The sequence below is a fragment of the Chanos chanos genome, chromosome 5 (assembly GCF_902362185.1).
Source record: "Chanos chanos chromosome 5, fChaCha1.1, whole genome shotgun sequence".
In the NCBI taxonomy this organism is placed as follows: domain Eukaryota; kingdom Metazoa; phylum Chordata; class Actinopteri; order Gonorynchiformes; family Chanidae; genus Chanos; species Chanos chanos.
The window spans coordinates 46,516,161-46,583,314 of record NC_044499.1 but is presented as its reverse complement, the minus strand read 5'-3'; the positions used below and the strand labels follow the sequence as shown (position 1 = coordinate 46,583,314).

General features: G+C 41.5%; 4 protein-coding genes across 4 annotated transcripts in view; 1 reads left to right on the top strand and 3 right to left on the bottom strand.

Annotated features, from left to right (window-relative positions):
* The window catches only part of ubald1a (UBA-like domain containing 1a), an 8,376-nt gene extending 7,959 nt beyond the window's left edge, over positions 1–417 (top strand). The window contains exon 3 of the mRNA XM_030774192.1: positions 53–417. Coding sequence (XP_030630052.1) covers positions 53–358 — 306 coding nt within the window. The 3' untranslated portion in view covers positions 359–417. The remainder of the gene's footprint in view (positions 1–52) is intronic.
* A 16,189-nt stretch (positions 418–16,606) lies between these two features.
* mrtfba (myocardin related transcription factor Ba) lies at positions 16,607–30,891 on the bottom strand. Its single transcript, XM_030774203.1, has 15 exons — positions 30,722–30,891; positions 26,389–26,454; positions 25,534–25,589; positions 25,129–25,204; positions 24,534–24,695; positions 22,827–22,999; positions 22,463–22,603; positions 21,988–22,238; positions 20,997–21,165; positions 19,765–20,571; positions 19,447–19,575; positions 18,477–18,644; positions 18,188–18,322; positions 17,998–18,058; positions 16,607–17,122 (listed from the first exon to the last, which is right to left on the bottom strand). The coding sequence occupies exons 1-15, from the start codon at positions 30,855–30,857 to the stop codon at positions 16,626–16,628; spliced, it is 3,027 nt and encodes a 1,008-aa protein (XP_030630063.1). The 5' UTR covers positions 30,858–30,891; the 3' UTR covers positions 16,607–16,625.
* An 8,111-nt stretch (positions 30,892–39,002) lies between these two features.
* On the bottom strand, positions 39,003–44,084 carry ercc4 (excision repair cross-complementation group 4). Its single transcript, XM_030774204.1, has 11 exons — positions 43,908–44,084; positions 43,510–43,690; positions 43,135–43,330; positions 42,787–42,994; positions 42,415–42,595; positions 41,946–42,071; positions 41,673–41,780; positions 40,600–41,188; positions 40,308–40,400; positions 39,965–40,077; positions 39,003–39,733 (listed from the first exon to the last, which is right to left on the bottom strand). The coding sequence occupies exons 1-11, from the start codon at positions 44,082–44,084 to the stop codon at positions 39,003–39,005; spliced, it is 2,703 nt and encodes a 900-aa protein (XP_030630064.1).
* A 4,585-nt stretch (positions 44,085–48,669) lies between these two features.
* cpped1 (calcineurin-like phosphoesterase domain containing 1) lies at positions 48,670–64,236 on the bottom strand. Its single transcript, XM_030774205.1, has 4 exons — positions 64,040–64,236; positions 61,929–62,147; positions 56,555–56,977; positions 48,670–49,963 (listed from the first exon to the last, which is right to left on the bottom strand). The coding sequence occupies exons 1-4, from the start codon at positions 64,101–64,103 to the stop codon at positions 49,743–49,745; spliced, it is 927 nt and encodes a 308-aa protein (XP_030630065.1). The 5' UTR covers positions 64,104–64,236; the 3' UTR covers positions 48,670–49,742.
* Positions 64,237–67,154: the final 2,918 nt, after the last annotated feature.

Genomic DNA, 67,154 nt, shown 5'->3' with positions numbered 1-67,154 from the left:
GATCTTGTCACGTATAACTGAGTGCGTTCTCTCTTTATCATCCTCATCGCAGATGTGTACTCCAGCCAACACGCCTGCGACTCCTCCAAACTTCCCAGACGCTCTCACGATGTTTTCTCGGCTCAAGGCCTCGGAAAGCTTCAGCAGCAGCAGCCCCGGCATGGCCTCCATGGCCACCTCTCCACCACCGCCCCCCGTCGGCTGGGGCATGACTCCACCCGTGCCCAGCCAACAGGGCTTATGGACTCAGGGGCAGCCGCCCACACAGCCCCACCCTCCCCCGGGCTGGCCCTCCACCGTTAACCAGCAAGCAGCCGCCGAACAGAAGGCCAGCGTCACCATGGAAGCGGAGAGATGAGGGCCTGGACTGTGTGGCCCTCTTCCCGCACTCACAGGGTGGACAGGGCAGGAGACGGGGGGGGGGGGGTGGGGTAAGGGTGTTGGGGGGGGGGGGGTGTTATGGGGTGCTCAGTTTTCTCTCTCTTCCCAAAATTTGAGGAAAGAGAGAGAGAGGTATACACAACCAATAAAAAACCAAGCAACACGGACAATTAAAGAAGGGGAGAGAGAAAAAAAAAAAACAGTACAAAGGTAATAAGAAAAATATAGAAAAAGAAACGCACATTATATTACTGAAAAAGAGAGCAACTGAAAATTTTCCTAGTTTGTTTTTTTTCTTTTGTTTTCCTTCATTAAAAGCATAGATAAATATGTATGGAACTAAAAAAAAAAAATCATCATGCCCACGGATTATTTCTGATATTTTCTGAAACATGGACTTATAAGACAACAGCTGTTTCTGCATTTTCTTTAAAAAACAAAAAAAAAAACAACTTTTTATCTGGTGTCCTTTCTGTGCTTACGGCCTGTCATTACGAGATTTGGCGTTGCATGAGGAGTGGAAAATCTGTTATTGCAATTTTTTAAATGAATGGTATTCATCACAAGCATAAAGTGTAGAGTGTGCAGTGAAGAACACACACGCACACCTACGCAAACGGCAATGTTCTTTTCCCTTCTCCCTACTGGATGATGGGACTCTGGACTCTGCTTACCTCACTGGTCACCTGACTCTTCAGCCAATCAGGGAATCTCACTAGTTGATAACAACAGGACATTTTTTTAAAACTCAAACCGGATTTTACATAATGCATCAGCTCTACTACTCCTCATTATGTAGTAACACATCATTGGTTTTTCTGTTGGAATGAGGCTAAATGAATTTGGACTGAAAATTTATACTGTTCCTGGCAATGATTGACCGCTCTGGATATTTTAAAATCATGTTTAGTATTTTATTTAAAGTGGTAAGGTGGCTGGTATGGGGAGGAATGATAAGACTGTTATTTCACGTTTTTGGGGGAGGGCAAATCAAAAAACTACAGAAAAACTACACAAAAATCCAGACTACTAGATATTTTTAAGCAGATTCGCCACTTTGCATGATGTATTCATATGTATACTATATTTTGTAGTTTCTTGCTTTTTTGGGGGGGAATTCTACATGATCTGTTTGTTTTGCAATTTGGTTTTTTGAGTATTTTTTTTTCTCTCAGTCCCCCTTTGGGTCCTTCAGAGAGGGTAACACAGAGAGAGAGAGAGAGAGAAAATGAGATATTTCACTATTCAAATTCAGGGTAGGTCTCATCCACTTTTCTATTGTCTGTTTATTTAAAAATGATAAAATCTAAAATATATATATATATATATATATTTTTAATGTCAATTGACCTTTTTCTCTGAGGATGAACACACACACACACAAAAATAATAATTTACATGAACCATTACTATTAGTAACTCATCAGAAATTTAACTTACAATATTCAGTGTTTTGGTTTATTTTCCATTGCAGCAATTTTCTAATCAAAATGTTTTTGGGATCACCGATTCTTAGATGGTTTTTCATGTATGTTTTCCCCCTGTATAACTGTATTGATACCATTCCCACAATATTTGTGGACTACCTGATAATTAACTTATCATTGTTTGTGTTCCTAAATAAATATTGTATGTCCAATGATCTGGCTCCATAGTAGTCCCTAAACAAAGGGTGCAAATTGTACTTTAATGCTTATGTTTTAAATGATGTTATTTCTCAGGGTGGGAAGTGTATATTGCAACAAATGCTAATGTGTTCAGAGATGGTAGAATTCATATGAACACTGACAGACATGATAAGTGTAAGTCTGTGATCTGTTTAGGTCTAAACCTAACCTTTCTCCCCTCACATTTTCAAGACAAGTATTTTTTTGGAATTAATCCATTCCCAGTGTAAAATCCCACATATTTGGGGAGGGGTTTTTTTTTTTTTTTGGGATCAAAGTCAAACCAATGCTAGTGTGACATTCCCTGTGCGAAAACTTCAGTTGGAAACGTTATCTTTGGACTGACTGTAGCTCAGTGTTTACTGGCATGGTTTTATCAGTGATAATCGTCATGGAGCTCTGTTTTAGATATACTGCCGTGTGAGATTCAGGCCGCGGGAAGTCAAAATCTGCTGATAAGTAACCTGACAGATAAAGCTGTCTTCGCCTTGATGCGTTCGACACGAAAACCGAACGAAAGTAAACAAACAAACAGCAGCTGATTCTACCACACAGCCCCCCCCCCCTCCCTTCTTATTACCAGCACTGAAAATGGTGCCAGGGTCAAAGAGTTCCTTTTCTCACGGTGTCCTCACTTCACCTCTAAACCAGGCAAATAAGAGGCGTGAAAGATGACAGAGGGAGCAAGAGAAAGACAGAGAGGGCGAGGGAGAGAGAGAGAGGGCAAGAGAAAGAGAGAGAGAGAGAGAGAGAGAGAGAGAGAAAGAGCAAGAATGAGCTTTTGATTCGGCAAGCTGCTGCCCGCTCAGCCGCTCCATCTCGCTCTCTCTCTCTCTCTCTCTCTCTCTCTCTCCCTGCCCTTCACGTCGTTACTGTTTACATGTTTCTAAGGGCGTGCACATGGAAACCAAGGCGCTGCCAGCTTGGCAAGAACACCCCCAGCTAGGCTTGCATGCTCAGGCAGGGTGTTTTGCCATTGCCAGGTGAACTCTAGTGTAGGCGCACACCCCTCTGGTTCTTTGAATCCTGCGCTGCTCCGCTGTGAATAGTACCACACGGTCTTCTCTGCATTCTGACTGTGTGCTGAACCTGAAAAAGAAAAAAAAAAAAAAACACACACGGTGCCACCAGCCCCCGACTCTGCTCCACAGTCCCGTTCATCCAGACTACACACTGCTCTCAGCTTTGGTACAATTATGTAAGGAGATAGATATTTTCTAGTTCTCTGGTCTGTGTTTACTTTATTGGGGACACACAGCTGGACTCTGGCGCAAAGTGTAGTACACAGTGCATGATATTTAAGAACACACACACACACACACAGACACACACACACACACGCGCACACACACACAGTCCCTGCTGGAGTGGATTTTGTGAGACATGGGGACAGTGGAGAGTGTCACAGAGAGAGAGAGAGTAAATGATGGGGGATTCAACTAAAGGAATGCATCAGCTGTGATTAAGTCAGTGAGAGCAGAGATTTGAGGTACTGCTATCAAGATATTACACTAGCACAGTGTGACTGCATTACGACTCCTTTTACAAGATTGGCTCAGCATTCGTAGCTCGGCCTTTGAATCAGTGCATGGGTATGAGTCAACAGGAAGTGTGTTAGAGGTAAGAAGTTTGAGGAGTGCCAAGATCACTGAAACCAAAAGACCATCACACACACGGACTGGGGCTGGGCTTTAGATGACTGCCGCACATGGCGAGGTTAGTTTGAAATGAAGAGTTTTGTAGTCTGTTGTCATCCAGACTCTTTCTAAACAAAAATGCCTAAGTTTGACCAGTCGTATTCAATTATTCGGAAAACCTCCGTCAATAGGCTTTGTTAGCTCTGACAACAGACTAAACACTTCGGAAATGGAACAACAAACTCCCCCACAATGGTTCTCCCCACCATGTCTCTGACAACACCCCCACCCCGAGCCTTGTTCCATTCATTTTTATTTTTTTTTTTGTTCACTGTTCTCAACTTTGTTAAGATGTGGTGAACGTTCACCACAACAAAACACATGTCCCCGTTACAGAATGACTAAGCTTGACTTTGTATGATGTAAAGTGACGGCTTTGCGATGATATTCCGTAATTAACGTGATGACACTGTGACAATACGGTTCAACTCTTCCATTATGCAGATACAGCTCATGCTACCATCAGTAACTGTGGGTGTCTCGTCTGCATGAGGCGGCAGGTCAGACCAGGGTAATGACTGCAGACTTAGAGAGCGAGAGAGAGAGAGAGAGAGAGAGACAGCGGGAACAATCCTATACATCTCTCCTAAACCCCGCCTCCTTGCGACTGACAACATTGAAGCTGATTTGCGCACATTCCCCTCCCCCACACGGACAGACTAACGCAGCCCCTCCCTCCACGGGCTGAAGACAGTATGCCCTGACTCGTAGCTGATTCCCACTACGTCACAGGCATACCAGCACAGAGTCTCCTGATTACCTGCAATGGTTCTGCAATCGCATCCCACACAAAAACCAGAAAAGCACGCTGTTTGATTTCTACCAATGAGTCTTCAGTTGTTATTATGAAAGTGTGAGATGAGTAGATATGATTTCAATTTCACTTATTTATCAATAGTCGTGATTTGATAGTTGTGTGTTTCAGAAGGGTCAGATGACGGAGGAGAGAGAGAGATAGAGAGAGCGAGAGAGAGAGAGAGAGAGAGAGAGAGAGAGAGAGAGAGAAGGAAAGAGAGAGGCACTAGAGTATCTGCATTGAAAAAGTCAGCATCAAAATGATCAAGCCCACATTGTCAGCAACTAGCTCACCAGTGTGAGGTTATAAAACAAGAACAAAATATATACATTGTTTTGGCCAGTATTGCAAACTTCTCCAGCCATTCTCGTTAGAATTAAGAACAAGTTTGTTAGCAAAGTGGTATTTTATTTTTGTTTTAAATGTTATTTTCTATAAGGACTTTTTCATTTCTGCACAATACTTTGTGCTAGGGCTGATGCTAAATAAAAAAAAAAAATGCGCACAGCTTTTCTGAAATGTACAACGATATTACGTCACGAGCGAGAAACATCTTTATAAAAAAAAAATGTTGACATGATTCTGTTGGCCTGGTCTGTTTTTATGCTCTAGTATGCTCTATGCCCCCCCCCCTCTCTCTACAGTTCACTGGCTGAACGTGCCCCTCCCACTGTGACATCATCAGCCCAGTGTCACGTTAAGCACATGTGCCTTCCTGCTGCTGAGCTCAAGTAATTCAGAACCTATGTGGAGGACATCAGTTATAGCTCAGATCATATATTCAGCTAGAGAGGAGAGAGAGAGAGCGAGGGAGAGAGAGAGAGAGGGAGAGAGAGAGGAAGAGAGAGAGAGAGAGAGAGAGAGAGAGAGAGAGAGAGAGAGAGAGAGAAAGACCAGGGCCCATGCTCTGAGGAAAAAGTTGGTCTTTCAACAGTGTTAGTAAGGGGACCAGACGGTGCCAGGGCTTGGTTTAGCTCTTTGAGAAAATACTGACAGAGGAGTGGGAGAGGAAGGAAAAAAAAGCACTAGATGGACGGGGAGAGGAAGAGAGAGGGAAGAAGTGCAGTGGAGCACATTGTGGCTGTCTGCTCTCCCATGTGTCAGGCCTTTCATTCCCCCCTCATTACTCACAGCAAACATCCAGCTGCTCCCACTGAAACGGGAAGTGCCTCTCAATGTTTTCATTCACACACTCACAGACATTCTCTGAGGCAGCGCACACGCGTACGTATACTAACACACACACACACACACACACACACACACACACACACAGGCACAAATGCACACGTGCACAAATACATGAACCCACTGACTCACCCAAATAAATGTGCACACAAGCACACTTGCAAAAACACACTCATATCTTCCAGCACACACACACACACACACACACACACACACATACACACACACACACACACATTTTATCAGGGCATTATAAAGAGGAGACCTCTTTTCGAGAGAGCATGTTTTAGCAGCAGCTCCCAGCAGCCATTAGTTTTGCTGGTTAATATTTCAGTGAGAGAGCAGCACACTTTGTTCAGCGGGATGGTTTAGAGCTGCTAACCACATGTCACAGACAGGCTGCCCACTCTGCTGCTCAGCCGTGTGCAAAGCTGACATCTAGGGGCAGTCTGACAGAAAAGCAACACAGAGAGAAAACATCATTTGTACAATCTCAGTGAAGCCCCCCCCCCCCCCCCCCCCTCCACTGGTGTACTTGACCAATGGAAATACACATAGTCTCTACTTGTGGCAAATTGCTTGTGGCGAATGACTTTTAAAGAGCTTCAAGTGATTCCACTGGAAAAGGCCTGTATTGTGATATGATTTCCTCTGGTATAATCCTCTGAAAACATTTTTTTTTTCTTCAACAAATATTCTTTATTTCTACAAAAGAGCCATAATTAGAAGCCAATTTATTCTCAGCATGTGAGGCTTGAACTGGTACACTGATCAAAATTTTTGAAACTCAATAATCCTTTGCACAGTTATGTAGCTGGCACACACATATCCATTACGGAAAAAAAAAACATGCTGTGTCATATTGATGAAAAGTCACACACATGCGCGCACACATACACACACACATACACATATACAGAGTTTGTTTGCCTCATACTATAACCCTGTAAGAACCGTATTACTACTGCCAAGTAAAAAAAAGTGATAGCAAACACATTTTCATCTGTTTTGCACATTGAAGTTGCTAACAAACTAAAACTCTATTCTGCCTTGTGAACTTTTACTGATCACACAGCATTCTACAGATTGTGATATGCCCCACTGAAAATTTAACTATGAAAATGCATTCAAAACTTTATCACGCATACTACAGTTGTCTTTTTAGTGTCATATGAAACATGTAAATTAACTGCGAGCGCAGGTTCTAACAACAGGGCATTTTGAAGGTTACTCAAATGGCCAAACATATTTTTGCTTCATTTATGGACTTAAATATATTGTTTCCTTGGTTTTATTGGATAAATGACTACTTATCACATTAGCTAACAAGGAGTAATATCACAGAAATATTCTACATACAAATTTTTCTTATATTATTTTTTTACTTCCATATTCAGTTTCATGCGTTACTGGAAAAGTCTATCCAAGCAATCGAAAATATGTAAACAAGTCTTCTGAAAAGCAAGCTTGTTTTGGAACAGATTATATTAAAAAAAGTGCAGACCACAGTGCAAACAAAGTGACCATCATTTTCTTAAAAAACCAAGTGTTTCCTGGACTGATAGTGGGATGTGACACACCTGTCCAAACTCGGAGTCACAACAAAGCATTTGGCACCCTGCAACGTAAAGAGGTAACGTACTAACATTTGAATGGATTGTTTTGCATGCCGTGCTACAATATATTTACTAATCGTTTTGAAAAATATCTGCACAAAAATGTGAACTTCAACTTTTTATGTTCATTGCGTCATTTTTGTTTTTCCCAAGAGGCAATATTTTAATCCATGCTCATGCGAGACACTTTTATTACACTTTAACGTATACGTCTACTACAGGTATGACTACAGAACAACTTTTCACACAAATGGATTTCATGGTTGGAGTTATTTTTACACTCATGCTTGAATACTTTCCCCAGTTAAGCAAAGCTTGGTGTTCTTCTGTAAATGAAAGTAGTCTAGTGAGTAAATACACATTTGAATGGAAAATGTATAGGAGATAGAAAAGGCAGATACTCTTGAGCCAACCCAGGATATTTCTTTGTGCCAGGATGTCGGTTCTACCTGGTGATCCAGAGCTGGACGAGCCCACCCGAGAACTTTGGCGCATAGTGTTCAGGAGACAGCAGCTCCAGAACCGACGGAACATTCTTCTAGAACTGCAGGAGTTCAGAAGGCAACACAACTTGATAGAGGGTACTCGGTCATTTGCATAGGAGCCAATTCTCAGTGTTTGATTCAAAGCAGATAAAAGAACATTTTTCTTATTTTCTTCCCTTTTTGCATTGTATATATCTGAAAGGAATAATGTTCTGTAAAAAAAAAAAAAATTGCAGTTCAGCTGTGGCAAGTCAATGATTTTGTACGATTAATCGGTTTGCATTCAGCTGCGAGACTGGTCACAAAGCCCTTTGACAATATATCTTCAGTTTTCGTTGTCCAAAATATTACATGTAACCTGCATAACAAGACTTTTTTCCTCTGTAGTGTTGCTGTTGTAATGCATTTGGCTCAAAGATTTATGGGTAAATCTCTCTGATTCTTTCATCCTCTTGACTGGTTACTAAGAGGGAGAGGGACCGGACGAATTGGCAAAGATAAATGAGGAGCTTCCAGTCTTGACGGACAAAGAGAGGGAACTTGTTCATAGGAGGTATTTCCAGGAAATCACACCTATCAGTAAGGAACATATTCAGAACAACATTTTATGCTGAAATTAAACTTTACTAAGCTTGAAGCTGTTCACTTGGGTGAAAAATGTGAGCGAGAACTCAGTTGACGCAGGCAAATTGAGTAGCAGGAAAGGAATATTCCAAAAGCACAGGGCATTTGACCAATGCAAGTTTAGTTGGTACACAGTAAACCTTTTTTATTAACTGTTGTTTTGTAACACAGACATTCACGTGGGCTGTGTATGCACACATTCATGTATTTAGTAAGGACAAGCATTCCAACACTCTAAAAAAAGACTCAGTTGGGTTTTTTTGTCCTTTTTTTCTTCCTTTTCAGCTAATGTTCCCGTCTCTGATATAGATTCATCAGGTAAGGAATCAAGTTCACCCTTGTCTAACTAATAGCTTACAGGCATGATTGTCTCATAAAGCAATGCTATGCCTTGTGACTGAAATAGAGTGTGTTTCTAAATTTGTGATAAACTGCGCTGTCTAGTGTTTTAACCACTAATACATAACGCGAGTGTGACATTTTTCTTTTGTCTGTCACGGTTAAGTAATGTGGTAATTTGACGATAATAACATCTCTAGATCTGCACCCTGGGACATCTGTAAAGCCACAAGAAACAAATGTTCAAGGAATATACGTTCTTCCTCTAGTCATCCCAAGGCAGACTAAGGATGCCTCAGGTGAATTTTGTTTGAAGAGGTTCCACAAACAACCACGTATTGATTTAGAGGTGAAATATTTTGTAATCAGTTAGAACATCTGTGATGATTTGATTTGTTTGATTCTGGGATCCACTTCAGAAAACCCGCAATCCGAGGATCAGCCAACAACAGCAGAATCCGGTCCAGGTAGTCTGGTCTGTGCGCTGTGTTGTTCGTTAATTTGACTTAATATACGATACAGAGCCAGAGAAAGTTATGATGTCAGCTGCGTTTATCTTTTTTTCAGAGATGTTAGCGATAGATTTGGAAATGCTGTCTCTGGACTCCGCTACCGTTCGCTGTCCAGCATGCCAGCAGTTCGTCACCACGGAAACACATCGCAAAGTGGGATCTACCTCCTTCATTCTGTGTTTCTTATCAGCAACAGTGGGGTGGGTCTTTTTCCTCTACCAATCTTCCTTAATGTAATACCACTTGGTTTATGCAGAATTTCTACACCTCATTAACAAATATTTTAAAACATGTCTAATTACATCGGTCAGTGAATTCAAACAATTCAATTCTAGATCACATGCGTACTGTTTGAATTCACTGACTGATGGTTCTCAACCCAGGTCCTAAGGGCCCCCTGTCCTCCATGTCTTTGCTTTAACCCTTCATCATCACAGTTAATTGAGCTAATCGAGGGCTTGATGATTAATTGATCAGTGGAATCAGATGTGTCAGTCCTGAGCTTAAAGCCCTCGATTAGCTCAATTAACTGCGATAATGAAGAGTTAAAAGAGAGACATGCTGGACAGAGGGCCCTCAAGACTGGAGTTGAGAACCTCTGCTGTAGGACATGAGCTAGCCTGTTGTGTTATGGTTAGTAATTCCAGAGGTAGGATGTTATTTAAAATGCTTGGCACAGAGTATAGTATTTTATAGTATAGTATAGTATAGTGTTATTGGATGCTGATCTTTTTTTTTTTTACTGGCGTATTCCTGATTAGTCTTCCCCTGTGGTAGGTGTGTGGCAGGGTGTTGCTTGATCCCTTGCTTTGTGGACTACTTCAAAGATGTTCACCACACATGTCCGTCTTGTAAGGCTGAAATCAAGCGGGTTAGCAGGCTGTGAAGGATCAGTAAGTTTCAGTCTTCTCCTGAAACATGTTCGGATACTGTGCTGTGTTCATCAGGCTATCTGCAGTTTTTTTGTTTGTTTGTTTTGTTTTATATTATACGAAGTCTGACATCATTCGAGAGCACAACTGTACATGAGAGATAGTTTGGTACTGCTGTGACTGGTAGTAATGTGCAAATGAAGGGATTACTACAATAAGGCAGTAAATGCTTGCCCTCTCACTGACAGTAGCACTGGGTTGCTTATTGATGAGAGGGAGCAATGTGTTGGTTTTTAAGGGGGTTTATGTAAATACATTTTTTTTTTTATGACAACACAGGGCACAGCTGTACTCATGAGCGTTGAACAGTGCGAGTTTCGCACAAATGCAGGAACAATGTATAAAAAGAATCATGTAAATTTGTACACTTTTCCTTTGTGTGACCTCACTGTATTTCAGAATATCCATCATTATGTGAATAGTCCACTGTATTAACCCAATAATGTTAATATGGAAACTTACTCCATTGCAAAATGTGCTTCTTATGAAATGTACATGACTTTAAATCAAGATCAGAAAGAATATCCTTGTGGTCCGCTTTTCTGCTGCGTAAAAAAAAAAATTCAAATCAACTACAAGTTTTCTTCCACAATACATCCAATTTTATTAACACATAACAGCATATATATATTTATATCTTTAAAACTATTCACAAAATAGAGCTCATGGATGCACCAAACATGTATAAAAATACGTATTACATCCATTCATTTATGTACACAATGTGCAAAATGTATGGCATACACATGATTATTGATCCTCTGTTGTTGTTCTTGTTTTTTATTTATTTATTTTTTTCTCCGCCAGAGGATGTAAGTGGCAGAATCAATGTGTCTATATTGCCCAGTGTAGAAACAGCTACTGTATCTTACCTTGACAACGTAAATTAAAAGAGCATGATTGGGCTGGCTGAACCTTTTCATGAAATCAAGCTGGAGTGTTATTCATTTATTTATTTATTTAAAATGTACGGAAATCCCTGGCTCTGATAAATGAGACTCACACAGCTGGTAACTAATTCAAATTAAAAATTAAGATCTCAGCTTGAATTATCCACTGAAAAAATGCCAATAGTGTTTTCCCAATGTTTAGATAAATTTGGGCTCTATACAAAACTGAGATGTAAAACCAAGGCAGTGTATTGATATTATGTCTGACATATACTGTAAACAGTATGTCGACCTATACCACATGCAAATTTGCGAACTTATTGCTTAAGTCTCTCTACACAACAGGTACGCTGCTGCGAGAAGGATAGTAGCTTTATGAATGTTATATAACGATACAATTCACTTTTTAAAAATGAAAAAACCCACACTTCATGGTTTTTGCAGATTTAGTGTAGCTGGCCACAAAAAAACCCCCAAAAAACAAAACAAACCCCCCCTAAATTTAAAGACTATAAACAAAACACAAACCTTCTTTGTCTTTCTTGACGGTTAGCAAAAAAAAAAAAAAAAGAAAGAAAGAAACACATTCTTGAAGGACATTTTTCATGTTTGCTTGGCCTCTTTGGTAACCCTTACAGCTTAGCGATGCTTCCTGGATAAAGGTCACGTCAGAACACACATACAGACCTTGGGCCTCTGCAATTACTCCAGCCTTCTGCATGTCTCCTGTCAAGCTTGTCCCAAAAGGATTCACGAAATCTCACAACACAGCATTACGAAACGCACACGAGCAGAGGACGCCTGTTCGATCAAATCTGTATTTGGCATGATTCCTACGCGTCAAGCTGAAGAGGCCATAACTGGTCAGTTTGTAGACCAAACAGTACAAAGCCTTTAACAGAAGCAGAAACTGAGATTAGCCCTAAACATTACCAACGCTGATCATAAACCCCTACGCCAAGAACAACAACTAACGAACTATGGCATATATACAGTTAACAAAACTTTCTTTAAAAAACATAAAAGAAAAAAAAAATAAAATAAAATAAAGGTGCTTTGACATTGTGCGACTGTTTAAATCATGATGAACAGTTCATCACTGCAGTAAAAAGTGCCATACATCCTGTATTTTATCATACAACATACAGCTTTCACTGATACATTTGGATTAAATTCCCTTTGGATTAAATGTAACTGGGTTGCCGTGATATTAATAAGAGTGAAGTTACAGGCCAGCAGACTGGATATTGCCTGTGCGTTAAAGTGAGAACCATGTCACTACGCCCAAAATCAGGGCACAAAACCTTTTTTTTTTTTTTCTCTCTTTTTTTCGCTTGGACATGTTGAAAATGACAAACATTCTTGTGGTCCATCTGAATAATAAAAAAAATCTGCTTTAAAAAGCATATTTATGAAGCTGCTCTGTTTAAAAAACAAATCAATTTCAATGTTTGGTCTGTCACAAAAAATGAATTATTTAGTTTGTTTTACACATACAGGAACAGACACACACAAAAAAGACAAGACACAGGATTTAAAAACAAGAAAAACTCAATTGAGACAGTTTTTTTTTTTTTGGCTGACACATTTTTCATATCTAAAAACTTGAGATGAATCATTTTGATTACCTGCATGCTGCCAAAACACTTCTTCATGCCAATCAAATTTATATACATTTGTTGGCAAGGGTTTTTTTTTTTTGTGTTCGTTTTGTCCAAAATTCATTTTCATGATAAAAAAAAACAAAATAACAGATCATTCCTCCAAAACAAGACATAAAAAAACAACACGCACACACACACACACACACACACACACACATAAACACATATAAACACAGACATCAACAAGCAAGGGTGCAGTGCCATAGACAGAGACACAGAGACAGATTAAAAAAAAACAAAAAACAAAACACTTGAACGCTGTGCAGAAGAAAAAAAAAAACCCCACACACATTGAGAGGGCAAGGACGATGCCTATTACTAACGTCTCTGCAGAAATCTCTGCAGACTTACTCTTCAAAACACTACTTCAGTTAAAGGAATGAAGGCAGAATAATACTGCGGGGGGGGGGAAAGTAGACACACCCAAGTTGATCTTTGGCTCCCTTAATGATATACGCTTTAAAGCTGCCATCAATACATACAATGCATGTTTAGGGTTTTCTGAGCTTGTTAACCACATACAAATGGCCTGTGCTCGTAAAGGCCGGTGAAATATCGACGGCAAACTCAACGGTCTATAATCACAACACCACAAGAAATCTATCTACATCATAGTGCTTCGTTTCACTAATAGAACGGCCGACTTGTTAAGCGCCGGCCGGGTTGTCGGAGTCATTTTGTGAAGATTAAGCTCGTTCAGAGAGGAGTGTGACTTACAGAGGGATAAGTCCATGGCTTCAAGAAGAAAACATGTCACAAACTTGGCATGACAGTACACAGCACACACCAACAGAGCACCATTGTATTGGAAAGCATACAATGCAGTCAGTTTCATGGAGACACACCCCCTCACAGTATAGTACACATGGTCTAAGTCCTAAAATGACTAGAGCTATGGGTTGGTCCACCTGACCGTGTTCTAGACTTACACCATCTCTTTTCACAAGACAGCTGCAGGCTGTCGCTCTTTATCTCTGTCTCTCTCTATTTCCCTTTCACACACACACGCACGCACGCACGCACGCACGCACATAATCAACTTTCTACAGAGCTAAACATCACAATGGCCTGTACAGACTGTATCACAAACAGATTTTCCACTAAAACCTGTAAAAAAAAAAAAAAAAAAAAGGAAAGAAAGAACTTAAAGAAATCTACTCAAAACCTGGTATAAAGTATTTACACAAACCCTGGATTCAACCAAGGCTGCTCTACACTGGAAACAGTCCATAGCCAAACCACTTTTAAATAAAACCCAAAAGAAACCAGTCCTCATTACAATCCCTTTTAAGCAGAGCATATAAAAGTTCGTCAGCAAAGTGATCTGCATTGTCATGCAATAAACACAATTAAAGTCACTTCAAAATCGAGAAAAAAGAAAAAAAAAAAAACAACAACACGGAAAAACATGGTGTTTCTTCTTCAAAACAAGTGATATGGTTAACACCCCCCCGCAACTCTTAGGCTTTTACATGTTATAGCAAGCTGTTCCTGCACTGTGATAGAAAGATACAGTAAAAATATACAGTCTGAGAAAGCTGTGAGATTAGACTGTGATTAACACCCCCCCCAAAAAACAAAACAAAAAAAAAAAACACGGTCTGAGACAGCTGTGTTCTGACTGTGTTAACAAATACAGTCTGAGAGAGCTGTGTTCTGACTGCACTAACACACACAGTCTGAGAAAGCTGTGTTCTGACTGTGTTAACACACACAGTCTGAGAAAGCTGTGTTCTGACTGCATTAACACACACAGTCTGAGAAAGCTGTGTTCTGCCTGTATTAACACACACAGTCTGAGAAAGCTGTGTTCTGACTGCATTAACACATACAGTCTGAGAAAGCTGTGTTCTGACTGTATTAACACACACAGTCTGAGAAAGCTGTGTTCTGCCTGTATTAACAAACACAGTCTGAGAAAGCTGTGTTCTGCCTGTATTAACACACACAGTCTGAGAGAGCTGTGTTCTGACTGTATTAACACACACAGTCTGAGAAAGCTGTGTTCTGACTGTGTTAACAAATACAGTCTGAGAAAGCTGTGTTCTGACTGCATTAACACACACAGTTTGAGAAAGCTGTGTTCTGACTGCATTAACACACACAGTCTGAGAAAGCTGTGTTCTGCCTGTATTAACAAACACAGTCTGAGAAAGCTGTGTTCTGCCTGTATTAACACACACAGTCTGAGATAGCTGTGTTCTGACTGTATTAACACAGACAGTTTGAGAAAGCTGTGTTCTGACTGTTAACACAGACAGTCTGAGAAAGCTGTGTTCTGACTGTGTTAACAAATACAGTCTGAGAAAGCTGTGTTCTGACTGCATTAACACACACAGTTTGAGAAAGCTGTGTTCTGACTGTGTTAACACAGACAGTCTGAGAAAACTGTGTTCTGACTGCATTAACACATACAGTTTGAGAAAGCTGTGTTCTGACTGTATTAACACACACAGTCTGAGAAAGCTGTGTTCTGACTGCATTAACACACACAGTTTGAGAAAGCTGTGTTCTGAGTGTATTAACACACACAGTCTGAGAAAGCTGTGTTCTGCCTGTATTAACAAACACAGTTTGAGAAAGCTGTGTTCTGACTGTGTTAACACACACAGTCTGAGAAAGCTGTGTTCTGACTGCATTAACACATACAGTCTGAGAAAGCTGTGTTCGGACTGTATTAACAAACACAGTCTGAGAAAGCTGTGTTCTGCCTGTATTAAGACACACAGTCTGAAAAAGCTGTGAGTTTAGACAGTGTTTTAACAGACATAGTCTGAGACAGCTGTGAGTTTTTGACTGTGGTTTAAAAGAAAAAAAAATGGACTGTGAAAGCTGAGTCAGACTGCAGTAAAGCACAGACAGTTTGAGACAGCTGGGAGTTCAGACCACAAAAAAAAAAAAAAAAAGAAAAGAAAAAAATTAAAATTAAAATATAACCCACACACACAGAAACTGTCTGAGAAACTGCGAGTTCAGACTGTGACGTCTGACGGTATGAGGTACATTAAGTTAATTGTACTACGTTCTAAGTGCAACACAGCCTTTGTGTATCTGCTTTATAAAGAGGTGCCCAGTCTGACACACTGAGGGGAGTGACGATGTGGAAATAAAGACCACAGAGATAAAAAGGGGTCAGTGTTCTAAGCCTTTGCTCAAATCTGTGCAAAAAAAAAAAGAAGCAATTTATTCATAACATGCTCTTCGTAATCTGGGTAGCTGTTTCCATGGGTACGCAATCTTAGGTGGAGCGTAGGTAGTTGTCTGTTTCAACAGCTTTGTGAATGATGGTGTATGGCACGTGATTGCAAGTGCTGTGATTCAGCAGAATTCGATCAACTTGAGAGCAGTCCCCTCTCCACATGGCACAAATGAAGAGAGAATAAAATCAGGCTAAAGCCAAAGGCAGCCCATGAAAAAGTCAAATCTTCCTCAACCAGTAACTCCATACCACGACATTAGGCTGCTCCATGAAGACCGCGACAGTTAGGACCACGGCCCGTACTGTGCGTCCTGGTTCTAGCTGCCTAGGGCTAGGACTGGAGGCGAACGCACACACCCTTGTGCTGTCTCAGAACATGAGGACAGTATCATCACAGGCTACACTGAGTTCCTCCTCACAACCTCTAACACTCAGGATGGAATTTAATCCAAATTTCCCTTCTTTCTCTATCCCAGCATACACTGCAAGTCTGGGCACAGGACTAGTGCATGTGTGTGTAATTATGCGTGTGTGTGTGTGTGTGTGTGTGTGTGACTGAGAGAGAGAGAGAGAGAGAGAGAGAGAGAGAGAATGAGTGTTTGTGTGTCCATGTGTGTTTGAACAAGGAAGGGGGTTCAGTCCCAGTGCAGCTGAAGATCTTGTGTGTCCAAGAAGTCTGAGGCGATGCCCAGAGGGTTTAGTGTTCCTATGGGCCCAGGCATGGTGATGTCCAGCCACTCCATATTGTCCAGGCCTGCGTCCTGCAGGCTGAAAGCCGAGGAGGAAGAAGAGGGGACAGGAGGGTCACTGAAGCTCAGCTCCGACGTGTCCATAGGGGAGTGGGGCTGATCCAGGAGCTGGCTGTGCAGCTCTTCCAGCAGGCCCAAAGTCCGCGGCTCAGACCCGGACTCCCCCACCAGTGTACCCTCTAAAAGAGCCTCCAGCTGGTTGTCAGAGGCCAGGGAGGCCAGACTGGGCATTGGCTCCACGTTGAGCACTGGCAGCGGGGCCGTATGCACCTGGGCTGGGGGTCGCGACAGGACTGTGTTGACAGGCAGGGTGGTGATGCTGGCAGTAACAGGCATCATCTTAGAGACAGAAGAAGGATCCTGCTGGCTAAACGGAGTGATTTCTGTAAAGATAAAAAAAAAACAAAAAAACAATCTTGACAACGAACACAGTGTGAATGCACTTCAAGAAAAATAAAGACCACAACTGACAGGACATTTAAAGATCATTTTTCTGTGAGGAAAAAGCTGCCGCTTAAAGTCTCCAATATGACCATAAATGAAAGAAAAGCAAAAATAGAAGAATCGTAGAGTTTCAAAAATCATCAGTCATGTAACATAACCAAATGTTCGGTGTTGCAAATCCATGTGGTAACGTAGTGTGTAATAAAACAATGACAACATGCAGACATTTCCTTTTACAAATCACTAAACAAAGAGTTTCCACTATCTCCAGCAGCGGATACGGGACACCGTCCAAATGTCTGACATGAGCCGACCCATACGCATGTCATTCATTGGTCAGTTGGTCACGGTCCAAGTTGACGACCACTGTCAGCCAACGAATGCAGAAGGGCCAGATCGGCAAACAAGGACCTCTCTGATGTTTGTTTGCATCACTGCAATTTCATTTGCCTACATAAAACTTGCATTATGCTACACTAGAGATTTATTGATATCTGAAAAGTATTTTGATGGATTTCTGAAGAACATTTGGATCCTTCTGCTCCCTGATCACTTTCCGTCGTTTTTGAAGAGGCTATCTATTTTTTGGCAGCAGCTAACTCTTAACAGAAGACACGGCAGTAAAGCCAAAATAAGGTTTCCAATTTACTCCTTTTATCCTTTAAAGAAATACCGACAATTCCGGCCAGCAAGCCTTCAGTCTGTTCACTCGCACGGACAATCCTATGTAAGAATATCTGACTACTACATTGACTGAAACCGCTCTTATTATCTCCACGCTAAAAGCATGCGTCAGGAAATGAAAAGATCTAACCTCCGCTTTCAATGAGGATGTCAAACAGATCATCCATTTGCTGACTCGTCGCCGTGGGAACCTGTATCCACAAACGAAAGAAGACAATTTTCACTGAATGAATTACTTTTTTTTTTTTTTGTAAGCGTACACATAACGATTTCTCTCTTATTCTCTCATTAATGAAGAGGTTAGCGTTAAGACTGGTCACCTGTGAGACAGCAGGGTTCTGCAGGCTGCGTCTCTGCCTCACCGCCTCCTCATACTGGGGTGGCTCTTTGTTCTTTGGAGCCTGGCTGAAGGCAGAGGGCTGCAGGATGAAGCTGGGGGGGGGATGCGACGGGGACTGGAAGAAAAAAACAAAACAAACAACATTCCTTCACTGTGCTCGACGGATTCAACCAGACAAAAAAACCCCAAAAACGCTAGCAGCAGCTACGATAATCCATTACTCTGGGGTTTAACGGCATGCCGCAGAGGAAGCGGAAAAGCTGGGTTACCACGTTCAGAGGTCCGTTGGCGAGGCTGGATGGACCTGGGGAGGTCCCGGCTGAGGCTCTGTTTTCTGGGGAGCTGCTGAGGAAACACTGAGGCATGTCAGGGCCTGCTTTGTTCTCATTGGTGGGATGTTGGAAACCGGACCCAGTGTTGGTACATACAGGTAGAGTCTGTATGAGAAACAATGAAAAAGTCATGAAAATGATAAAAAAAAGGCAATAATAATAATAATAATTATTATAATAATAATAATCTCAGGATAGAGTGCTTTTGCTCAGTGTCCACGTTAAGTGCTGTTATACCCCCCCAACCGAATTCTCTCTGGGTTGTTTTGAGACCAGCCTTGTTTGGCACGCACAGGGGTCACCTCAGGTGACAAGTGGCTCTGCGCTGGCAGGCGTGTGCCATGCAGAGCTGTCAGTGAGAGCGTTATCAGCTCATCACCAGCACTGTGCTCTGGTTACAACAGCTGTGCCTAGGGACTGCAGCCAGACTCCTTTCTTAATGAGATTGGAATGGGCATCCATCTTCTGCTGCTGCTCACATAGCCCAAGCACAAAGTCTTCCTGCCAAATGCAGGTCCATCACTGTACAGTCTGTGAGCAGGGCCAGTACCAGGACTGTCTGCAACTGCTGATGAATAGCTTCCTTCTGCCACAGCAAGACCAGACTAGACGATCACAGAGCCTCCAGATAAAACTATCCCTAAGTTGCTTTGATCACTCTCCCAGACACTGATCTATTTCCATAGCTCGGATTCCAACCAGTTATTCAATAGCACAATTCTTAATCCGTGTTCTCGAGCGAGAAAAGGCTAAAATAATAAACAAAGATGATCAAGCGTTGAATGTAACATCGCTTTCGAGGCAAAAACCCAAACCGCTCCGTTTCCCGGAAGAGGTGATTATACACATCAAGGGTCGTGCTATTTGAATCAGTTATTTATACGATGTGAACTGATGGGAGCTTTACCTGCATCATGTGGTTGTGACCGATGAGCTGCTGCGGGGAGGAAGTCTCTGCTTTGGCAGGCTGGAGCTGAGCAGTGGAGGTCTGGATAATTCCTGGACCTGGATGAGAGACTGCAGCCTGAAGCACAGGCTGTTTAAACAAAAGTCAGCCCGGTAAACATTAGGTCCGTGCCACGACGCTACGATAATATGTCGTAAATTAACCCTAATGTCGGGTTGGAAAAATGTCAGCCAAGACGAAAACAAAAAAAATCAAACAAAAAAAAAAAAACGATGATTACAACTTTAAACGGAAGTACAATTTTTTTGGCCACCGTACCTGCAGTTTGACGTTTGCGCTAGGCAGCTGGATGGTAGTGGCGTTGTTGGGCAGGGACACCGGCAGCAGGATCTGGGTGCCACCGTGCTGAGCAGTCAAGACAGTTTGGGGCTGCCCGAGAACTTGGGACACACCCTGATGACTGATGAAGAACTGGGGCACAGGTGTAGCAGTCACTTGGGCGGAAGCGGTATCTTCCAGTTTCACCACCGTGGGGGAGGTATGGGCGCCCGACACGCAGTTCGGCGAGGCAGCGCCCTCTGTCTTCACGGAGGCCAGCACGGAGGCCAGGCTGCTACAGTTCGGGGAGGTGGCGACGGCGGCGTTCTCTGCCGGCGAAGCTATCTGCCCGCACCTCTTCTCGACCTCTAATTGCATCTTCAGCTCCTCCACCAGACGCTGTTCCTGCTCCAGCTTCCGGAGCAGCTCCTCGATCTGACGCTCCTTTTCATGCAAACGCCTGTCCTTTTCCTCAGGCACCGCCTGGCCGGAGCCACCGCCTTGGGCCTCGGCTTGGCCCTCCGCACCCCTGGAGTCCTCTCTGCTCTGGAGATCTGAGGGGACCGGAGACACTGGGGGCGTGGAGCTCATGCTCTCTGCTGCCCTCTGCTGGACAGGTGAGACAGCTGAGGTTGTTGTGGACACCTCCATGGGTGTTCCGCTGGTTGGCAGTGTGTTTGGGCCGGAGCCCAAACACACGGCAGCGCTAGAGCTCTCCTGGAAAGGCTTGAGTCGTTCGATGAGGTCGGTTTTTGTGCCAGACACAGGAAGGCCACGTAACTTCAACTCCATTTTCAATTCTGCCACCTGGAACACCACAAAATAGACCCGAAACAAGATGTAAGAGAAATGACCAAATTTAAAACACGATAATCTATTCTGCTTCTGTGCGACTCTAGAGCCCCATTCTGCCAACATGTCCACTTGTCTTTCCAGCTAATTTTCACTCAGTCATTTTCACTTCTTATATTAAGGATCATAACTACACACAAGAATCATAACACACCATTTTTCTGGTAACATACAAAGCTCAGTTTCCATTCTTAAGTTACAATCTGAATTCTGTGATTTTGGGTGTGTGACTAAAACAGAATTTATTGAAAGAACGAATTTTACTTCTGTGTGTGTGCCTTAATGTATAATTCATCACCAATCCTTCTTCAGGGCACATGAGGATTTACAGGACATAATTATTTAACCTAGTCTGTAACTGTAAAAAAGCCCATAATCACCTTCATTTCCTCCAGATTGGCTGGTAAGGTACCTGCCTTACGGTTGGTAACAGTGTTATTTGGCCGCACTGTCGCGGCCGTAGGCAGAGACACAACAATAGACGTTGGCAAGCTATTGGTGTTGTTAATGGCTACTGTGGCACTGTTGTTCTGACCTTCCAACATAGGCCTGGGGAGGAAGCACAGAAGAGGAAAATCTGTCAACACCACGGAGGAAACGATTTCCTCCCTCCGAAAGCTCTCGTTCAATAAACACGCTCGGCACAGAACAATGCAGAGGCAGGACAAGAAACGCCAAAGTCAAAATAAACCTCGCAAAGGCCGAAGAATAACATCATCAACATCCTGTCATTAACACGTATCACCAAACAGGATTTGTTAGTGGAAACTGGGTAATGGTCCTGTGGACCATTGGCAACAACAATATTAGTGTCTGCGGATATTTTCCAGTTTGAAAAGAATTCACACAACCGCATTCTACGCACAGTTGACGGCTTACATCCCTGACAAATCCTGTAAGGGCTTAACGAGTGTATGAATGAAGTCAGACAGGATAAAGATGGAACGCAGATGGCTAAAGACAGCAGCACTCTATACACTAGAACAACTGGGACAAATGACACCATGGTCTCCAGAGACAGGTACCGCAATAGCACACAGCTAAAGAGAGAGCGAGAGCAAGAGAGAGAGAGAGAGAGAGAGAGAGAGAGAGAGAGAGAGACAAAGACAGAGGGAGAGAGAGAGAGACAGACAGACAGACAAATAAAGAGAGAGACAGAGAGAGAAAGACAGACAGACAAATAGACAGAGACAGAAAGAGAGAGACAGAGACAGAGAGGGAGAGAGAGAGACAGACAGACAAATAGACAGAGAGACAGAGACAGACAGACAGACAAATAGACAGAGAGAGGGAGAGAGAGAGAGACAGACAGACAAATAGACAGAGAGAGCGAGAGAGAGAGCGAGAGAGAGAGAGAGAGAGGGGGCGTACTTGAGGGGAGCAGGCAGGATGGTCTGGTAGTTGTAGTGCTGCTGCTGCTGTTGGCTCAGGATCTGCAGCTGCAGGAAGAGCTGTTGTTGCTGTAGTAACCGTGCATAAGAAGAGTCCATATGGGTCTCGTTGGGTTCCTGTTTCTGGTCCGGAGGAATATACTGATGGTACTTGAGTTTCTTCACTCGCGGCTTGGCCTCCTTGCTCTTCTTGCTACGGCTCTTGTCGCTTGGTACTTTGGGCTGGCTTTGCTGTGAGACAGAGAGAGAAAATTTTGACTATCAGTACTATTGCGAAAAGCAGGGAACTGCTGAGACAGAAGATTCAAAACAAGAACCCCACAAACCAAGACCTTGACACTGAGAAAAGTTTGAATATACAAAATGGGTGGTAAATCCCAGTGGTTTGACCTCTCTAATAAAACAATGCTTTTCAACACTAAGTTTGTGGGTATACAAAATTATATCTCATTTACCTTGACCAGTGTAGGCCCAGGCTTTGAGGGAGGTACAGTTGTGACTGGTGTGGGCGGGGCTGCTGAAGTGTTGACTGATTGCTCATTGGTGGAGAGAGGTTTAAGGAAGTCACTTGGAGCCTGTGTTACTGGAGGACAGTGCTATGGAAACAAAATTGGACACATTAACCTTAACAGCAAAGACATTGATCCTACTGAAACAACACCACACTGGCAAATTCCACGGATCATTTAGCAAATGCAGGAACAGGAAAAGGAGCTAATAAGATGATTAAATCATATGTACTTATAGAGCTCGTTTCAAACCTGGTTTAACATGGATAATTCTGCTCAAGCAATCTCAGGTAAGAGTGAGACAGTGTACCGTCAGTAAATTGTTGGGGAGTGGAGAGAGGACCTCCATGGCTCGGGCCTCTCCAGGGGAGGAAGCTGATCCCTGGGACTCCTGACTGGCAGGCTGCTCAGGGGAAAGGGCATCACCACTGTCCTCGTCAAACATATAGACATCCAGGGTTTTAGGGTACTGCATCTGACCATCTATGGCGTTAATGAAGTGAGACAGAACAGAGCAAGAAACAAGACATTAACATTAACAGGACATCAATGTTTTCTTTTTTTTCTGTCCACAATGCAGACCTAAGGGTCAGTGGAAGAGTTTTATTTGTCTTTTTTTCTTTTTGACCCTTTATAGTGATCAACTGCTTATATGGATCAAAAGGCTTGGGACAGAATCATTCCTATACAAATACAGAACTGTGTAATTCGCTTATAGTAATCATATAGTGTTTTGGGTCTTTTTATACATGACAACATATGGGAAAAAAATTAAAACTACAGTAATTCTTTTCTTTTCTTTTTTTTTTTAAACGTTACTTTGATGGGCCTACTTTGCCTCGTGGTAACCCGTCTGCGTTCAGCTAGCTACCCGAGGCTAATGCTGCATACACAGAAATCATGACGGGAAAGAGAAAGTCATTTTCTCTCAGTGACATATGTAGACTCATCAAAGCTTACGACAAACTGCTCAAAACGAGACAATGAGATGCAGCAGGGAAACTTGGTCTTCCTCAGAATATTTTGACGTCAGTTTGACGTCAAACTCTGCTACCAGTTCGCCATTGATAGCCAACAGTTTATTTTCAGTTCTGTTAAAAAATTGAGAAATGCACTGTATTTTTTTTAAACCGCACAATACTTTTATATTTTAGGCTATAGCCTAATTATAATTTGAACTACAGTTACTCACTCACTATCTAAGCTGCTTATCCTGATTAAGGTCGCGGGGGGGGGGCTGGAGCCCATCCCAGCACTCATAGGGCAAAAGGTGGGGAAACACCCTGGACAGGTTGCCAGCCCATCACAGGGCAGACACACATACGAACACACTCACATTCATACCTAGGGGCAATTTAGTGTCTCCAATTCACCTAACCTGCATGTCTTTGGACTGTGGGAGGAAACCGCAGCCCCCAGAGGAAACCCACGCAGACACGGGGAGAACTCCACACAGAAAGGACCCTGGCCGCCCGGAATCAAACCCGAGACCTTCTTGCTATGAGGCGACAGCGCTACCCACTGCGCCACCATGCCCACTGAATTACAATTAGCTGTACTGTATTATAGTGTATTTGAATTATACAAAGTTCAGTAATTTAATTTGTACAGTATGGTGCTGTACTTTGAAAAGCGTTTGAAACAGCTGTACTGATTTGACAGAAATTCGGTAAATGGCGACGCTGTCCGTTTCACTACTTTATATTCATGTAATAAATATGGAAATGTCAATTAGACGGTAATCTGCATGAGAAATAAAGAAAAAAAGAAAAAAGAAACGGTTATATTGATCATCCACTTATAGTGATCAGCTTCATCTGGAAAAACAGGGTCACTCCAAGCGGTTTCCACTGTATTTAAACGTACGCCGCACTGTCTGGGCTCTTCCACGTCGGTCATTCTGAAAAAGCTGTGCTATCTGGCGGTCAGGATCCTCACGTCTCGTGACCGAGCGGCCGAGGAGCGGTATGACAAAACGGCGTTTGGACAGTCACGGTCTAACAAAACCCGTGTTTACCGATGATTGCTTCTTTCACGCTGGAGTCCACGGGCAGGATGTTCTTTTCCACCAGCTCCATGGGCCCAGGTCGTTGAGCAATCTTCTCGTTGAGGTCGTCGGCCAGACGAGCTCTCTTCAGCTTCAGCTGAGTGGCCTGCAGTGATGGCTCAGCGTGGGTTTCTGAAAAACCACCCACACATTTCACAAATAAACCCCAGAGTCATCAACAAAACCTACTGCTATAAACAAAAAAAGGCAACCGCCAAACTAACACTACCGCAGCCACACGAACGCAATAAAACAATATGCAACATGAACTACGCAGTGCGTTCAGAAATTAATTGCTGATGATAAGAACACGAACTGCATTAGACGACTCTGATATACTGTCAGTTAAAAATACACTTTTTAGATAGGACAGAATCTCATCATTTGGGACTGACACAACATTTGACAGCAAGTTACAATGTGTTTTCAATCTGCCAGGAAAGCCGTTTCTTCCAGCAGTAGGACCCTCTAAATCAAGTTCCCACATTCCCATGCCCCTGACTTCAGACTGACTGACTGACTGACGGAGGCTCCGTGTTTCCAAACACGTGATTGGTGGAATTACCCTGTAAGATGTGCATGCGGACAAGTTCAGCCCTCTCTGGCCGGCTACGGATCTTGTGCTTCAGGAAATTTTCCGTCTGCGGAGGGAGGGAGGGAGGGAGAAAAAAAGAGCATAAACAAAACGACTACTTATCACGGCTCAACACATAAGCAGTGGTAGAGGATTTCTTTGATGCGCTGTAAATGACTAACACATTTGAAAAGTGTTTTTTTTAGCTACTCATGTAACATAGTGGTCCATGTGTATCGTATAAGGCAGAAAGCCCCAAATCCATGCATGTGCTCAGAGGGTTTTTGGGGGGGAAGGAGAGAGCCCCCCCCCCCCCCCCCCCCCCCCCCCACACACACACACACACACACACACACACACACACAGAAGGCCGACGGAAGTTTGTGGGACTCTTACCCTGGCTCTCTCCAGACTCCGAATCTGCTCGTGGAACGCCGCCGGGCTCTTCAGGGCTGTAAGGTCACAAGCACAACGTCACGTGGTGCGTCAGTCTCATCACCCATCACACACATTTTAACCACACACATTACACTTTTTTTGATCTCTGAGAACCCATCAGTGGAATAGAGGTCGGGGGGGGGGGGGGTTGGGGAAGCATCTGCTCTGTTACAGCATCTGAAAGGTGAGGTGAAGAGCTTCAGAGAGCTTTAGACGCAGCAGCCGTGTCAGCAAAAACGGTGTTCTCTTCACGACTAGGTTAGTATCACTTAATCCCCTCCTGAACTTGGGGCAGAGGATTTACTGCAGTAGTGACAAAAGGATGTGACTAACCTCACCAAAGATAAAGCAGCATATCACGCTTTCATGCTTTTCACTGGGTCAAAGAACAGTCACAGAACAAATGTGTTTTATTCTAGAGGCAGAGGTGATTGTTACACATCTGAGCGTGCACTGGATGGACGTGGTTATGAGTAATGGTGGAAAGACTTTGTGGAGAGCTTTTGAATGCCAAGTTCCTGCATGTTTGGTCGTAATATGATCGAGTTAAGGCAGACTATTCAGAAAATTTATAAGAAGAACATTGTGGAGACAGAAAACAATGGCATTTAAAGACCTCTTCTCAAAAAAACATAAACAAAAGACAGAGAGAGTTATTCATAAAACCTGACAGGCACAGCAAAACTCACCAGCTGGTTTTAAATACTACTCGCACAATGTGCAAAGTAGTATGAATAGCCCTAACAGGTCCTATTTGCGACGTGAGTATAGCACTGATATAAGAGTGCATTAATAGGGAATATCTGTACTCACGTGGCATGATGCCCTGGTCAACCAGCTGCTCGCGAGTGCGTCTCTGCTGGAGTCGGAGCTGGAGCACTGTGAGAGAGAACAGACGTTTAGTCCCTTTAGCAAGTACAGCCCAACTGTGTTCTACCACAGCCCAAAACAGGATGTGACTATGTTTCCACCTGATTAGCATGTGCAGATATTCACACACACAGAGACACACACTCACATACACACACACACACACACACACACACACACACACACACAAGTGCACATATAAACACACACACACACACACAGACACACACTCTCTCACTCTCTGTCTCAGACACACATGTACACACTCACGTACATGCATGCACACACACACACACACACACACACACACACACACACACACACACTCGCACACTCACAAACACAAAGGCAAGGCAAAGTTCTGTATGAAAGAATTCTGACAGACTTCCTTTTCAGCCAGCCAACATTACATAAGTTAACTATTGAAAACAGTGGACACACTTCCTGTTACCCACACACATGCTTCAAAACCTTTGAAGTGATCCTTACATTGTTCAGGGTGAACTAAACGCATTGGGAACATAATCTATCACTTTTTCTCTTTTTTTTGGGACTTGGCAAAATACACTAAAATGAGCTGTGTTTTGTGAAATTCCTAGCTGATTAAAATAATCACTGATGTTGGAGAAGATTGTGTACAAGTGGTAATTTAGTTTTCTGATTTAATCCAAAAAAAATTTTTTTTTTTAAAAAAATCAATTTTTACTGGGAAGCATTCAATACTGTCCCATAACTAGAGATAACTAGAGTACGAGTTATATTGAAGCTGATAACTGGAGAAAAATGCACTATGGCTCACCAATCCATTCAAACAGGTGGGACACAAAGGACCACAGCCATAGTCATTGCACAGGCTTGAAAAGGAAAAGGAATCTCACAAAATTGTGCGCCGAACCCTTATCATCATCGCTAACCCAGAAAAGCCAACAAACTCTCCTTATCTGAGTGACTCATTTTCGATCTGAATCGGTTTACTGTTAATGATTTCAAATAGGGTCAGCAGAGCCAAGATCAAAGGGACTTTCAGAATCCCATTACTGTTTCACGGCAACAGGGCGCATGGAAACACGAATATGATGGCATCCCTGCATCTCTATCCCACTGCAATAAATACAGTTCTGGACCATCAAAAGCAAAAAAAAAAAAAAAAAAAAAAAAAGGTTGACCTATGTGGCATACTGACTCCAGGCAGCTGAGGAACCAAACTATCAGAGTCAGGGGGCAGTGACTGGATACTGTCAGGCTGCTGAAACTAATGACTCAATAACTCCATCTGGATCCAACTTTTCCTGTTTTGTCTGCTCTGAAACTTTTGTTAGTTAAATCAAAACAATCTACCACTGCAGGTCACAGTCACAGAGAAACAGAACACTGATATTCCTACTTAAACCACTACCACCTACTTCCTAATGCCCTCACGGAACTTTCATTGTGTCCTTACACAGTTCCTTCAATTCAGTCCAAATACATTCAGTTCAGTCCAAAAAAAAAAAAAGATGAAGAAGAAAGAAAGAAATGCAGCAGCAAAACAGTTCAAATTACAGAAAAGTATCCTCCAAACCTTTGATATTACCCATCACAAAAAGGAAAGAGATGAGCTAGAAGCACCTGAGCCGAATCTGTTTCTGCAGAAAGCATGAGCGTCCACTCCCAGACAGGCCATGCCGATCACAGCAGGGCTGAAAAGCCTCAGGTGGCAACTGTTTACGCCTCAGCCGCTACTCCACGCGCCGGAACAAGGGCTTTGACCGAGTGACTCGCGAGACGTTTTCCAAGTGTTTTCTCATTCACTCTTACCCTCTTTTTGCCCTCCTGGAAGAGAGGCTTTGCTTACGCTTTGAGTAGTATCTGTGCTCCACCACTACGGGGAGAGAGGAGGGAGCTAAAGATGCAAAAACATTAACCCCTCCCTGCCCCACAACCTCCCCGACTTCACATAAAACTTTACGAGGTACAAACGTCCCCTCAGGCAGTGCAGAGTTTTACGGCAGCAGATATATCCTATTCGAAAGCTGTGGTAAAAAAAATTTTTCCAGCGAGACTTATCAATCCGTTTCTATTTTTAATGTGTTTGTTTACAAGGAAGACAGAACGGCTTCAAAGAATTATGCTGAAATAAATGAGATGAGACAAGATATTTGGCCATTACCGTATCAAATCTTATTAAACACGTCTCCTAACAGCTCTACCCAAAGGCTTTGGGATTTATCTTAGTGAGCAAATCAAAAGGCGCTTCAAACCAAAGATAGCTCTCATCCACAAAAAAAAAGACAAAAAAAACCCCCCAAAAGAATATTAAATAACCTTGACTACGTAGATAATTAGCCGGTGGCTACGACACAAACAGAATGATTGACAGGGGCCGCGTCTTGTCAGAGCGGTTTAAATTCCTAGCCAGTGACAGAATGACCCCTAACTGAGCCAGTGGTCAAACACTGACAGAGAAACTGGCCTACACAGTCTGACTGAGGTAGGCTGAAGCTGTGAGCCAACGCAGGCACACAAGGCTCCGTGGGTCTGTTCCCAGAAAGATCATCGCAGGTCATCGCTAAGGTTGAGCGACTGGTTTCTGAGAGTTACAAGCTGTGTTATCTCCGTTCTCGCATCAGGCCTCAGAAGACCAATAACCTCGCTGATAATCCTGAAGTAAATTCCAGAGCTCTTTCACTTACGCTGATAAATTATATTTATCTTTTAACATAAATGTTCTGCATTATACACCAAGAATTTAAGCGGACAGTTCTTACCGCTGAACAATCAATCTGTCTCAAACATAAAAAAAAAAAAAAAATCTCTGTCTCTTCCTGTGCTTGCGATTAAATTAAAAAGATTTCCACAATGAGACTATTTTTACTGCTGCAAAATTCTAATCACAAAAAGACTTTCTCTTAGTTTGAGGATTTCCTGATTTTCACAGAATAATGTTTTTGTTTTTTTTTGTCGTTACGCCATGTTTCGTAGCGTCTGGTCAGAGAAACTTGGCCTTGCTAAAAATTCCTCCATCTTCTTGGAGTGCCCTATTACCCTTCAAGTGCCAATCAAGTGCAGAGTCACATTCTTCCAAAAGCCTCAGAAATGCCAAAACTGTGGGATCTCAATGATAAGGGTCCGTGTGAAAACTCGAGAGATGACACAAAAAACAAATTTTATGCTTTTTGTAGGGTAAGGGTCATCCGCTCAAAAATAGCAAGGAAAGATCATTGCCAAGTAAGAAAATGCAAAAAAAAAAAAAAAAGATCCAGAGCTGCTTTTACACTTATTCATTCATTTGATACATGCCAGTTGGTTGGCTTATACTTATGATCTGCGAAACATCAAAAATCAAAAGCGCAATTCTATGATTGATTAATTAACGGATTTACATGAAATCAAATGTGATTACAAACTGGCTCGAAACCCCATTCCAAAATCACTGCACTGTCATCTTTCATTTGAAGGCACTGTCTCACAATCCGGCGCTGTCAGCTGGCAAAAAAATAAACTCGTCGCTGATTAATGACCGCTTTGCACACCAAACACCAAACTTAAGATGGTTGCCGACTTTTTGAAGAGTGTATTTCATTAAAACAAGGCAAACCTAAAGTTTCAGATGGCTATTTCATGAACAACAACCACAACACAAAAAAAATCTTCTAGTAACTTCTCTGGGGACCTGTGCCTATGAGAAGCATAAATCAGGATGAGAACATCTAATCTTTTGGAAGTCCGCAACCTGTCTGTCACTGATTAAAGCCAGGTTCCATAATTTGAACTTGGCAGTTTTGACATTTTGTGTGATAAACTGGAGCCTGGAACTGTGGAAAAGTAAAACACTCTCACATCCACAGGCGGAGATCTAGATGCATGAACTGGCCGTCTATGAGATCCACATGAGAGTATCAAACACGTTTAATGTCAACTTTTTCTCTGATCTGAAGATGTAAACCAAAATAACAAGGAAGAAGAATTCTCTTATTACACGATTAAGCTCAAAGAGCCTTTATCGGTCATCGGTGCCAGACAGCGGCAGATCGAACAGAACACAAAGACTGGAACACAAAGTCTCCTGAACAGAAAACAAAAAAAAAAAAAAGGCTGAAAAATTCAAAATGAGTTTCTGGCCCGTGTCCTTCACTTTACCTTATGTAGTGTCAACATACTGTCCAAACAGATTCTAGTCAAGCGAAAAGTTTACAGCCAATGAAGCACAGCAAAATTAAGTCGACAGGAAAACAACTGCTTGAGTCTGCAGTTTCCGTCACTTTTGGGCAAACAAGTGATTTGATTTTAGACTCACCGTTCTTGCGTTCGTTGAGCGGGGGAAGGTTCTGGCTGGGTTGCAGGGACAGCACCTCCAGCTCGTGGGTGACCGCCTCGCTCTGTGGACTGGGAGCTAGCAGCCCCACAATCCCAGCATCCCCCTGGGACTCCATGTCTCCTCAGAGAGGAGTCAAGGCTCTCCCTCGCGATCAGCAGGAGACAGATGTATAGGGTGCTCACTGTTGGCTCTGCAAACTGACACAGAATGCAATACAAAAAACATATTTTTATAGGTGCTGTGTACAAGACATGTAAACGATTTAAAAATGTTTGTGGATGACCTTGTTCCAATCACCCCGAGGAAAAATATACAGACGATCAGCCTAAAATGCCTGGATGTAGGCTACACCTCTGGTTTGGACTGTCTCCTGTGCATGAGCAAGCCTGTGGGATCCATAAAAAGGACTTACCATATGGACATGCTACAGGCTTACTGCAGACCTGGGTAACATCCATGACAAAACTTTGTCACGTGAGATTTCTGGTGGTGCGCTATATTCAAGCGGCAACCCGTAATCAAAACAAGCTTGTCCACAGAAAATGAATGGATCTTGTGTTTGCAAGCGTGTCATTATTTCTAGTTTACATCATATGTGTGGTTTCAGAGTTGGCAGCGAACTGCCTGTGGATAGCGAACAAACATCACTGTCACCATGGAACCATAAAAAAATAATCTCGACCGTAAAAACGCCGGATCACACAAAGATTGGAACCATTTAGACCACATCAATTCAGTCTGTCATCCACAAACCTTTCTGTCCCGTCCCGCTGGAACTTGCCACATTAACATACCCTTTAATTACTTGCAATCGTTTTCAAAATGCTGATTCAAGCAGAGACGCCAGCGTCGTGTAAAAAAAAAAAAAAAAAAAAAAGCGGGCTGTACCACACTAAGGTCATTGAGCACATTTTTTTTTCTCACGACTGTAAGGGTGAGGGGCAGAGGAAACTGTATCTATGAACCCACTCAGGGTGAAGCGCTTTGCGCTCTTATAATTGCGGTGACCACAGGAAATGCAGTCACATAAGAGAAGCAGAACCACCGGCGGGCCTCCGCTCACTGCTAAGTCAACACTGCCGGTGACAAGCCTGGAATTCAAACCAGTCATCCTCCCTTTCCTAGCACACGGTCCTCATCAGCTGAGTCACTGTCTCCCCATTATTATTGGAAGCAAAAAAAAAGAAAGAAAAGAAGAAATAGAGAGACAGAGGTAAAAAAAAAAATCTCGCTGACATTTCATAGGGATCTCACTTATGTCACTAACTAATAACTTATTTAATCCTATAAACTCAATGTTACAGTGATTACACTAGGTACAGAACTCACAAGCAGTTCTATAAAATGTGGATACTTCCATTTATGCTGTGTCGGGGTCAGAGTTGGACATGAGAAGAATAGAAACTCTATGCATTATGGGAAAAGGGATAATAGTAAGATTGCTAATGAGATAGTAAGGGTAATTAAGATAATAATACGGCAATAAAAAAAAGTTAACAGAAAAGTAGCCTGATAAATGTCAATAAAACATGACCTGTAAAATTGCATAACTGGCAATGTGACTGTAGGCTGGGTGTCTCAGACGTAGTAGCAAAGAGAAGTCTAACTTGGGTTAGAGGATGTTTAAGAAGGGGAAGGCGGGTGCTAACCAAAAAAAAAACACAAAAAAACCCAGAATGTGTTGGCATGTTTTCAACCTAAATGGGTCCACTTCATATCAGGAGCCCCTAATAACGGCTTTTCAGGCCTGAGTGGCTTTGTGGTAAGGAAAACTTTCCCTTTAACTGAAAGGTTGTGCCATCAAATTTCAAAATTAGAACATGACAGGTTTCTGCTGATGTGGCCTTGGGCAATGTGCTTAATCCCAAGGTTGATCCAGCAGCATCCTCTGATTTACAGAATAACTTCAACACACTCTGTGGATTAAGAGAGTTGGCTGAACGAACGAATGTCAGTCTGCATTTGTATCTTTAGCGCTGCATATACTGCAGATAACTTTGGGAGCGCGGAATGCAGTGCTCAGGTATAGAAAGTCGGTCATAGGAATGTGCAAACTGAAAGTCACAGAAAAGGCTAAAATGAAAATCACTGCTTGATTAGACAGTGCAGAACCCCACAGCTAGACTGTCTGCATGAGGCTTTCCAATATGCATTGTTTGTGTGAAGAACAAAAATTCATCCATCTGGAAGCATGAGGACAGAGTCTGTTTGCGTTCTAATTGGTCTGAATCCAGTTCCTCCCAAACCACACACTCATACCCCCCACTGCGACTTTCGGCTTCCTCTGTAAGAGGATAAGAGAAGGAACGGTCATTCCACGTACCTCTAGGGGCTCGTTCCGTGCTTCTACAGGAAGTTCTCGGTCTCTTTTAATTCACTAATACAAAACCAAAACGGCCAACTCTTGGCGAAACCCAGATGTTTGCGGTTGTTTCAGACAAATGGGAATGTCAGCTGATTATACAGGAAAATCAATTGAGTTTGGAGAATGTACAGAAGTTCGTTTAGTCTTTTACCTGAGGTCGGTGACCTAATCAAGATAAGCATTTGGAGATGTTTCAGAGTTTTGTTAACAGTAATTGTTGAGATTTTGGGACCAGGTTCGACTTCAGTATGACAAGCAGTTAACATGTTAGTTATTTTTCTTAAAAAATCATTCACATCCATTTCTTTGGATGGGATACAATCACAGTTTTTGTCTGTTCCTTATCCTTTTTGTATAAAGTAGAAAAAAAAAAATTCATAGCATTTGTTTTATGAGACTTCTGAACAAAGCGCATCCAATTCTCCGAGCCAAGAGACATACTGGCCATCCAATGTTTGTTTGTATTTGCATGGGCCACTCGCATATATCACACGTTAAATACAAGACCATTTTTTTGTCCTTGATAGTCACTGTTGCTAGGAGACAGAGCTGCCGCCCCCACATGCGTACACTCAAAACGTGGAACTGTTCTGATGGCAAAATAGCAAGAGACTCATTTTTGATTCACTATACCTTTAGGGCGACACTTTCTACGTTACTCTTGTATGGGCACAATAACCTCAAAAATACATTATTTCGCGAGTACAACTGAGAAATATGACAAAGGAGATGCATCTGAATCTGAGTTAATTCTTTGACTGTTTTTGACACGTCAACACTTAACAGGGATTCTCTATTCTCAAACTGACAACCAAAAGCTGTGAAATCTCTTTAGAATATCAACTTTGTAATGAAAAAAAGGGGGGAAAAAAATCAATTAAAGACCTTTGAAAAGGCTCTGCAGAACTTCTCCTTCAACAAGATCCCAGCTGGGAAGAATGACTGACACAGAGAGCCAATCCAAACATGGTTGAAATCAAATTAAAGTTGACTTTATCTGCAAATCTCTGGTATTTGAAGAATAACTCTCACTTACCGCTTTCTTCAAAAGATCCCAAAGTTAAAATAACAAAGCCTGTCTAATATGACAAACGTGTAGAGAAAGGCTACTATCAGTACAATTCGCTGCTCCTTGGCTGCCCCACCACTCCTGTTACCTCATTTAACTGTGCCGTATGCTTTCTTATACTTTATTGTTTTGCTTTCTCTTCACATGATGTCATTTATTGTCCACTATCACGCCACTTCGTGACAAATCATACTAAACTGCTGAATTATATAGCTTTTGAAAATGCGTGCGGTCCAAAGTTCAAACAACAGTTACGCAAACTGGCCAAGTGACTGGTTAAAAAGTGTTTTGGTGCCCAGTAAGGGGGGGGGGGGGGGGGGGGCACTTCAACTCCACAGCAACACAGAGAAGACAGAGATTATTTGTGGTAATCTAAGAATTTCCTCAAGGGATGAGAGCTAGACTGTGAGCGCCACAGTTTAATGTGCTTATGATGCTCTGTGACGTAGTAAATGCCTTCTGACGGATTTAACTTATTGATATGATTTAAAAAAAGATTCTTTTATGAAACATTCCAACATTCTAAATGAGCCTGGGTGGTGTTCCTCTGAGTAAACTGTGTCTCTTCTCATCTCTTACAATGAGATCACATAAAGCTCACGTGTGGACTTTGGCCACATTCAAATAACACATTTGCACAAACACTAATTTAAAACTAATGCAATGCATTTATCTTGTTTGCGTTATTCATTCACATCCGCATTTTGGAAGCCAACATTGAAATCTTGTAAATAAATGTGTGTATAATTGTTTTCTCTGCCAATCTGATAAGCAGTCTCAAAACATGCAACATAGGGATTATTGCATCTTTACTAAAACCTTTATTTCAATATAAACGGATGTGAGGATAAGCACGTATTCATGATCAATGACCTCAGAGCATCCCAACGCAGAATAGTCCAAAAGTATGAAACGGAGTGCTCTGAAAATAGCCACCAAAACCAATAGCTACTATGCATCGGGACTGCGGAGGTTGCTATGGAAACAAGTGTCCCTGTAGTGACAGTACAGACATTCTGAAGAACTAAGAAAAGGTCTTCAAAAGACACGCCAGGGCGCCCAGTCGCACCTTTGCAGTGACAAACTCGACGTGGTACTGTGCGTATAGACAGAGCAGGTATTTCTGTATGGAGTTCTGATCTTATTTTGAACCAGCCTGACAGCTAAGCCACAATCTGTTGCTTGCTTCTACACTATGTCTGCCTTTTTTTTTTTTTTTTTGCAGTGACGGGTTAGGCTTTAGAATCATACATCACCAACTATTCCTGACAATAAAACTACAAATCTAGTCGAACACAGCTCTCTGTCCATTTTATCGTTTAACAATTCAGTCCCCGCTAAGAAAAAAAATAAAATGCAAGACACAGTGCAGTGACAGTGACGGTGGGAAGCGGTCTGACACTGTCTGGCATGATTCTGTCCTGCGTCTCCGAGCGCGGGATGACAGCGCTGTCTGTGAGATAAGAAAGACAATAAAAGTCATCCGCTCGTACAGCTCAGAGGACACGTCGCCATCCTCAAACCCCCTGAGCCTCACTTGTTGTCGTTTGTAAATCACTGTTAACATAGTAAAGAGAGAGAGAAAAAAAAGGCGGAAGCTGCACTCGTGTGCCATCTCCAAAGCTACGAATGGCACGGCGTACCGGGTCTCCGCTCGGAGGGCGAGCAAACACGAAGCATAACTAAATAGTGCTGTGGTGAATGTCAAGCGTGCCCTAAATAATCAAAGAGTGAGTCCAGATGGCAGGCCCTTTGGCTGCTCTGCAAGAAACACAAGCAACAAGTACCATGTGTTCATCAAAGGAAAAAAAAAAGTCACAAAAGCGTACCAACACGCGGAGTTAAGGGTTTAGATAGCGGCCACGCTAAGATTATCCCCGAACCCTTCATGTTCTTGTTCTGTGATTTAACCAACACATCTGCTCTCACAGTCAAAGCCGAGGGCAAAAGTTTTGAAACAAAGGTCCACTTCAATCTAAAGCTCATATGTTAGTCAAATCAAGAGCTGCTGGCATCTGGACAACAGTATCAGACATGACTCAAGCATTTATCACTGCCTAAAGAAAGTGCCAACCAAGCACCAAAGGAAACCCTCTGAAGAATACAGTCCAGGAATAAACAGGCCTCCTAATTTAAACCCAGCATTTACATGTGGACTACAGGCTATACTTAAGCAACATCAGTGCTAAACTCTGACTCTGAATGAGACTTGTGCTCTGATCTAAAACACTGATTATAATAAACATTTAACAGCGTCTTCACTACTTCTTTACCAGGCAAACGTAATGTGGTCAGCTATAACAGCCAGGAGGTACAATCAGGTCCAGCTCTCCGCGGTGCATTACATCAGTAGTACATCTACAATACACACTCTTATCTCTCTGGCAGCAACGTTTATAGTATGCAGTCAGAAGGGATTAGGGAGGGTACAGTGACTTGAAAAATAAATAAATACTAAAACATGATAGCCTAGTTGGCATAAGTCATGTGTGCGAAATGGGTACTAAAATAACACGAACCATACTGCCCCCAAACTATATTTCACACTGAGTAAAAGGAAAATGTGTGTTATTTTATCTTGTCTGATTCCATTATAGCGGGACACTATATGGCAAACTGAAAAAAGGCGTTACGGGGAAGCATAAAGATTCGAAATTAATGGCCTAACAAATGATTAAAGTTTGGCTCGGTATAGGCTACATAAAGTAGTTCCAATGAAAATAAGTGTCTTTTTGGAGATAAGCCACGCGCATAAGCTGATACTGTGACTTGAGTGACTGAATTCTTGTCTGGTCCTTTCTGATACAACCACTGCAGCATACAAATTACGATCTCGTAGCAATACCATACCGCACTGTGAGATACACAACCACTGCTGCTTCGGAACCTAAAGCTGAATCTCCATTTGAGACACTGATTCGTTTGTCTATCAATACCTGAGCCCCTGGCAACAACTAACATATAGTTACCTAAATGTCCTAGGCTGACTAATAGGTGTCACTTTCAACAAATAAAAAAATGTTCATTCAAACAATAATCAAGATTTCTGAAATCATCTTTTGAAAACCCATAACCTTACGCTGCTTCATTACCACGGTAAATCCAAAACGCGTGTTCTTAGTTTGTTTAGATAGAGCAGTGTTGCCCTCCACTCAAAGCTACATGTATGGCCACCCTAATTCCAGAGGTGTAGAATTTCAGGTTCTCCACATCAAACTTGTTTATACTTTGCAGTTCACCAGTTATGCAACAACGAAAACGGCATGGAAAGCAGCTGAGTCTACTGTAAAACAAGGCTGAGTTACGAACTCTCACAGACCTGCGCATGACTCATTGGTTTGTTTGATCCGCAGTGCTACTTATTCAGTCCTTTGTCGTCTCCTTGGTTTCGCTCTAGTCTTAATATTCATTAGAGAGAGATCGCGACACAGATAAACTGCGTCTGTCTGTCAGCGACGTGCACAAACTTGTGTCTCATCGTCTACTTTTGGGACGATCATAACGCAACTTAAGACATTTTCTAAAGACGACTCTCAATGAAAAAAAAATCAGATTTACTCATTATGGATTGGGCACGGGTCTTACAATGGCTTTTTCATTCACAGATCTTAACGAGGCTGCGTCATGGTTTCACGTTGTGTACAAGACGGCAGTCAGTGCAGTCGATTAATTGGACAATTCAACATTGTGCGGGGAAAGCTGTTGAAGACGCTAGCTTCATACTAAAAACATTCTTAAGTAACCACTAAAACCCTGAACTGATTCTCTGCCTTAACCAGAGCGAGAAATCGACATAGACATTATTCTTATGAACCTGTGCGAAAAGCTAAGATTGAATCCGCTTTTCAATTGACACGCTTTCGATGGCACTGTCTGCATGCCCTGTGTTAGCATCCAAAGGTTCATACAAATAACAGCAAGGTAGCTCTACATGACAGCTAGGATACTGGAGTATACAATACAGCAAACTGTCCTTACCTAATTCTTTTCAGTTTTCGTTGTTGCACCTACAATGGTCCTAACGTCAGTGCTCCATAGTCGACAATACTGTGGACATAGGCTAATGTTTAGACAAATTTGTTTCTGTTTTCACTGGGGCTGAAGTTTTTTGTGGGCAGAAGATGGCCGCTGCTCTGTTCGTCTGAACTCAATGACGCAAGCGGAGGTCTCTTACGAGGAAAATCTTTTATGATACACACGGAAACCTGCAGGGGGCGCGCTTGACACATTTGCATACACTAAACTCTTAAACTCTAAAATAGTCAGCACTTTTGAATAAGATACGTTTTTAATTTCTGAGCAGTTATTCCGTTAAAAGTACAAGCACATGACCGTTACTAAAAATACACAGTGGAAATAGCGTGAGCATCTTTCTAAATGATGCAAAATTTGGCAAAGGAAATAATTTATTTTCATTTGAGAAAAACATTACAAATATTTACATTTTATACATACAAAGCATTATAAACCAAAGTTTGGCAAAATAGAGCCTTCTGATCCCAGTATAAATATGAAAGTCTTTGGGAATAATGAATATGCAGAAATGTTTTTCTCTGCAATAGTTATTCAAATCCTCAGTGAGGTTACCCACTATTTCCACAAAGGGTTTTTTTTTTGCTCATAATCCATAAATATCTATGAAGACATGAATATGAATGTAATTTGAAATTCATGTTTCAATTCATATTACAAACACAGAAAAGACACACAAGCTTAATCTCATTAATGGAGTTGAATTCAACAAACCTGTTAAGGCATAATTCCCTGACAAGACAAACCTGAACTTGGGCTGCTACTCTCATCTCCTGCGTTTACACTCACTCTAATTACCTACTCTTCTGAGCTGCAGCAACATCCATCGAATTGTGAAGAAATTCATACAGTTGTCTGGCATTACTTGCACTACCGAGAATCTCAGTCAGTTTTTCTAGGCTCAGTGTGACAAGCTCAGCTAGGCTGGCAACATTTTTGACGATAGCTCTGAAATTCTTAGCGTTGAGACCAGGCATACGAAGCAGGAAATCGTATGGCCCGGGGTTGTACAGTTCTGCTGACTCCGCCACGGTGTCCGACTCCACCGTTATGGCCTGGGCAGCTGTAGCATCGGGCTCCGGGCGACCTTGCTTCAGCTCCTGGAAGAGTTCGGCCGTGGCGTGAGGCGAGGGGCACCAGAGTAATCTCAAACGGGGAAAATGGAGGGTGAGGAGCGTCAGTTTGGAAGAGACGTCGTTAGCGGAGATTTCCTGCCGCAGGTCGCTACGGGCGACCAAGGAGAAAGGCTTGGATGGGTCGAACTCGATGAGCAGCACGGGCCGGCGGTAGAACCGGGTCATGGACAGGCACTGGGTGTAGAGGCGACCATTCTGCAGGGAGCCTATCAGGTCGCTAACGCTCTTGCGCTCCACGCAGATGTCAGGGGTCAGGATGTAGTCGCCCACCTCCAGAGTCACAGGCTCGATGTCCAAACCCCGCCGATGGAGCAGGGAGGGCAGCTCGCTACGGAACTCTCTCATATCCACGATGACCCGAGACGGCTCTTTCACCTGTTCCTGTCCTCCTAAAATGAGATACACATGAAGATCAGGAAAAACAATTTACACTGTATAATATTACTAGCAAAAAAAACCATCACTTCTTGATATAATGACCATTTAACGGTAGTAAATTGCTGTACATTCTAACAAACCCACTTATTACTCACAGGAAGTTTAAATATACCATATAAACGTGCTAAGACAACAATATACACGATGTTGTATGAATAAGAGTCAGTGGCGGCATGGCATGCCTGCTTTGCGGCTGTTGGTGGTACAGTTAGCAGGTTCTTCACTACGAGCCAAATCCAGGTTAGTGTCCTCTCGTCCCTCTCTCTCCTCTGGCACCACCATGCTGGCCTTCTCCCTGCATGCGCACACAGAGACTGAAATAACCTCAGCCAATGTGCCGTCACACTGTACGTGCACCTGCATTGCGATACATATCTAATGTGCAATGAGTATAGACATACGGATATATACACTATATTGACAAAACTGTATCAGCTATCTTAGGCCAAGTAAAGAGGTAAAACGGTGGCTCTAGAAGAAATGGTTCTCAAATCAGAGTGGAACACACTGGACCATGCCACTGACCTGATAAGGTGCTCAAATGCTTGTTTTTCTTTATGCAGTGTGGTCAGATACCTCTGCTCTTCGGTGGAGCCCCCATATATGAGGAAATACACACTGTAAAAAGGACAATATGAAGAGATTCCCATCACTGTCAAGCCAATGAAACACACAGCATAAGAGTTCACGATATTGTCGGAAATACGAAAAAAAGGGTATAATTCACGTAAAAAAGAAGCCCTCCTGCACTACCCTCAACAGAGTTCAACCGCACCCGATTTGACAAAAGGTGAAGCGATGACTAGGATTAGCATACCGTAGAGGTTTGCCCGGTCTGGCGGCTTTATACACTTCCAGCTGGCGAACAAAACTCAGTTCGGCATCATAGAGGACTACAAACATGGGTTCCACCTCGTGCAATACCCGTGTCAAGCTGTAGGGGTCACTACATCCTTTCAGTGGATGGATGACTGTCAGCGGTTCCTTCAAAATGCCATAATAGGAATCAGAAGAAAGGTTTAGGAGAACTTCCTCTTTTTCTTCTTCTTCTTCTTCTTCTGCCTCCTCTTCGTCTTGTTCTATTTCATCTCCACTGCCTCCCGTTATTTCCATCTCAACTCCTTCCTCCTTTCCGACCATCTGAGTGAGAGTGAGGGAAGGTCTCTGTCTCTTTGCATTAGCTTCTCCTTTCTTGGGTTTAGAGTTCTTGGCTTTGGAGGTTTTGCCAAGGCCTTTCTTGGACCTGCTTTTACCGCGTTTGTTGCCGGGTCCTGGCTCAGGGTTGACGTCGTCTTTGCCAACGGTGCGAGAATAGAGGCGGTTGAGGAGAGAATCTGCTCCGCGTTGAAGATACTCTCTCAGCTGGGCGCAGGTTCTGTCGTCACTCGCACATATCAACACGCGGCCTGTGGAACACGCGCAGAGATTCTAGTTCAACTTCAAGAGTTTATTTGTCATATGTAGGTTAACGCAGGGTCAACGGTACAATGAAATGAATGAGACGAGACAAACAGGTCAACTCAGCAATAAGAGTGCTAGTCGTAAGAACAGAGTAAAATAAGGTATTTAAATAAATAAGAGTAAGAGAATAAGGAGTTAAGAATAAGAGTAAAATAAGGGATTTAAATAAAAATAAAGAGTAGGAGAATAAGGAGTTCATTAAGAAAATAATAGAAAATAGGAGAGGTATGAGCAATAGAACAATTAAAATACAAGGAGGGTGTGCAATTAATATAACAAAATACGAAATATAACACTTTGTAGATGTGTGACAGAGGCTTAAAATTTAAATTCTGGATCAGTCCAAATTAAATAAGGCAAACAACACAATTTCTGTGACTATTCCTGGACTTGTCGTGATACGTAAAATGATATGTCTGATGAGTTGACCTGGTTCATGTTCAGAGCTGTTGTTCTCCTTTTCGATCTCCTGCATCACCTCTGACAAAGCCTCCCATTTCGGATTCCTCTCCAACACAAGCTCTCTTTTCAAAGGAGCTGGACATCAAAACACAAACAATCTTTCACAAAGACCCATTACATTTAAACAAAGATATTAAAGAAACAGTGTCACACACAATTGAAAATGCATTTTAAATTTGTAAGGTTAGCTGTATTGCAATGAATATAGTTTGAAAAATAACCGCGGGGCAGATACTGCACCTGAACTGCTTGGCTTTTGGTCCAATTCACCAGACACCTTCAGCTTCTTTTTGGACTCGGGAATGCGATAAACACGGCTTCGAGCATTTACAAACATAGATGTGCTTGAGTCCAGAAATAACCATCCTATTAGCATACATTAATATGAGAGAGAGAGAAAGAGAGAGAGAGAGAGAGAGAGAGAGAGAGAGAGAGAGAGAGAGAGAGGGAAAGAAAGAGAAAGAGAGAGAGAGAGAGAAAGAGAGGAGAACATTTGCTTTAACTTTATTTTAAAAAAGTAGAGACACCGAAGAGGGACACAGTTGTTATGTAGCAGAATCACACTGGGTGGCTTAAGAGATAAGTCTCTAACTCAAGAAAACAGCAGTAGAGGTCACAGGAAAGGCAGAGACCTGCTGCTCTCTGGTACAAAAACTGTTTCTTTTGATTCACTTTTGCAAATCCTGGGTGGAACAGATGTCAAACGTACCTGAATTGCTTCCAAAATTTTTCTGGCTGGAACGCAAAGACTCCAGCAGGTTAAGGAAGGTGACACAGTCATACTGAGTGAGGTAGAGAAGAAGAGTGCGCAAAATCTTCAAGTCCTGTACGAGCGATTTGGTCTTGGCTCCGAGCTGATGCCACAGAGGATCAAGGTAATGCCGAATAGTCTACAGGAGGGGGGGGGGGGGGGGGGGACAACACAAACATATTTTAATTTAAAAATTACATTAAAACTGTCATATGATAGAACAGTCAAAGGTGAATGTAGTCACTGAAGTCAATTTGATCATTTGCACTATCTCGTGGAATTCCACTCTTTGCACAAAGTATTTACAATCAATAGATTACTCTCTCTCACTTTCTCAAAGGCGCTGCCTAGAGTGTTTTCCAAAGAGAGATCCTCAGCTTCCAGCATTGGGTTGTATCTTTTCAGCTCCTTCAGACATGCATTCATGATGTCCAGAATAGAGCTCTGAATGGCCCTCATGGCTGGGGTCAGAGACACATGCAGTTCAATGACATCAGGCTTGTGTCTGTCCAGCACAGAGTTCACTGATGCCTGAAATCTGAAACACACACACGAGCGCACACACACACACACACACACACACATATATATATATATTAAAAAAATATAAATATAACATAAAATAAAATAAACAGTCAAACCAATGACAAAGGTACATAAGAATGTTCATATAGTTACCTTGGCCAGAGAAACAGTTTCTTCACAAAAAGGTTTCTCATGACACGCTCAACCTGGCAAAATCCAGTGGAGAACGCTGGTGCTTTATCTGTGAAGGCTTTGATGAACCCCGTTTTGTTCTTTTGTCGGAACAATCTCAAGATGAAAGCCTCCTGGCAAGACTCGATGATCTTATGGGCACGGTAGACCAAGATTCCTGATTGAGAATCAAAATAATTCACTCCTTCACACCCAATCTATCGCCTTGAGTAACAAGCCGGTCTTTTGTTTTCTAGTACAGATATAGACAGTGGTGCGTAGTGCGTCTTAAAAACAAATGAGAAGGTAAACGAGCTGAAATGGTTTTGAGGTATCATCTGCGGTTAGCACTCTGACCTGAGATGAGGTGTGCAGGAATTCGATCAGTTAGGAAGTCCACCACTAGGATACGGCTGGTGACAAACAGTACACCTCCTTGAACGTAAACATCGTACCGTTCACCGCTCTGCACATCGCTAGTCACGGTCTTTGGAAGGTGAGTAACTCCCTCTGCTCGCAACTGCTCCGTAAAGTACTCCTACAATCGTCCGACACATTTAAAATAACTAAACCCGTCTCAGGGATCACTAGAAAAATGCCGCAGTTGACAGGAGTCCTTTACATTAACTAATACATGCTTTAGAGATGCGCTGTCATTTTTGAGCTGTAAAAAAACAGATGAGGGCTTGCATGTCAGGTAGCATATACGTATACGTTAGGCTTTGGAATAACTTACGATTTGATGAGGTGCCTACCTGTTCAGGTGTGGTTGTGTTCAGGAGAAGTACCAAACTGCCCTCCTCTGAATACACTCTCAAGAATTGCAACAGAATGCGGTCGACGCCAAGTCCTTCTGCCGTTATAAGTAATCCATCCGTGGCAAAGAGATTCAGAAACATCTCAGTCTCATACTCAAGAAGCTGCCCTTCCATCTCTCTCGTACTTGAATCACACGCTGTTTATCTCTCGTCTATACAGCTGTACAGCTGATAAAGTCACCCTTTCAGCTCTGGTCAGTGAGGAACTCAAGAATTTAAGCGCAATTGCTGAAAGACTTGTTTGGCTCGGAAGAAGTTCATCATGTAAAATCACAAAGTTTGACGGACATATCTTACGTTCAAACACCCAAGTGAGCAAACAATGAAGGGGGGAAAACAGAAATCTTTATAACACAGTTACAAAATTTCTCGGTACACCGCTCACACCGGTTTGAAAAGGTTTTGAAAGTCAGGTGACGTTCGTTGACCAATGTTAAAGACTTGACAACATCTTTTGGAGTCCTGACATATCGCACTAGCGCCACCTCTTGTCTTGGAGTGTAACGGTCTTCAGCAGATCCTCAGCCAATATTACAAACTGTAAAGTAACAAAACATTTGAGTTACAACTGAACTGCCACTGCTGCTGCCGATTGCAATAGAAGTAGTAGCGGAAGCTGTAGTGGAGGTAGAAATAGTAGCAGTAGTGGTCGGCAGTAGTAGCAGTAGTAGTTGTAGTAATAGTAGTAGTAGTAGTGTATATGTAATAATGTATATACAAAATCAAATCAAACAACTGAAAAAATCAGGTAAGAAATTGTGCTTGGAAATGGAAAATAATCAGGTTTTTTTTGCTGTTACCTAAAAAAAAATACAGCAGTTGTTACATAACTACACGTGTTGTGTTACTAATCCTGACCAGCTGTGATTGAAACGCACCCTTCTGTTTCCAGGGTAAAGAATATTCCTGTCTGTAAATAGTGCATATGTGAATGGAAGTGCAGAGGAGGAGGTGAATTCTTTCTGGCAGTAAAAGAACCGTACAGAGCCTGCTGGATGAATGTAGCAGCACAGAAAATGTGACTCAGTCAGGCCTTCTGTATGTTTACTACAGTACAGATGCTTCAGAGATAAAGACCATAATGATTATTACAGAGATAACCCATGTGCTAGCAAGCACAAGTCATATATTTCCAATACATGCGTATGAATATGACAACACTGATCTATCTCTCAGGTATAAGATTTCTTTAATTGATCTGTTTATTGAATAGGACAAGTCTATACCTTGGTATCAGGGATAAATGTAAAGACACAGTTAAGCTTTTTGATCAGATCATCAGGTCCTCGCTGAATGAAATATTCAAGATGCATTTTCATTCAAAAACCCCTAGACAGCAGCAGAGGACCATTTTCCAAATATGGTTACAATGCCTGACCCTGTTTACAGATTCATTTTCCTCTTCTGGGTTTCATGCCAATTATGATAATAATACAAATACCCTCAATATGCTATGCTGAATGTGTAATTTAAAATAAGCATCTTTTCTTTTAATTTAGTTTCAGTCAAGTTTTGTAAGAAATAAAACAACGGACAAGTGGAGAAAGTATCTCAGTTAAGAGGATTGTCATTTTGACTGCAAAATAATTTAAGGATGCACTGAAAGAACTGAGGAATTTAAAGTTTTAGAGGATTTAAAAAGAAAATGCGGTATTTTTTGTATATGAAAACAAATAAAAACATAAACAAAACTTTTAAATAAAACGTCTGCCTATGTGGACAAGAATTTAGTGCAAGAATGTACATAAATGCAAGAATGCTAATGGACTTTATATGATTATGGCTTATATTAGATGAAAACAACTTGAAATCAATGTGATGCTAGAGGGTAAAGACGGGATAGTGGATGCTGACTGTAGCAGTAAAGGAAAACTGCATTCTTCTATTGTCAGTCGTTTAGCTGTCAACCAAAAGAATCCGACCTTACATAAAGCATCCCAATTCTCTGACAAAGATTAATCTTTTTTTTTTTATATACCCAACAATGCTGAAGCTGTATAGATTTATATTTGAAAGCGTCTTAAGGTCACGGATGAAATAAGTAGGACAGAGCTCAGTAGATGCAGATTAATTAGTTGCTTACAGTTCTAGTTTGTAAAGCAAAGATATACATCATAATTACTGTATACGACCTTAGCTTTGATCCATAAGGCTTAATTTCTGCTTGTGTTTTATGGTGAAAAAGCATTCTCATGGCAAGGAAAACAAGCAGGTTAGGCACAGCGGAATAAAGACTATTCCTCCGTTAGTCCTTAACTTCCATTACATATTTATTTCGTTTATTGCCTCTCTGTCCGTTGTATTATAAATGAGGAGAAAAGCACCTTCGTTTCTTTGGCACCCTCTCGCAGTGAGCACGATGGTTAGCCCATTCAGAGCTGTGTAACTTCACCGTCTCAGACAACATAATGGAACACGGCTTGTCACTTCCATTTATTTACATAATGTATAGCCGAACACTACAATCATGGGACCTACTTTTCAGGAGGCTTCTGTATGAAACCTGAGCGTGTCCAACCGTGAGCCCTCCTAAGAAAAGAACCCGTACGGTTGAGTGAAATAAAGCTTTGGGAAACCCTCTATTTTATTTAATGCATGGCTTTCATTATGAAGCATGAACAAGCCTCTTGGCCTGTCAGATCCGTTTTAGCAAATCACTCTGACATAGAAGGGTGATAATAATAAAAAAAAAAAGACAGTCAGAGAAATTCGGTGAGAGAAGAGAGGGTGAGAAGAAGAACGGAAGCAAAACAAACGTACATCCCAAACAGACAGTTAGGGAACAGTGCCGCGTGAGTGGAGTTGTCAGAAAGCATATCAGATTAATAATGCAGTGAAAAGCTGCCAGCTCAGAGAGCAGATGAATTTAGGAGGGTGCTGTCAAAAGGTGGCAGGAGGTGAGCTGCTTAAAACAGAGTTAATGTCAATGACTCATTGAAAGGAGTCAAAAGATTCTGCTCAATGTAAACAACATTAATCGATCTGAACGTGAATCAGAGGCTGATCTGGCTCTGAGAAATGTATTAATATATTTAAATGTGACTCAGAATATTTGAATACAGTCCTTTTGTATAATATTTACTTGTAACATCTTAGTTATAACTCAAGAAATGTATAGGTATTGATAAACAGCATGTCAGTGGTCATTCAAGAAATGCAAATGAATGGCAAGGAAAGCAAGCAGGTTAGGCAAATGATGTGTGTGTGTGTGTGTGTGTGTGTGGTTTGTTTTCAATACAAATGAAGAATCTAGCCTTGAATCTGTAGTGACCCAGGTATGGACTTTGTCTCTCATACAAGAACACAAAAGGGATCATAAACTTTAACTGGGGCAAAAAGAGAATATATAACAGGAGTTCTTTTTTCTTTCACCAACCAAATTATGATTGCCTTTTAAAGAGTGGTTCATTTCAATACTGCTGTTTATATTTGCATGTATATGCTGCTAACCATGCCCTGCACTTCATACTGCACCGTCGAAAGCTGCAAAGCTGCTGATAAATTAGAGACAAGGGTTTAAAATATTAGCCTCAGTCAGTAATGCCTTTTAATCCAAATATTAACTTTATGAATGTAAATCTAATTGAGGACAGGGATTGAAAGCAAGGCCATCCACTGTGAGAAAACATGTTTCAGCAGATTAGCATCGTTACCAGTTGTTGAAAGAACCTGAGAAGGATTATTGTAAACGCACGGTATAATGCAACCACCTTCCCCCATACACATGCTCCCATTTTTATATAATCCCAAACCAATATTCTCACCAGAGACACCCACTAAAATCGTAGACAATGGAATATGCAAATTACACTTAAGTCCAGAACAAAACAATACGTTGCCAAGGATTATTGATCTGATTTGAGGTTTCGATGCTGAATTCAAACATAATCGTAAAAGCTCTCATCATTTTGTTCATTGTCTTTCTCCTCTCCTTATCTGAGACAGGTATTCTTATTTGGAGTCATTCTGAGTGTCAATGAAGCATCTTAATGACGCAGTCTGTGTCAGCAGTTCTTCATTTGTAACATGTTCTGCTGTATCTGTGCTAATGTACCCTCCACTTCACTGCACTCTGAAAATGACTCCATTAGTGTTGTGGCCCACCATTATGACATGCAGATAAGCTGTCAGCAAAGCTATCTGTCAGAGGCCGGGGGCAGAATGACTGACAGCCTGAAAAGTTCACCTGCGGGAAAACCCTCCAGACAAGTGGGAAAAAATATAGCGTGCGAAAAAAAACACTTAGGAGTATCATAACATGACGGGGCTTTCTACTTTGGTAACATCCAAAGCGACACGACTCAGAAAAGCGACACGACTTCCTATTCTGAACATAAACGAATGAGACAAAGAGTCGTTGTGCTAGCAGACAGGTGGTTAGTGAGAGAGGCTGATAGGTTGAGCTGTTAAAAACGGTATCCTCTGACTTATTGGGTGTGGGAGTCCATTCTGCTGTGCGAAGACTGGCAACCTGGTAAATGTCAAATGCCCTTCTGTTCCCGGGCTGACTTCACGTGCATGCCAAACTCTGTGTCCATGTCAGAAGCAAGAGAGTAAACACGAGAGAACTACTCTTAAACGAACTGACCGAAGGCGAAATCGACGTGTATTTATCTAAAAGAATGAAGGACAGACACAACGAATTGTTTAATCTGTTTAATCCGTGTAATATTCATCAAAAAAAAAACCAAAAAAAAAAAACCCCAAGATGATTTATATAAGATTCCTATGGTACAAATATATCTTTCTGAGTAAATATTATATGAGACACATTCAAAACAATTTCAGAGTCAGCAATGATTCAGTTGAAAGGTCTTGGCAATGAGGAGGCTACAATGGTTCGGTCCCAGAGTTCTTAAAGTGTTTATCGTGTGAGTTATGGAAAAACTCAGGCTCAGGTTGAGAAAAGAAAAGAAAAGAAAAAAAAGCAGCTTACAGACTGGGATATTAATATGCGCTTGACTGTTTTCTTGTTGTTGTTGTTGCTGTTATCGTTTTATTTTATTTTTGTTCATTGCACAGTGGTGCCTCTATAATGCTTTCAGAGTACCCATCATTTCAAATGAAACAAAATCTACCATGTGAAAAGAGGTTAGCAAGTTAGTTTTTGATGAACCCACCACCACCAAAAAAAAAAAAAAAATTCAGGCCGGTCACAGCAGTTGTCATTTTCAAAGGTTTCCATGGAGACATCTCCCTTGCCTTCCTCTCTGGGTTGAGAAAATGCAGTGAATAAAGAGATGGGAAGGAAACTCATCAGAGCGTTCAGCCAGTGCTCGTGAAATAATTCTGCAGTGGGTCAATTAAAGGATGGTCCAATTTGAAATATTTGAACAAATACAAACATACACAAAAAGATGACAAATCTCTAGGTATTTACATCACAATAAAGCTCTCAGGATTTTAGTAAAATCAATGAAGTTGATTCCGGTTAGATCACATTCCACAGGCCACAGGAGAACCAATTGTAGTCAAAATATTAAGGGTTAATTATGATTATGAGGTTTTTTTTAACTGTCACTAAAACCTTGAATGAGAACAGTTTAAACAGCTCTGTGGGAACGGTTTAAACTGCGTAAAGATTACAGCATATGGAGATACAGATACAGCAGAATGGGAACGAGTGTATTCCATTGATTTCTTAAGACACAGAGTGCGCTTGGAAACTCTTGAACAAGCACACAGGCCTGAGGGGAAGTGGACCTCTCAAGCCAGTCACAGTGAAAACGTCCTGCAGGTGCACATGTCAATCACTGGCAGTCATCAGGACCATCAGGCCAGCAGTTTCTTAAAATCTTCCAGACCTCTTTCACTTAGCTCATCCAGGCCGTAATAGCAATGAGTGACCTTATCAGCAGTCACTACCACAACTCTGACGCCATGGGTGTCCTCCCCCAACTGGCAACCGATGGCTGAGGTCACAACCATGTCCAGTCCTTCGTGTTTTCCCCCTGCGTTTCGGTGGTAGTGACCAGAGAACACGGCTTTCACGCCTGAAAGAGAGGGAGAAGAGAGGCAACGTATGGGCGACGTTGTAAAAACGCTCAAATATGATTTGGGTTTAGCTGGCTTACAGGCTCACCACATTAAAACAAAAAACAATAAACAACAACAACAAAAAAAAAAACCCTGCCCCAACACCCACAGTGAACCTGCTTTCTAAAACAATGCTTTGCCAAATATCTGGTTACATAAATGACTCCAGAGAACAGTCTCAACTCTTTATTTAACGGCACTTAATACCAAACTGGCTAAAGAGTTGGGATGAATCATTTCGCTGGAGAGCACCTAAACGACTGGGAAAGGAAAGAAACGCAGCTGAAATTTCAGTTTTTCGCCGCCGTCAACAAAGACACTTTGATATCTGTGCCTTTCTTTTTTTTTCTTTTTTTTTGAAGAAATCTATTTTCCATTTTGATTTACATAAGTATTGCACCGGTTCTCGTCTCTTCTCGGCAGCAGAGAAACTCAGCTGTGGCGTGGAGGAATACAAGGCGGCGAACTGTTTGCAAAACCACAGCGGTCTGTTAAAGCCGGTCACGCAGAATGAGAACCTCACGTTAGTTCTCTCTGTTTTAAAAGGAGAAAAGGAGGGCAGGGAGAGATATCACAGGTGGATTCATCGAGGTGTCTGGCTCTGAAGAAACCGCTTACCAAATGAACTCCCGTCCTCAACTAATGGATGCATTTAGACTTCTGCTGAAGCCACTTTAGGCACTGGTGACTGCAAAGCAAAGTTTTGCACAAAGATACAATCTGGCCACTGAAGTGCTAAAATAATAATAATAATAATAATAATAATAATAATACAGGGCTGAAATAAAAATTCAGCTTAACACTTGGACCGGCAAAATAGATTTGAAATGTAACCAAGAAACAGTTTCAGTCATCTCATTCAGACCACCCGCACAGCGTTCTTTCAAAATCACCACGGAGACCATCACTACGCTACTGTACAGCCAGTCGTCGACGACAATCCAGGGCAGACGCAAACTGTTTGATTAAAAGAGTGAACCTTGGTTAAATTGGCGATTTAGAAAGAAAGTGCCTGAATAAGTCTATTTTTAAATTACATTTCCATTTTTTGCACATTAATGTCAAACATACTGATATTCAGCACTGGAACAGTGGGACATTACATTCACTAAGAAAGACTGCATATTGTATACTGACAGTCTCAGCTATTTTTTTTATGTATTTTAAAAAGTAACAATGTTATTAGAACGTTTTAGAACCGATTTAAAATGAAAGCGTAATTCACGTACACAAAATGACAGACAGATATTGTTTTCAGTAATGCTCTATGGATACATTTCCAAGCAAAACCATAAGACATCTGCAAATTTCTCCAGAAAGGAGGGAGAAGGCAACAAACAGAAAAAGTGCAGGCAGAACCTGTAGCCTTGACTCCCATAGAATTACACAAGACTGCTGCAAACTGATCGAACAATAGCAGAAAACAACAACAACAACGATGATGAGGACAAATCGTAATTACACCAACAACTATTTCAAAGGGAGTGAGCTGGATTATGCAGATTTCACAAAAAACCCTTAAGAATCATAACCTCCAAGCCACCCTAAAGAGAGAGAAAAAAAAAACAAACAAAAAAAAACCCCAACCAACAGAAACATGACATAAGCAGATAAAAAGAGCAGCCAATTATCTGGAGAAGTCAGATGAGGAGGAGAAAAAAAAAAAAAAATCAAAGCACTTCTTAAACAAGTCGTTTACTCAAAGGACTACCTCTGCACAGCACCAATAGATATGATAATTAAGCTGTGCAATCCGGTGCTAATGACCGCACACACCGGATGAATGACAGATTGACTGTAATTAAACAGGACTTTTCCAGTTATTTAGAAGAGAGTACTGTACAATTACTCACTTCATTATGCGTTTTAGATGCCCTGTCAAATACATCCTTTGTCGAAACATACGTACCGATTTTTTCAATATGACTCAATGACTATATATGACTAAAAAAAAAAAAGTTCTTATTTTGCTGCATCCGCGTGTTTTGGAAATCGGGGGAACGGTGCTGTTCTAATGTCCTTTTAAACCTTGGCAGCTTTGAAACGAACTATGCAGCGTGCAAAACAGAGTCCCTGTAACCCAAGCTATGTTTAATAGAATAACTGACTGCCAAAAAAAAAAAAAAAGAAAATCCTGCACCACCATAATCAGGCTTGATTAATTGGCCACAATCATTTCACGGCAAAAAATGTATTAAGGGCAAAGAACGACTTCTCTCTGAGCCACGATTAGAATAAAGACTGTAAAGGGAAAAAGATATTGGAACAAACTGAACGGCAAAAAAAAGGGGGGGGGTTAGTCTGTATAAGCTATTGGCTTCAGTTTTTTTGGTTATTGACTATCTGCTGTCGTCTGTGTGAGGAGAATAAAAGAACATTGTTCCTCTGGAGAAAACTTGTAACCGGGACCCATCTAGCAGTGAGCGAAAATGAGAAATGTGTTAATATTTATTTTATGGTCTCTCTGACTCATTCCTCTCAGTCACTCCGTACATTGTCTCCAATAGCTATTAGTCTCTTTGATTGCATATGCTCCACTATATTGCCTCCTTCAAAATAACAGTGCTCTGCTTGCGGTTTCCCACCTTAAAAGATGCCTTTCAGAACATCCCATATAACTGTCAGATGTTTCATAGGTTAGTTATTGTAAAATGTGGGAGTCTAAGGGACAACTAGACAATTTAGCTGAGAGAAGCAAAGTTAATCACGAATTTTGGAAATGAACCGTTTTAGAAATCAGATTATTACACCTGAAAGAGCTGGCAGCCAGATTTAGGTGATAGCTATTCCTGAATTTCATCTTCACAAAAAGTCAGAACAAATCTAGTAGGACGTGTGTGTGTGTGTGTGTGTGTGTGTGTGCATGTGCTAATGAGTAAGTGTCAGTGTGTGTGATGCTCTCATTAAAAAACCTGGGAGAAAACTGATCACGAAGCCGCGCCTTAGGATCATTTGCATGACAGAGGGAAAGACAAAATGATACTCTAGGAGAAGAATATTGTTTATGCTGGTCATGTATCACACCCGTTCGTCAAAATAGCTCCACTTACCAATGCATCGTGTACCCTGGTGGCAATTATACTCCCATCCAAAATACACACGAACAGAAAAATCATACACCAGGGCTTTTGGGAACCAGTATCATCCTGATATGTCCACACACACAAAAAAATACTTTATGCAAATTAAGACGCGTCAGCGGCACTTAGTAATGCGCAGGACACAATTTGTCTTTACGGGCACGCTGGCGGTACCAGCACGTACCTTTTAAAGGTAAAGACAAAGAGGAAGAGAAATGTTACCGAATTGCCTCGTTCTCACTAAAAACAATTTAAACCAGTTCCAGTACACAGAACGGGCACTGTAACAGCGAACGAGGAGAAAGGGGTCATGGCCGGGAGCTTAAATTAGAAAAAGAATAGGCTATTCCGAATGCTAATACAATAAACCTGAAGACTTAAGTCTGTTTGAAGAAAAGACTATCAAAGTATGCAGCAGCAGCAGCAGCAGCAGTCACAGACAAACAAATCTAGCATTAAGAATAATGGCCCTCGACCGAGACTCCCAAACGACCTCGCGCACACAAGCCAGAAAACCCTGAAATGTGTGTAAGAGGTTCTCCTGGGCGCATTCAACATGCCAGAGCTCAGCCGCACTTCATCACATTATCACCTTCATCATTCTCCAGGGCAGGAGCTGTTCCTCATTCTCAGCCTAAAACAATATGGTCCCCCCCCCCGTCTTATCTGCATTTCTCAATTGAAGACAAATGTTCCCTTAGTTTACAAAGGCCCGTTCTCATTTACATTGGCCAGGACTGGAGAAAGCCTTGGGCCAAATGCGATAACACAGGAGACACTTGGCTTATCGCTACTAATTAACAAGTACAAGATTGCACTGCTGGCTGTGAGAGAATTTTTGGATGGTTATTTAAAAAAAAAAGAAACAACCGCGCACATAATAAATTGCTCAGTGTTTGGGCGCTACAGGTAAACTTCTCAGGCAGTGTCCTATTTATCCCAGTTGGAGTGGCTTTGAGAACACCACTGAGCATTCACTGGTAAATCTCAGGTAGGAGGTACGGCACGCTTGGCACAGAGGGATATAATTTTACATCTAATCCAGCTACTCTCTTATGTTTTAGGCGAAATTACTATTGTGCGGCAATTATCACGTAAAAAAAATAGTGCAGAGAGACAAACATAACAGCATAGAGCCCTAAAGAAATGATGAATAATGAACACTTGACTCCTATAGCCTAAATCTGGCAGCAGACTTCCTGAGACTACAGCTTCCCAGCAGATTTTCTGACGAAGGGAGAGGGAGAGAGAGAAGGGGGGGGGGGTGTACGCTTGCTGAGAATAGCCTCCTCTTGTGTTTGATATTTTTACACTTAGCATTCATGCCCTTGAGTCAAAATTTCACTTCATACATGTATTTTCAGCTATGTGACAAACAACTGAGAGAGGAAAGTGTGATTTTCAAGGTACAATACAGTCTTTGAGTATCATTAAAAAAGAAAAACAACAACAACAAAAAAACCCCAATATCTTGAGTGTGGTGTGCTCATAAAAGATGGTAAACAACTGAATTTATCAGCAGTAGTGTATTACTGTAATGATTACAAACTCCACACACACACGCGGCGCGCACACACAGACACACACACAGACACACATACACCCAGACACACACGCACACACTCACACTACAAGCCAGCTAACAAAGATCTGAGTGATCAGCCCTCCCTACCTCCCCAGGGTAAAAGTCTCAAAATGGATGAGTTTCCCACAGCCTGGCTGCCTTATAGAAAATATGGCTTAAATCAGATGAACAAAATTTGCAGCATTATATTAGATCTGAGAGCTTGGAGAGACTGAGTGGAAATGAGTTTGTTCGCACTGCTTTACAGTAAGTCCATGTTTTTCCAATTTCAGTGGTATCCCTAATAAGCTGGGAGGATGAGCTTACTTTGTCAAACAAATTCTTTTTTCTCCCTCCCTCCCTCTCTTCCTCCCTCCCTCCCTCTCTTTCTTCTCTGTGAATTTGACATTTCTTTTTGTCCATCATGAGATTTGCTCCGAAACAGAGACATTAGAACTGTATCAGAGGACAAATTACTGCAAAGGAAATTGGTGTCCATCCATCAAAACTTTTACAGTTGTCTGTGTTGCACTGATTACTCATATTCATCACACCGTCTGGCGACAAACAACTTGAAATACAACTTTTTTTTTTTTTTTTAATGAAAGATGAAAGTTCAAACAAAGATCAAAGATCTACGCCAATGGTCCTACTCATTTGTAAGTGAACTGATTGGGCACAAACTCAACGTTATCATCCCCCAAAGAAAAATCTACATTCCATTCAACTGGAGCAAAGCATCTTTTTGTAAGGGTATGAAATGACAGTTACAAACTAGTAATAACACAACACTGAAGTTTAGATAAGGTTTATGACTGTAAAAAAAAAAATATATCGCAACCACAAATCTGTAATGTAGCACTTAAATCCTATTAAACTGACGTATTACCTTTCAGTCCAAGACTGTCATTTATTTATTTTTTTTAACCAATATGGCGTTCTATCATCTTGAAATGGAGAACGAGAAAACGCAGTGTAATAAATGGTGTCATATCCAATCTGAGTGAACTCCTGAGATGAAGTCTAGGAGTCTGAATTCTTGGCACGCGTACCTCCGCTACGTCTGGTCAGAGGGTTACAGCCCTACTTCCTATCAAAGTGTTAAGTGTTTGAAAATGTGTTTTAACAAAAAATTAAAAAAAACAGACAGAATACATTAAAACGTCGAAAGACGGATCACACATTTGTCACCCCAGTTGATTTTTCATTGAAAAAAAAAAAAGAAAAAAAAGAAAAAAAAAAATCATCTCTATTTAAGCAAAGGGACTCGTATTTCCCATAAATGCTCATTAGAAATACACAGGAGAATAAGTATGGGGGAATATATTCAGTGTATGTCCACACAGCTGTTGAATAAAACAGCATCTGCTCTGATCCAAGCCTCATATTCAAAGCTCAGAGGCCTGTTATCAATAATTAACATAATGCAGAGTATGGTTCCTGTGCCGTCCGAGTTCCTAATTGATTCCAGAACATGTGAACATGTGTACGTACGCGAGGTAAAGAGCGTCATAGCATGTGGAAAGTATGTGAGATTTCTACGTCTCCTTGTCTGTGAAGCTTTAATTATGCATCCTGAATGAGCGCTTTCAAGCACTTACGCTGTAACTCGAAAGTCGAGGGCAGGACAAAAGGATCGTAACGTTCGCCTTCTGATAAAGGAAAAGTTGCCAACGTATGGGTCAAGAAATTTACCTACAGGCTTAAAAAGCTTAAGGGGGAATAACATTAAAATGACTGCTAATGCACTTGACTTCTTCAGGTGATGAATTTTACATGTATGTGCAATAGCAAGCGAAAAAAAAAAAAAAAGTGCTTCCATTGGAACTTTCTTCAATACAGCGACTACCTGTGTGACCTCTTTCTCTCTCTCTCTCTCTCCCGAGGTCCTTTTTTTCACCTACCTGCTTGCTTAAACTTCTTCATCAGGCTCTCCCTAACGTCTCTCTGCATGTTGAAGTAGTCGTCCTCTTCGTCGATCTGACGCAGGTACAGCGGAATGTGCTGGAACACCAGCACGTGGCGACAGGAGCTTTGCCTGGCTTTCTCTAGCTGCCTGTCTAACCAGAGCTCCTGGGCTTCCTTCAGCTTTTTGCATTTGGAGGCATCAAAGAAAAGCTGTGAGTTCAGCACCAAACAGAACACCCCACCCACCCAGAAGCTGAAGTAGTCATCGCCCCAGGCACGACAGAACTGCTCCACCGTTTCTGGGGTGGGTGTATTGCCCAAGTCGTGGTTGCCACTGACGAAGATCAGAGGGATGTCGGGGTCCGTGTCTCTCAAGGCCTCTTTAAGGTCTCTCTCCTGTTCTTCCCTGTACTGGGCGCCTGAGGTAAAACAAAGAGAAACGTTCTGGTATTAGTCATCTGCGAGTAAAGCTTGATCAGCACAGAGGTTTAAAACCAGCCTAAGGATGAGCACAAAGTGGAAAAAAAAGAAAAAAGAAGAAGAAGAAGAAGAAGAAGAAGAAGCGTGATAGTGTAGTGTCGGGGGTCGAGTCATGTCCTTTCACCAAACACTGAGATATTTGTGATCACTCTGCATTTGTGGCTCGATGTGCGACGACTGCTTCTAATTCAATAAGACATTCACATGCCAGCGTTCCTGAGACATTCTCTAAAAAAAAAAAAAAAGCGCTCTGTGAACTGTGAAGTGACTACAAAAAAAAAAACAAATAGACGCAACGACCAAAAATAAACATTGCGGGAAAAACAAGCTCTTGATCAAGCGGAGCTAACTTTACCGTGGGTCATTTTTAACTTTCAAAAGCAAAGAAATGTATTTGGAGAACTAAAAAACAACAACAACAACAACAACAAAAAAACCTATCAGATATATAATCCAAAACGTAGAGCAGCGAGTAAACAGAATCCAATCCCATTCCTCGTGGGCCAAAGCGTACAGTGGAAGGAAGCGCTCTGAGGCTTTGCTTAAACAGCCTTTGTTAACTTCTCATGTGACAAGTGGGGCATCACGCTAATTGCCTGTAAAAGACGTGAGGGGTGTATGCAGAGGGAAGCAGAAATGAGGTGATCCGTGGCCGACTCACAGAGACACAGGAGAGGAAACACACACACACACACACACACACACACACACAGCGCAGCCAAAAGAACAGGCTCCTCCTGGAAAATGCACGGGGACAGTACTACACATCATCAGATAATTACACCAGTCTCTAGAAAAATGTGTCCACACACACACAAACACACACACATACATACACATATATAGGCCCATTTACCGAAATATAACAGAAGCACGTCACTGAAACTGTTAAGAATTTTGTCCACACTAAGTCTGTATCTGTCTATACTGACACATTTTTTTTTTTTTAGAGGATACCTTCATGCATACAAAACAACCCAATGTATAGGTCAGAAAGAGTTGAAACGGTCAGAAATAAAGTTCGTTCTCTTAGAGGCAACTACTGTAAGTGACAGTTTATCAGGGAAAATTGAAGTGTGAGGTCAGGTTGGAGAATCTAGGGCAGTGTGCAGCTGTGCTGTGTGAGACTACTGCATCTGAGACTCATTCTGAGTTTTCTTTTCACTGGTACAGTGCATATAACTCCAACAAGTCCCTGTCTCTCCTGACAGTACCAAAGCCCAAAGAAACCCATTAAAACTCTTCCCCAGTGAGATCTCTATCAGCTAAACACACAGAGGAGGCCTCTTTCTGAACTGATTTCCCCTCTGGTCATTACGGCTGATGTGCAGAAAATCCTCAGGGAATTTTACTTTTATCCGCTTTCAACGGCAATTACGGGGCTAACGCACAGAGGTTGGAAAGTACAAGTAAAAGAGCAATATCCCCCACCTAACCTTGTCAAACAAGCCCAGATGCTTGCCCAGTGAGGACACACTAACATCCAGGCAAACCTTCGTAGACCTCATTAGAACAACATTAAGTCCAGTGCACTCTTAATCTGATCATCTCCCTCCATGATCTTCCCTTTTGCTCACCAGACGAAGTCCTTGAGATAAAAACCTCTCAAGGATTTTGAGCCAGTATCGCCGGGCGATCCTTCAATTACCACGTGGAACGGTGTTCGTTCAGCAAGCTCCTGCCTGTATTTCCAGGGTCAAGCGGCGTGTGCAAACACGGAGAGCGGGAGAAATTGAAATCGAATCAGGTTTGGCTTCCAACGAGCCTTGACACATCGGCAACACGTTTTTAATAGGCGAGAGGATGACTGACGAGGAGGTTAATCGAGTCCTGCTCTCCCCTGACTCCTTCTTTCCACCATACCCCGTCACCTCCATCCTAACACGCGATTGATTTCTCACACCATCCCAAGACCGCCAATGTCAAACACATGCGCATCTCTTTAAGAGACGAACAGAGTGAAACTCAAACTAGTCTCTAGCAAAAAAAAAACAGACATTAGAAGCACAGCTTTCACAATGTGTAGCGGGGATAAAGAGAGAGAGAGAGGCATTGACCCAGCTTTACACAAGTCAAAAGGCCACGTGTCTTTCACCAGCTTCAAAGCTGGCTCCATACTTCACATGACAACTTTCTCCAGATGAAGACCTTCTTCTCCTCGAGAGGAACCGTTGAGAGGAAATGTCAGCCAAAAGGCCTGGTGGTTTCTGAGCTCCGCAGAGCGAGGGGAAAAAGAGCCCCGCGTGACGGACGTGGCGTGAAATGCATCTGGCACACTCCGCATGCTCGGCCGGCCTGACGGTAATGAGTGTTGACGCCCGAGCGTTTAAAGGTCCCAAAACCTCCTGGAGAGCCAGGCCTGTGCCTTTCCAGACAGCTTATCACACGGTGACCTATAAATTACACCCATGAGGGGAAACCATAGCCTCAAAACTCCCTTTCAATTATGAGGGAGATGACACTATTAGGCTGACTAAGACTCGGTTGGTGCATTCAAAGGATGTTGTGGGTCAGAATAAATTGAGCTGAATTAATAGGTAAATTACAGTGGACAAGCAAAACAAAAGCTTAATTGTTTTCGGAAGTTCACGTGGTTTAGCTAGTACGGTTTACATCAAAGTCCTCTTGGTAAAGACTTGTAAAACATCCTTAATTCATACTGAGGCTAAAAAAAAAAAGTTCAAATCTTTAAGTGGGTACTCTTTGAAATATTTTATGAAAAAATGTAAAACGACACGATGACACACATGGTTTGGGTATCTTTTAGTAAACAAACACAACTGGCACAACAGGTTGCTTCCATCACAAATAAGCAAAAAAAAGCATACACAGAACAGGTCACAACGTCACAACACAGACATGAGAACACGAATACAGTCAAAACCAGAGGACGCGGGGACATGCACATCATTCCATACAGTCAAAAATAGCACACGAGCACTACTCAATATCACGTGTGTCCTCCCTGAGCTGGGACACCGGGTACCTCTTTCCGTGTGTCCTTTTCTTTTGACTGCGTTTTGCGTTCTTGTGTTCGTGTTGTCACGATGTGACTTTTGTTGCATCATCCCGTCTTCTGTTTATGTTTTTTTTCGCTTATTTGCGATGAAAGCAAACTGTTGATCTCTGCTGAGTTGTGTTTGTTTCGAAAAAAAAAAATATCCAAACTGTGTCATGATGTCATTTTTCCTTTTTTTTTTGTCATAAAATACTTCAAAGAGTGCTCTCTTAAAGATTTGATTTGAATTTCTTTCTTGTTTTTTCTTTCTTTTTTTTTTTTTTTTTTAAATGCTCAGTATGTCAGACACCTTTTAACATTATGACCGGTATTTTTCTCTCTCTTTGGCAGTTTGGAAGACATTCTGCACCAATTAACATTTTGAACCAGTGACACGATGTCACAGCACAATGTCCACTCACATGCTGCGAAGCTTCGGATATCATATCCTCCCTCGCTTAACTCCAGTGCTCTGGCAAAAAGAACAATGAAACAGACATAACATTTCCTGACTTTACTCTTTATTAGACTCAAGAGCATTCACTGTTAAAGCGCGAAAAAAGGCCTCTCTGCGTTGAGAAGCCTTTTTCATTCTCTTTAGAACAGCTGTTTTGGGGTGAAACAATTAGATAGCTGTTGGGACTACAGATAGCATTGAAGACCGTCCAGATGCCTGGCAGTGTTAACAGCACCTTTTTATAATGACTAACAGAGAAACTCTTGAGCAGAAGAATAAAGGGATCACAGTACACGCTCTCTCTCCTCCCAATTTAGACTCTGGTTTTTGAATTACAAATTGGTTTTAATACTAGTCTAGTTGAAACAGACCATTTTTGCTCAATTATTTTGTGGTTTCCCTCTGCCTCAGTAGAAAATAAATTTAAAAAATGCAGACATTTTTGAACTGCATGTAACCAAGCAACAATTAAGCACTGGAAGTAGGCATATGTAGTTGTTCTGAGCTAAAGTCAGTGATTGGCTTATAAATATTATAATAAAGTAAATTTGTTTGTGAGAAAGTACCCCCTGGTACATCTTTGTTTCACTAACCATTTCAGAAGCTATGTACACTTATCCCCTTATAGATTTAAGCAGCAGGGTTCCAACTCAATCCAAGCTTTAAGTTAAGCACCCAGTTTTGTTCAAAATGGGATCTCTTTTAAGCCCAGACTGGCAAGCAGCATATTCTACCAGGCAGGATTTCTCAGTTAGCCTGACAACTTGAGCCAAAAGTCAAAACTGTCTAATAAGAGAACTGAGTGATTAAAATAAAGCTTGGATTGACCTGGTGACCTGGAACCCACCCCCAAATCCCCTCCCCCCCACTTCAGGTTTAAATATTTTAAGTATGTTCAAAATCCAGGCTCAACAAAACCACTGAATAGAACTATCAGCACACACTTTATCTCTTTGTATGTCTTTGTAATAACACATTTTCTCATACTTAGAGTAGACAGATTACTAGCTCAAAGAAATGCAAAGCATAACGAGACACGACAGAGCAATGCACCGAGGGATCCAGTATGATTACAAATAAGCTATTGCCCTGCCAGAAAAGAGTTTCATTTCCCTTTCAAGAACACTGTAGCTCAAAATCTTTATACACTCTTTCAAACGACTGCTGCAATGTTCGTGCAATAGTTTGTCCCTTTCCTATGGGACACACAATAGCTATATAGCTAATTGTAAACTCCAAATGAGCCTCTGATGCACTGTTGTAAAGGAAGAGGAAGGAACGGGGAACATTACCGGTAGCGCTGATCATGCCAAAAAAAAACCAAAAAAGTGTATTATAGCACTGATATCTTACAGTCAAATTAGCCAGGAGTGTTTTTTTAAATTACTATTACCGTCATTATCGCTTCATGACTCTGAGCGACCGCTTAGCATACCTGGCATGGCGTGGACCAAGTCCCCACACAGCACGACGAAGCGCGGCCTGGGATTCAGTGCGTTTATGGCCTGCACCGCCTTCTTGGTTAGCCGGACCTCCTCGTCCCATTCATCTCCTCCTTCGTCGCCACCTCCTGCCCTCCAGGCTTTAATCAAGCCGAGCTGCGGATCAGCCCCCTGGACGAAATAGAAAGGGCCCTTCCATTCCCTCTGTTCTTCTGCAGAGGACAGGGGGAAGACCATGTAAACTATTGTAATAATTCAAGTCAACACGAGATTTCAATAATTAACAACGGGCTGATGGATGTTGACACAAGCACGGGGGGAAAAAAAAAAAATGTTTTCCATAATGTAACATTACATAAGACACTCGTAATGAAATTGTTATCAAATATTCATGGGAGATTTTTTTTAAATTTTTTTTTTTAGAAGTTTCAGGCATTATGCGATCTGTCGAGGAGTGACATGAGGGGAACCTGTAGAGGATGAGACGGTGGTGCCATGACAAAATATTCCCCTCGGTGTATGCAAATGAGAGATACTACTAACGTCTCCATTTGAGGGCTTGTGTTAAGAGGAAACACAAACACAAGCAGCCTTTCATATCGTCTCAAGGGGTTTGTGACTGAAACATACACATACACACATACACACACACACACACGCATTCACACACCATTTTGCAGCTCAACTGTTGTGTTTTCTCTTCAATATTGCATATATTTCTGATGTACCTTTGTGATATATTCCTCCCACATGGATCTATGATTAATGGATTTTATTTCTAGTCTCTGACATCAGAACTTAAAGAAAGAGAAAAGATGAAAATCTCCCATAACCCCATGGGAACGCCATAACAAGGTCTTGACAAGGCTATTGAGTGTTCACTCAGCCCAGTGATCATTTCAGTACAGGCTGAAGAACATCTAACACTGAAAAGGAACTGAAAAAGAACTATTAAGAAAATCATATTAATCCAGAATGTCTATGTTTCTTTTTTCTTTTCTTTCTTTTTAAATGATCATTTGAGACACAAGATCAGCATTGATGAAATACTGGACATAATCTATAGGCTATTCAGTGGGCTTTAGGCCTAACTAAAGCAGATTTGAACTGAACAATATCCATCCAAAAATAATGAAATGGAATGAAAATAGAAACGGCATTAAAAGGAAACACAGACGTTTAAGTCTTCCTCTTTGTTATGTTAAGTAGTCTGCATAGCGCTCTCAAACATCGCACCCTCCGGGCTTACACACTTGAGTTTATTGTTCTACACCTTACAGTATGGTCCACAGAGACTGCATGAACTATTCGCAGGCAACTTTAAAAACATGAATTGAAAAGAGCAAACAAAGCTCCCAAGACAAATAAGCATAAATCTATTTTTGCAGCCACACCAAACATAAATCAGACGAATATCTTCAAGCGAGGGCACGTTCAAAACAACAGCTAATAATAATTCAAAATGAAGGGTTTTTTTTTTTTTTAACTTCTTCAACATCAGTTTGGGAGGTGCATAAACTTAAAGGTTTGTCACGCTGCTCAGGTGAAGATGTAAAGCAATGGAAGAAAGACATATTCAAACCAAAGAAGTTTGTTTACTTCTTCCTGGCTTGATTACAAGTCAAAAGTAATTCAATTAAATTGCACTTCTTGTTTCATTTTGCTAACTGCGCACTGGAGCAAGCGCTCACCAGAAGCACCATTACTGAACAATCCCTTTAAGAGTATCAGCATGTGATCTTTGACCCTAAAAGAAATTTCTTTTAGCTATGCTCTCTCAAATAATCAAAAAGGAACATTGTGGATTAAACACTTTAGGTTATACTTTCTTTTCCAAATCATGTTCCATTGCCACAATTAAGGTTTTGCATAGCTTTTAAGTTTAAAACTTGTTAGTTGTTAGCAAATATATTCAGCACGGTAAGCTGTCAAGATGATTTTCATCACTGTTTCTCAATGGTCATTACGTCAAATTAGACAGTTATGATTCATTTTCAGTATGTTAAAAGAGCAGCGTGTCACCTTCAAAAGTAAAATACTAAACAAACGTAACAAATTACTTTGCTCGAGTGACTCGCTAGCTCTGTAGCTAACCTACAATTACCTTCTGTGAGTCCCTCATAGGTCCGATGTTTGGCTCTGAGAAACATTGCATCGACACTTGCCATTGTTGTAAGGTAAACTGAAATGAGGTAAACACGCTCTCTGATGTTGTCAACGTTAAAAGTTAGTCCCTGTGGGACTCCTACTTCGCATACAAAACGAAGACCTCCAACAGTTCTTGAAAAGTCTGCAACGTTAGCTCCGCCGCTAACACGGGAGCGAACTTTCGGTACTCACCAGAGACGTTCTAGTTCTATGATCGATTTCATAGGTCATGTATTACTTATGCCTGTAACTGCCGCAGTTTATTTATGTTGTAGGATTTACCTGTGGAGCCCTCTAGCCCCAAACGAGTTAACCGTAAGTGACTGGGTGAATAACAAGAAAACTTAATTGTGGTAGGACACTCATAGCAGTGCATAAAGACACCTGGGTTCTTGGCATAAATATATAATATTAACGCTTATTTTCCAAGCATATTAACAACGTGCACGCAGTTTGGCTGACAAAAAATGTACATTTCTCTTCAAATAAAATCCAGAAAGACACATTTATGTCATGCATACGACGAGTAGGCAAAGTGCTGGAAACACAACATGAAAATTAATGTCGTATAATTGTATAATTGTGTAATTATTATATATTTATTCTTATACAGATTTTGAACGGTTGACAGAGCTGTGCTGTACTACTGTATAAGAAAGAAAGGATCTAATACTATGAGGTTTGAAGGACATGGAAATTTACTACCCAGCGTATGGATCCAGAATTTCCATAAAGTTTCAATAAATTATAGATCTGGTGACCAGAGTGGCCATGTGGAGTGATTGACTGCATCCTGCTGTTCCAAAATGCATTTTTGAATGCATTTAGCTGTGCCAAGAAGGGAGGATTATCATCCTGGAATATGGGAACATCTTGTGGAAATAGCGTTTGCACAATAAGGTGCAGATGTTTACATAAGATGGCTTTGTATACTTTGTCTGTATTTCCATGATACAGAGCAATAGCCCCAAACACTCTCACAAGATGTCTGTGCATACCATAACATGTCGGCTTTGTTTAACAGCTGAGAACAGAAATTGTGTGATTGAGAGCGTCCTTTGCCTTTCTCCATTCGTATAGGCTATTCCAAGTAGATGTAGGGAAAAAAAAGAATTTAAAATTCATTAGATCATAACTTTCTTTATTTGCTCAGAAGTTCAAGTTCTGTGTTCATTACACTAAGTTATGGATTTTTGCCCTCTGGACTCGGTTGCTATCGGTTTCTGCTTGGTGCCTTGACCATAAATATCAGCTTTGTAAATTCACAGCATAAGGTTTTTTTCATCAAGACTGGAAAATAAAGTTGTACACTCTACCCCCTGAAGTATTAGTCTTTCCCTTCATTAAGCTCTGACATGCTACCTTTGATTCCTGAGGACGTTTTTCCTTCTTTGTCACCCCTTTCAACACTGTCTCCTGTGATACATGAATTAATTTGTCGTTTCTCTGAACGATGCAGAAGCAATAAGGGCATTAACCATCTGACTTCTTTTGAAACTCTCATATTTTTTTTAGAATCTTAAATATTAGCCTAACTGTTGTGCGGCATTTGATTCTGAGACAGGTTTTTAACAGCGATGTCTTGGGATAGCTTTTTCATTAAAACTTTCCATTATGTTGTTTACCTGCTGAAGCATTAAAAGAAATGTAATGCTTAAAGTGGAATAGTACAATATAAAGCTAGTAATCCAGTTTAATGCAAATAGTATTATAACAAATTCCAATAAAACACATTTCTATGCTGATGCATTTTCCATTAAAATGTAGCCTTTTTATCAAACAATTAACCCTCTCCCCAACTAATTTATTTTTCATACTCCCTAGCACTTTGGTGTCCAAGTCAAGTAACATATCCTTGTAAACATTCATTGATTTTTAAACAACACTGTAGTGTGACCTAGATTTGCTTATTTTACCTTAAAATAATCCACCACAGGTTTTATTTGGTGTTGTGTTTCTTTGTTGTTTGTGCATTTTTAATATTAAGTGCAAAAAACTGCCTTCAGACTATTTTAAGGGCCTCTATGTAGGTCTCAGGGACTCTTGGCATTCACACCAAAACCTCTGGCAGTGATTATGAACATAATACACAACCTCAGGCTCATCTCATAGTTTTTCATGGCAGAATAACAGGTCTGCTGTTAGAGTGACATCAGATCTGAACATTTGAGGGCATTTACTATAAGATCTGCACATGCCCCGTTTATTCAAGCAAATTAGACTACGATTCTTGAACCAGACTTACCTGTAATTACGTTGGGTGCTATACTTGCCATGCTGCAACCTGCTGGTCTCAGCAACACAATATTTAAACTTTCCCATCTTAAAAGTCCCCCAGATTGTTTATTATAGTTCCTCTCCTAGATTCAGTGTCACGTAATCAAGTTAAACCACAGATTTTCTTTTTCAGCTTAATGTACTCTGATGTCCACCTTGAGATTTGAAGTCACAAACTTTTAATTTCATGAAAGCTTACATTCGACATACACTATTTTGTTTGTATTTGAAGAACATGCAAATGTCATACCATCGTTCTTAAAGGATTTCATTTAGGCTAACAATACAAATGCCTTTTGATCTTTGAGGAATATCACTTCAAAGTCATATTCAATTAAACTCTTCCACCACGTAAAGCAGCCAAATAAAAGCTTTTCTTTTTTCTTTTTTTTTCACTTCCTTTTTTTTTTTACTTCATTACGTCAACCTCGAGAGTCGCTGACCCATGCAGTCCAGAGTTACACTGTCGGTATATATGCATATGACTGTGAGAGCATGAGCGCCTCTAAACATCTAAAATGAAACATTAAACCATAACTAGGAGTCGCAGAGGTAAATTTGAACTTGCCTCTGTTAAGCACCGTGTCAATGATACATGAAACAAATTTCCACCCGTAATCCAATAAGGACGATGAAATGACAAGTCTATCAAACAAGTTTAAAAATAGCCAAGATTAGCAAAAGTGCGCAGATAAGGCCTGCGCAGGATTTGGTGCGCGATGCGATTGGAGGAATCAAAGAGCCAAACTGACAGCAACATTACAGGCTTTTACACATCCTGCCAATCAATGGAG

Coding starts and splice junctions, on each gene's coding strand:
- mrtfba (XM_030774203.1), bottom strand. CDS start 30,857: ATGGAGTCCCAGGGGGATGCTGGGATTGTGGGGCTGCTAGCTCCCAGT. Junction 22,239..22,462: donor CTGGGCCTACACTGGTCAAG/GTAAATGAGATA, acceptor TCTGTCTCACAG/CAAAGCCAGCCCAAAGTACC. Junction 18,323..18,476: donor CCAACGGACCTCTGAACGTG/GTAACCCAGCTT, acceptor TTTTTCTTCCAG/TCCCCGTCGCATCCCCCCCC.
- ercc4 (XM_030774204.1), bottom strand. CDS start 44,084: ATGGAAGGGCAGCTTCTTGAGTATGAGACTGAGATGTTTCTGAATCTC. Junction 43,331..43,509: donor TCCTGCACACCTCATCTCAG/GTCAGAGTGCTA, acceptor ATTCTCAATCAG/GAATCTTGGTCTACCGTGCC. Junction 42,072..42,414: donor AAATTTTGGAAGCAATTCAG/GTACGTTTGACA, acceptor GTATGCTAATAG/GATGGTTATTTCTGGACTCA.
- cpped1 (XM_030774205.1), bottom strand. CDS start 64,103: ATGGCAAGTGTCGATGCAATGTTTCTCAGAGCCAAACATCGGACCTAT. Junction 62,148..64,039: donor CTATGAGGGACTCACAGAAG/GTAATTGTAGGT, acceptor TGTCCTCTGCAG/AAGAACAGAGGGAATGGAAG. Junction 56,978..61,928: donor CTTGGTCCACGCCATGCCAG/GTATGCTAAGCG, acceptor GTTTTACCTCAG/GCGCCCAGTACAGGGAAGAA.